The following is a 72,089-nucleotide window of genomic DNA, read 5'->3' on the forward strand; positions in this document are numbered from 1 at the left end:
GACGAAAATGTCCGGTTATTGGAGATGTCCAGAAATTGGGTGTCCAGATATTACAGGGATTGGGATTACTGTATATATATATATATATATATATATATATATATATATATACAGTATATACACGTGATAATGTCCCGCTTTTAGCTCCAGTAAATCTGGTCACCTTAGTATAACCTCAAATATCTCCTTCACAACTGTGGTGCCCTTCATAAATTAATAAAATATTCTAGAGGTACTGATAAAAAAAAATAAAAAAAAAAAAATAAAAAAAATCTGCCTGAAGAAGTTAAAGCTGGAGATGCCACAGCAGAGATATGGTACCATTACATGACAATTAAGCTTTTTCTTGGATATACAAAAGTGTCCCGTGTTAGCCAAAATAAAGTTTCCAGGTGTACTAAGAGCAGAGATTCAAGACAGTTATTACAGCCTCTGACAGCTACCAGTAGCTTTTCTCCTAGCTGAACAAAACCTGGTGTTCTATGCTGAACACCACCTGGTGCTAGCCTGAGTAAAATACAGTACAAACCACACTTAAGTGCAGGAACCACAAAAGGATTAAATCAGCAAATACCTGAAGTGATAACTAGAGAAACCTAAGACAAAGGAAACACTATGATTGTACAGTGATAATGGAAACCAATTACAGTATGGCTTAAAATACCATAATTGAGTTTAAAAAATAAATGGCGTGTCATGTGTAGTCCTTGAATCACATGAATTAGCAAATCATATGTTTGTGTAAGTAAACTGTGCCAACAGCTGATGGCGGCAAAGAAATAAAGTCATTCTGAGAATGTTATTTTTGGTGAATTGCACAACAGCATATGATATCCAAAAGATAATTTCCACAGCATGGAACATTTTCCTCCAGAGTTTTTATGTCACTGACAACTGTTCATCCCTTATTTTTGACCTCCAAATGAAGGGCACAATATCTGGGTTAGACTGCTATCTATGCTGTCTGAAGTTAGGTTAAATTTATGTTAGTTGCAGTCTGCTTCCATACATCTTGTTGTAATCACTGAAACTACATGACACATTTTGGACAAATTAAAATTTACACGGCACCACAATCTTCTGACACCTTTACTCAATGATTTTATGCCATTGACACTACAATATAGTAGGTGGTGGTGACCATCATCCACTCACTTGATGTAATACTGATACTTCTTCCTTCTGCATTCTCAATGTCATTGTGTCTACCTTCCTCTCTTCCTACCTCTCCCTTCCCCTTCTGTCACTCTCACTCTTCTTTCAATTTCTCGTGCTCCACACTGAGTGACAAGCCTAATGGTTTCCTGTAACCTAAAAAACCATATACTGTAAAATACACTGCTGCTGAGTGGTAACCATATAATCAAATTATGGGGCAAAATGGAGCCTGCTATGGTACCTCCTTTACTGGGTGGAGATGCAAATGCAATGTCCACCCAGGAACCAAACTTCCAAACTTTTCTCTGTGCCTAGCTGTGACGAGGCACTGTCGGCAGCAATGAAATTTCAGTTCACTGCACAGAACGGCCCTGCAGGGGCAGCTACTTGCCTGCTGTTGATAGGTCTGCTTGGCCATACAGACTCAGTTTGATGAACAACAGCTTTCACAGGTGGGATCCGTATAGGCTACCAACAGGATTAACACAAACCATGGTATAAAATGGCATCAACCAGAAATAATGGTACACCTCAGACTGCACCAGAAACAGAGCTACTGGTAAAAATGTGTGAGACTGTAGATGGAAATCATAACAGTACTGTCTATCTATCTATCTATTGCCAGACGCCTCAATCCCGTTTGGGGTGGCCACAAACAAATCGCCTCCAAGTCGCCCTGTCCCCCGCCATTTCACTGTCCTGCTCCCAACTCACACCCCCCTCTCTCATATACCTCTCCACCCCATCCCTCCATCTCATCCTCGGCCTCCCCCTCCCTCTTCCCCCCTCCACCTCACTCACATACACTCTCTTCGTCAGTCTTTCACCCTCCATCCTCTCCACATGGCCAAACCACCTCAGTGTGTTCCTCATAACGCTTCCTATCACATCCACATCCACACCACAACGCTCCTTTATATCCTCATTCGTCAGCCTGTCTCTCCACGTGACTCCACAGGCTCCTCTTAAATAACTCATTTCCACTGCTCTCACTCTTGACTTGTGTCCTTCCAACAATGTCCAAGCTTCACTTCCGTACGTTAGAGTTGGTATCACAATACAGTCATGTAGTAACTTTTTCACTTCCATGCTCACTTCCCTGTTTCTTATCACTGCTTTCAAGGAACCAGCAACCTTTCTTCCCTGCTGTACCCTTTCAAGCACTTCACCCTCCAAACCTCCATCCTTACTCATCACACTACCCAAATACTTAAACGTACTCACATTTTCCAATTCCTCACCATCTAACCTCGCTGTACATTCACTAACTTCACCTCTCTCAAAGACCATCACTTTACTCTTCCCTACATTCACCTTTAGGTTCCGTTTCTTACACACTCTCTCAAACTCATCCACCAAGCCTTGCAGCTCCCCTTCGTCTTCACTCAACAACACAGTATCATCTGCAAACAACAGTACAGGGAGTTTCCAAACACTATCCTCTCTCACCAGGGCCACTCCAACATCCACTACCCTACCTTGTACCTCTTTTATTACCCCATCCATGTACAGATTGAACAACCATGGAGACATGACACATCCCTGTTTCAAACCAACTTTCAAAGAGAAAAATTCACCTAGTTCACCATCCACATGCACTGCAGCCTTCGCACCATCGTACATACTCTTCACAGCATTCAACAACTTCCCATCTACTCCATAAATTCTTAACACTTTCCACAATCCTTGTCTATCCACCCTGTCATATGCTTTCTCCAAATCCATGAAAGCTGCATACAACTTCTTTCCCTTCTCTAGAAACTTTTCCACTAAAGATCTAAGAATGAATATCTGATCTATACAACCTCTTCCCTTCCTAAAGCCTCCCTGTTCTTCTCCAACTAATTTCTCTGTTCTTTCTCTAACTCTGTCTATAAGTATCCTACCATACACTTTTCCTATTATACTAAGAAGACAAATGCCCCTATGATTACCACACACTTCTTTTTCCCCTTTTCCTTTGTACAAGGGAATAATTATACCTGACTTCCAATCCTCCGGGACTCATACCTTCCTCCCAGGCCAATCTGCACATCTTCCACATCCATTCTACTACTATCTCTCCCCCATGCTTCAGCATTTCACCACACACTCCATCAATTCCTGGGGCTTTCCCCGATTTAACTTTCTTCACTGCTTCCACAACTTCTATCCTATTGATTTCTTCCTGTCTTCTCACCTCCCTCCTTCTCCCAGCCACTTATACTCGCATTACTTCCATCCTCTACGTTCAACAATTCCTTAAAGTGTTCTCTCCATCTGCTCACTTTTTCTCCCTTCTCCACTAGTAATCTACCATTTTTATCTTTCACTCCCCTGCTAACAGTACTGTAACTGCTTATAAAAGGATGATTGGTATTCCTAGGCTAACTGCAGCCACAGATGTGAAACTCACATTTCCTCATAAGGTCATTAAAGAATTGCAAAACTGGCACAATACTGTACTTTATCTGGTAAATGCCTGAAACATGGACTTATTTTGTTAACTGTATGAAATACTGCACTTTCATGTCCTATGCACAGAACAAATCCAGGATATTTATCAGTTCGAACTTTGCTACAGAGGCACCTGGGTACTTGTTCAAGCTAACATACAAGTACTGTACACGTAACAAAGTGAATTTCTTGCACTCTTAAGGCTGAAAAATACCTAAACTTTTCTCTGCTGTGGATGCATTTGAGTAAAGAGTTTAATGCAGGCTAATGTGTAACTCTATGATTCAGCAAGAGACATCCTACCAATCACAGGGTTAAATAAAGGTTTCTTCTAATGTATTCTCTTCATTTCTGCTCTGTTCATTTTGTTTTAATGCTGCAACACCTGACAGGCTGGCTTGTGATTGGTTAACTCTTGAATCAGATATATTTATATTTTATTGCTGCAGCTGCTACCATTTTATTTAACACAGATAAGTTGCTGGTAGTGAAAGGCTTCGTGAAGGCTATGCTAACCTCTCGCAGTCAAATTGTCTACCCTAAGGTGAACAACGGTCTTCAAGCAGAAAGAATAAGTCATCTGATTTTAGGGGTTAATAATCTCTAGGAGCTGTTTTTGCCACCCCATGACTGGCTGAACATAAGGATTTTAAACCACAAATATAAGGCCAGATGTCGAGGACACCACCATAACTTCTAGAGCTGCTGTGTAGTCATACAGTAACAGGGTTAGAATGATGATAGTTGCTTGTAAGAGATATGATCATTAAAATTCCTTTGCAACAGTTAGGCACCGTGCCATACTTCAGTAGGTGTTGCCCTGAATATTAATGAAACAATAAATAAATAATACAGGATTCTGCACCATCCTTCCTAACATTATTTAAATACATTTGCCATTATCCTGATGAAAGGTACTGGTATTTATGCTGAAAATATTAATACTACATCAACTCTCACTACTGTATTTATGGAACTAAGCTATCCTATGAACTTGGTCTGTACAGTGATATCAACTGACAGGATTATCAGCCAGCACTTCAAAGACCTCTTGTACCTGCACAGAAAGTATGCTATTCGCAATCACTTTCAATGACACTGCTAGAAACACAATTTTACCCTACAGTGGAGGGGATGAATAGCTCAGGTACTGAAATCTATAGGCTAATTGCCTTATATTCAAATTATGTATTTTAATAACTGGTACTTAGCCTACTCTAATTAGGTATTCCCTACATAAACACAGGCTACTAGGTCCCCTCTGTGGTCATTTTTCAAGTAAACTTCAGAGGCAGCCATGAACTATCACTGCCACACTGCCACTTCTGCTGTGTAAAGACCTGATGTGTCCTTACAGTACTATTAACACCATTGGTTAAATACAGCACACAAATATGCATCAGTGAATGAAAGGCATGACCTACAATGACATCCTAGGCCTATCCAACTTTCATGTCAAAACTGATGACTGGAGGGTTGTTCAAATTAAATACAACTTCCACTCACTTTATTTAAACACTGAAATACTACGATCCTAAATTATCTGCCAACACATCGTGAAATCACTACCTAGGCCTAAATTATCTGGTACCTGTGTTGCAGACAGGCAGTTCCGGAGTGTACAGGTGAACACCACGGCACTATTGCAACCACGGAGCCATGGATTTAGTAATACCGGGTGATGCCGCTATTTGAAGCTTTGCAAGATCCAAAAAATGAGTGGAAAAAAACAAGCAAAATATCAAAAGTGGCCCCACCTCCCCCGAGTTATCAAGAGGTGTGACTTCCGGCGCTGCCCAGCCCTCTCACCTGAAGCTTCCCTACTGGTGCCGCCGCCTCGCATATGACAGCTCCTCCTCCAAATCCCCACTCATCCAACACAGTGCCTCAGCCTCGGCGAGTTATTTCACATGCGCCTCTCAGCTGCCATGTTGTGTGTACCCGGATGTCCATAACAATGTTCCAATACCATAAGCTTTTCATAATGTTTTTCTTTAACATTAAAAAATTATATTAAACTCAACTATATTTTAGCCTTTCTTATACCAAACTGATCAAATTCAAAATATATACACTGTTGTTCGAGTGTTATTATTTTCAACACTCTTTTTGAAACATTATACAGATCCTATTTCCGAGTTCGCGGCCTGCAAGATGTCCCGTCATTGAGACACGGGACGAACACTGTGATATTTTCCCACAAATCTTCGCTCACTTCTCACGCCTCTATTTCTAAGTTTTTCGATGATATGATACTTGTAATACCATTAGCAGGCTACTGAGGTTAAATTTAGCAGACTTTGTTGCTGTATACAAGTTTCTTACTCCTCTTTTAATTAATATTTTCTCGAACTGAAAGAGTTTGTCCACTGGCTGGCTTGGGTCGGGGGCGGGATGCCAAGAGTTCACTTAACATTCTTATCATCACCCCCGCTGCTGTGTTACTGGACACTCACTTCCGTGTCAAACGTAGTTTTACAATCAAAGGCGCAGCTTGGTTATCTATGAGCCCTAAATCTCCAGTGTACAGTTAATTCAATAATCTTGAGAATGAGGCAACGTTCTTTGCTGACGTCAATTCCCCTTATAGAGATCATCATAGTATGTTGAATATAAGGCCTGGTGATGTATTTACTTCATATATTGCAAGTCATAAAACGTGTGTCGGCCGGTTCTGACACACTAATGCAAATTAGCAACATGTTATACACAGCTGACACTGAGTCGTGTCCGATTACCCAAACCGGTGATAGATATCAAGCTTAAAATACACACCCGCCTACATATTTCATTCCAGCAGTAACTTACAGTATATATCGACGTTAAATATATCAGAGTTTGCAACCAAAATCCTATAAAAGCGCCAAAATGGGAATTAAAACAGCGGCATGAACTCAGCTGGGGAGACAATCACCGACAATGGAAAGTTGGAGTTGCCCTGACATTAGGTGAAGAGTCAAGACCTCAGAGGTCTGTGAACTAGCCGGAGGTTTGCAGTGTACCTGTGATTAACTCAGGTGAGTTGGTCATGTTAGTTGGTGTCACCGAATAGGTGCATATATCGAAACTGGTGATAGTAGGCCTAACCATGTCTGGGCCGCGTAATTTATTCAGTATACCAACCTGCAACCCGGCACTAGAGCAGCAGGCATAAGGGATGCCAACGCTCGCGTACGGATGACCTCGGGCTCATCTTCTCTCCTCTCTAGTGTGTGTGTGTGTGTGTGTGTTTATCCTGTATCCAAGTCGTAAGGCTGGTGAGTCTAAATACCAACTGATGCTACTTTATTAAACCTTCACCAAATATCACAAAGACGAAAAGGACAATGGTATTATCGCCACAAGTTATTCATGGGTTATAATTATCACACCGTGCAGACCACAATGGTGTAATTATAAAACCATTCGTACTCTTACTGAAATTAGAATTCTGTGAGATGCTGCACTAGTAACAACTGATGACGTCATACGAATTAGTGCGTAATGGTGAAAAATGGTCGTGTCTGAATAATATGGCTTAATAGAGGGCTTTTTTTTTTTTTTTTTACTTTACCGAAAGCGTGACGATTGGTGCTTCTTTTGTTCCATAAGAATATGTAATGGTGGTACTTGATCCCTAAGCCAAAACAAAGGATTTTTTTTTTTCCTTGCCATTTTCCACTGCTTAACAATTACAATAGGTTGCTTGCATCACACTACGCTCTTATATATTATTAATGCAAACGATGTTGATAATAGACAGATATATATAACGTACAAGACGATCAGAAGGTGTATTAAGCAAAATAAAATATATCTAAGGAAAGGCCTGCGTTCCAATAGTATAGAGAGCTTTGTATCACCTTTCTCGGCGATTTATTTTGCATATTCTAGTTTAACGTCTTATTGATACAAACTGATGTCGACATTAAAACGATATAAATAACAAAAGAGACTATTAAGATGTCATATGCAAAATAAATCGTTAATGAAGAGGTGCTACAAAGCCTCCTGTACTCTTTAGAATACTGCCCAAAGAACTACGAAAATCAGCAACACAATGAGATACGACAGAAAACGGCAGACACCAGTGGAGTGCGGAAGGAGGTTTCGCGATTTTTTAAGATTAGTTCATTGTTATGGCTGCGATTTTTTGCTGTAGGAAGACCAAGAGACATGGGAGACTCTGCGCTCTACTCTCCTTGTCCTTCCTAAAAAAAATATATATCATAGTTACGACAGAGAAAATATTTTAAGTGTAAATCTTTCGACAGGTGTTGCGTGCCTGTCACATGGCAAGAAAGAGTTGTACACCAGCGGATTCTCAAACAAATTTACGATCACTTTCCTGTTGTAACTTTGATTTGTTTTAGCAGAAAAGACAGAGCAGAAACTACCCTTTTTTTTTTTTTTTTTTTTGGTCTTCCTGCAGAGAGGGAGATGACCGTAGGGCTATGAAGCTGGACCAAGTGTTTGGGTGTCAGTGGCATGGCATGAACGCCACACAGGGGCGGATCTAGCACTTCATTAAAGGCGGGCAAGAAATTGTTTCCTGTTGGTGAGTCATGCCACCCATGTATTATTATGACTGATGTTAATGATTATATATATATATATATATATATATATATATATATATATATATATATATATATATATATCTCTCTCTCAAAGGAAACACGAAATTTTTCCAGCGTTTTCATGCAAGTTATTCGCATTTTCAGGCATAGACTTATTAATTTCTCGTATCCCTTTTTGTTGTTGATATCAGCATGTCTGTCACATGTCTATATCTATCTATCTATCTATCTATATATATATATATATACTTTGACGGTCATGAAGTACACAGCTTCAGTAGGATCAAATAAATTGTTTCGGGTTATAGTCCCCCCCCCCAAAAAAAAAAAAGGGGGAGAGGAAGGGTTCATATTTAGTGGATCCCCATCTGGCCCCAGTGTATAGCCATCAGTCAGGCAGAACGGTGTAGCTGCTGGTTAATAAATGTGACAGTGGGTGCTTGTGCCTGGCCACTCCCCCACACAAGTGTCCCGCCTCACCATCTCACTCCACACCACATGGTCTTTTCTATACACTTTTCGCCTTAATGTGGCTCTGATTTTCGTCCTTCTGCAGCTTATTTCACGTAGCTCAGTGGCAGGAAAAAGGAAGTGCAACGGCTGTACATCATTTCCATCCTACTGTAGTGATGCTGTCTTGTTATAACCCAAAACTGAAGATACAGAGACGGCAATTTTAGATTCGGTCCCGCGTCATCAAAGCAAGTAAACAGGAATAAAGGACGAGATTCTCAAATACAATCGGTTCCCTGTGAGATATAATTAAGGCTATTGGAAAGGACACGATACAAGGACACTTTTCACTCTAACCTGGTCTAAAAATGCCATCGCTCCACTTTGAATGTTCATGTGTAGTGACAGATTAACAGAATACGATGTTAGTCACGAAGAAATGCAGCGGAAATGATGTAGAGCTCCGTAGTACTGCCCTTTTCTGCCTCTGAGCTAAGAGAGAGAGAAAAAAAAAAGAATATGCAGAAGGACGAAAATCTGGGCCGAGTTTGAGTAAAAGCAGTATACAGGGGTGTACCCAGAGGGGATTTCCTGGTTGCCCGGAAACCCCCCTCAGTCTGATTCCTCCAATTACTGCAAGATGTGGTCTGACCAGGCCTATTCCGACACTCAGACTTCACCCCATGTCATGATAACTTTCATACACCTGAATCATCTGAATTCAGTTCAACACTGCCATACAGTGTCAAATATTGATGATGTCTGTTTAATATTATGATATGATGTGCGTTGTTATGATGAGCGTTTAACAAAGTTGCAAGAACGTTAAAGCAAAGTAGTTAATACACTGACTGAATTATTTTAGTGCAGTGATCTGTTCATCAATTATTGGTTAATAAAAAAATAAAAAAATCCTGAGGAGCCTACAGTACCCCTCCCCCGGGACCCCACAGCTGTATGGGTTTGCTTTGCTCACAAGGGCTTGTTAGTAATTTGGAAACCTCCCTTACTCAGTTTCTGGGTACGCCCCTGGTATAATACGAAATAACGGAAGGAAGCAACCCGATTTATTTAAGCACTTTAGCCCGAGAACATTTTAAAAACTATTATGATTTTTTCTTTTGTTTACGATAGATTTTTACTGCCGTCATTAATCCTTTCAGTACCAGCTGACTCTTTTAAGATGAATACTGAATAATAGTTTGAAAATAGCAAGGATAGCCTTTTCTCTCTCTCTCTCTAAACTTACCGTATGAAAATGGCTGAGGCAAAGGGATGACGAGTTCCCGCGAGAAGACACCATCATAAATAAATGAATAAGTAAATAAAAAGAAAAGCACCTCAACTTTTATTTAACATCTTTCGTCCGAGGATACATTATATTATTATCAAAGGTCAATTTGTTTCAACTTAGGAAACTAATAATGAAGAGATTGATGGAAGGATATATGTAGCGAGAGAGAGAGAGAGAGAGAGAGAGAGAGAGAGAGAGAGAGAGAGAGAGAGAGAGAGAGAGAGAGAGAGAGAGAGACTAAGAAGAAAAGGACAAAATAAACGAAAAAGCAAAAATTGAACTGAACAAAAACGCCTGAGGATAGTAAAGAATAAAATCTCACGATGTCCTGGTGACGAGAGGGTTAAGGGTCCTAGATTCTCGTCAGGAAGCTCCGTAACACCACTTCCTAAGGCGATTTGTTTTGCTTACTACACGTTCCCATCCTCTTCGTGTCATTCATTCTTTAACATCTTCCTAAAGCGATTAATTTTGCTTGTCACTCCATACCATCCTTTTCTGTGCCATTTAAATCATTCAAATACCACCGTACTCAGCATAAATAACATACAACTTCATATTAATGTAATCCTTAAGGACCTCATCCAGTTGTAACGCCTTACCATTATAAACCACCAGGCATCCATTTGGTGATATGGTTACCACCCAGCGTAGTACAGTAAATGGTTGCCTGGGCTACAAGAAACCACTGGGATTATCACCAACTGTTGAGTCCCTTGAATGTAACGCTATATCAAGGTGAGTGGATGGTGGGCGCCCCCGTAAGGCCGCGGAATTTCCGAATCATGGCCTATTTGGATACTTTGTACTTTTGGGAAGATGCAGATTAGTCTGGTTTGGGTAAAGTTAGGAGTTTGGGACGGTTACGTTGAGTTAATGGGCGATTGTCAGGGATAGCTTAGATTTGAATAGTCTTGTAGTCAGGTTAGTCTTGGTTAGGGTAGATTCAGTCAGTCGGTTCAAATTAAAGTCTGTTAGTCTGTTAGGGCTGGGTCAAATTAGATTTAAAAAGTGTGTTTGAATTAGCTCTTAACATCAAATTCAACTTAGATAATTTCCGGTCTATTCAAAACACTTTCGGTCCTCTTATCAGCGTAGGTTCTAGTTGATCCTTTCAGGCAATTTGAAGTCCATTAAGGCAACTTCAGGTCCGTCCACATCTATTTGCCAACTTACACCCATTGTAGTATTTCTGGTTTATTTCAGCAATCTTTCAGGCATCTCCCAGTCAGAGTACAGTAGGTAATCACATGTTCCTTGAGGCCCGTCACATCCGTTCACGTAACTACAAATTCGAATCACGTCAGTTAAGTCGTGTGCTAAACCCAGTCCTACAGAAAAGTGCTTTATCGAGAGGAATCTTTTGAGAAAAATGTCTTCATGTAATGCAGTGTCCATCAAAGTAATCAATTACTCTAAATGACACGAGCATCATTAATGGGTAGGCTAATCAAGCACTAACGCTATGTACTGCACACACTCGTAATATAAACTGGTTCCTTGGTTTCCGAGTTGAATTATCTAAGATCAGTTTTACTTCGCGTGAAAACATGTCGAAATGCCTCAAAGCTTTTTATTATTTACACGTGCAATAAATTTATTTACACGCGTATTGCATAAATTGGCTTTAGCAAATTACAGCAATATGTAGCGACTACCATTTGCGAATCTTGTGGCAGATGTTATTTTACAGCGTTGCCACAGTTTATTATTATTACCCAGGAGGGAAGCGTATCAATAATGTCTTTGAGCTTCAAGACCAGATCATAGGCGTGACGGCTCCTCCAGAACCCTATGGAAGTTAACCGAGAAATTAAATAACCATTTTTTCACCAAGACCAAAAAAAAAAAAAAAAAAAGTACAAACACACACAGGCCATGTAAAAATTTTCGATGCATTTAGACAACACAAGTACGAGAGCAGTTTTCCCTCTTCCTACCCCCATTCTCGGCAGGAAAGCCAGACTGTTGGACAATGATATAGCCCCTCCATCCTAATCTGGTGGACAACTCCCTCATTTTAAGCTCATTTCATGTAGCTCAGTGGCAAATTAAGACAATATTACTGCTTGCGTCATTTCCAGAAGAGGTTATCGTTGCTACACTCATTTTACTCTAACTTGCCCTAAAATTGCCATCTCCTCACTTTAAATGCTGAGTTGCAACAGTGGATTCACACTAAATTATGATGTTAGTCACGAAGAATTGCTTTGGAAAGGATGGAGACGCAGTATTGTCTATTTCCCATTGACATCCGTGAATAAGCTTCGATAGAACGAAAATCTGGACAAAGTTAAGGTAAAACATGGTACAGAATCCTTGTGTTAATCTTCTGTTGTAACCCAGATGGAGGGATGGCAATTTTAGGGCGAGTTAAAATGGATAGAATAAAATAACCGCCAGTCTCCCCCCCACACACACACACAAATAAGCCCTGGGTTCGTATTCACAGTGGCTTAGTTGTCGTAATACCTCTTCCTTAGCGATTTATTCTGTATATTACGCCTCAGTATATAAAAACTGTTTGGTTATTAAGGCGATATAATTACCTTGCAAGAGACGTCGAGTTGTAATATCCGAATGAATCGCCGAGAAAAAGTTGCTACGAAGCACGTCATCCCCCCAATCCCCCCCCCTCCACCTCCACCTCCGTCAGTGGAGGCATCTCACTCATGGTACCCCCCCCCTCCCCCCCGCAACAACTCTGGCTGTGTGTTCCGTATGTGCATAGATCTAGACTTGGATGGATCTTTCATTTGACTTTGATGTAACTCATAGCGAGGGACGAATTGTGTGGATTCTTTCAACACACACACAGTGAGAGGGGGAGGGAAAATGGTGGTGATTTTCACACCCACCTGCTACGTTTAATCCTGATAATGTTGTCACACACGACAGGTGCTCACCTCACTCGGTTAACATTCTGGGCCGGGACATCGTGAACCACGTGCTGGGACACCGCCCCCGCCACGCCTGCCAACAACGCATGTAATGTCCACACAGCAGAATCAGAAACACACGAAACCGCAGATATACGATGGAGTCTTCGTTATCCTTCTTGTGTCGTAAAGAAAAAAAAAAAAAATGAAGTTTAGTCCAAACTTTGGTGATATAGTTTTCCAACATCAGGAAAGTTCTCATTTACCACAGAGCTATAGCATTACGGTGAACAGGCTACAGTAAGTCGCTCTACGAATGTTGTCTACAAATACAGTCGTTGGCTGAATCCACGACATGTTTATGGTGGGAACTATATTTCAAACGTAATACTCAGTGATTTACCACACCTAAGAGTATCTGAATAATCATATATTAAACTGACGACAAAATGTCAACCATGAAAGTGGGAAAGCGTTGTAAATTTAGTTTAGTACTAAATGCGATTGTCCAACTGTTGTATTTATCACCCTTTTGATAAACCAAACAAAATGGTGGAAAATCGCTCGATTCTGCAATTTGAGGACCTACTCAGTTTAGTTCTTTATCATTGCACTGCAGATATAAGCTGGACAATTGCAAAGGGTGGACATGAACTCCTCAACACACAGAACTGACGTAACACACTGGCTTCCTGTTCCACATTTTGTTTGTCTGAGTATGCGTGTACTGTAGTGGTCTGCATGCACACAACCTGACGGTCGGGCGTCTCTGCTACTACTGCACATTCATCCCATGTTTTACGGACCCTGGATGGATATGTGGGAATGTGATGGAATGGCTGTGTCTGAGTCAGTCTGTATGTCATCATGGGAACCTCTACACTGTGAGAACACGCGAAAACACATGGACATACCTGTACTACCGTACCCTCTTGAATATCCGCCCCTGGGTGAGAGTAAATCCGTCACGATTGGTAATCAAACGCGCTTTTTGGTTTGGCTGAAATAGAATCTGTTAATTAATGAACAAAAAATGCTGTCATTAGCTTTTAAAGTACGCGACAAAGGAAGGACACATGGACATTGACATCACAATAGACGTACAGTCAGAGCAAATAGTTGGTTTACTATTCCACCACTCCTACTCCTCACTTGGGTACAGCTGTCATATTGCTCCCTGACGCACCATACGGTACCAGAGAGAATAATCTAACGGCCAAGAAACACACCACGCCTCTCTCAGCTTAGAAATATGTGCCAGCAGTGAAGAGTGAAGTGAAATGCTAAAACTTTTGACCCTGACTACATATGACAGTGATACAGCACAAACGTTTTGTTGCGTCCCTAAACTACCGCTTCCGGCCGTCTATCAAATGACAAGGAATATGCTCGTAAAACATCCGGTGAAGATAGCATGCTATATTGGTGGTATGGTGATCCAGGATTCAGAGATCAAAATCCATCAGGGACAGCAACAAGTACAAAAGAGCGACGCAGATACGACACCATCAAGGTCGTGATCTAGAATGTCGCTAAAATCTACGGGACTGAAACACTTCGCGTCTGAAAAACGTTAGTGAGCAACGAACGGACAGAGCAGTTCCAGTAGATGTTCCCGCACCTAAAAACACTGGCAATAGGTCGGGCGATTGAACCCACGCTGGACAGTTAAAACTTTCCCTTAAGTCTTCGTCGGCCACGGTTCTCTCAGCTCAGTAAAATCAAAAGGCCTGGCAGTATAAAATATCTAGGAAATCATTTGTACGGCAAACGGTAACAATAAATGGATAAATTAAGACAAAGCATACGTTCAGTAATGGCGCATACCTTATTTGTGCAGAACAGTGGTGTGGCATTATTCAACCTTGACATGTTGCTTATTCTATTGTTCACATCCCCCTCCCCCGCGGCACCAGACCATCCTAGTACGCACCCCTATTTGAACACCTGCTTTAGGTTCACTGACGATCATTTCCTTTTCGCCATATTTATTTTCGCAGGAAGGAAAAGTGACAATGGAAAATTCTGCATTGAGTTTTCCTTATCCTTCTTGGGAAAAATACACTGGTTACGACAGGCGTTTAATATAATTTGTAGCTGAATCTGGACACGACCCATATTGACAAACTTTCTTGAAAATGTGTATAGGGCTGATTGTTTTACTTATTTCACTCATACGGCTGAAAAAAAAAAAGGAAAAGGTAAATAAAAAATCGACCAAAGTAAGTTTTTGATTGGTTTATTATTATTATTTGAATGATTTGCTGTGAAGATTAGTTCACCCCTGTCGCCCGAGTGTTTTGTGTTAGGCTGATCACTTTCGGTCTCTGAAGCAACCCGCTCCCTCCCAGTGCTCCGATACTGAAGGGCGATTTTATAGTTTAAGGGAAGATCTCTGTGGGTGAAAGGTTAATGGAAGCTGAATAAAATCGTCTGAGGGTAGCTGCAAAATAGGCTATACACGCCATCGTACTTGTGGTTAACCCCTTCAGACCAAGAAAGTAATGTTATTCTTTTCGTTTCCTGATAAATTTACTCAGATTGGAGACTTGAACTGGGTTAAATAACAACGTTCATTAACCCCCTCACTACTAAAGGTTTTTCCTAAGATCGAGGTGGTTGCTGAATAAAACAATGTCCTCGGCCTGAATGGGTTAAAATCTATTATAATTAGCGTACTACTCATGCCCCGTGTGGATGACTTTCACTGCCAGCCTTCCTCCCCACCCACCCCGCTTGTAAAGGCAGCATCTCGGACACATCCTTAGGTCAGGCCCCGAAGATGTGCTCACCCACCTGTAATTTTCAGAGTTCAGGTAATGTATTTATAAAGTTGCCTAAGCTTAACATGTACATAAAACTGCCCCTGTGCATTATTATCATCGCTCTTACGGCTCTGAAACACTTAATAACTAAATCAGAGTGAACAGTAAGTGAAAAATACGATCAAATAAGGATCTTATATAACTTTAGTGTGAGGCTTCTTTACCGTAAACATCGGTTAGGATCCTTTATGAATACGGTCTAGCTCCTACAAGGGAGAAAAGTGGAATGTTGCCAGAAATACCGGAAATATCTGCACCTCTCATTTCACACCATTCTGCTTCACCAGCTACAAGTGGTCACAGACAATTGGAAGAACTGAAGAAAACATGTGACAGGTTAAAAGTATCCCTGTGAAGTATAGGGGTCATTAGTGTGATCGATCAACGGTATAATTAGAAACAAGATATTAAAAACCGGTAACTCAGCCGGCGCCACCACAAACCCCGTTACTGCGACCCTTGGCTGCTCACAACTTCACTTCCGCCGCTATTCCTTCTTCCTCCGTAAACGAGAAGTCGGATTCATCACACCAACTCAACCTCATCCATCTTACACAACCCGTGTCAAATGGTCTACCGATGCTTATTCACCCTCCCTTCCCCTAACCCCACTTCCAAGCCCTCGCTTCCTCGTCTCATCTTCCTTCGACCCATCTGCTACTTTTAACTTCATTTTAGCCCTAATTATCTGTCAGTTTCATTTTCCTCATATCCCTTGCAACATTCCCTCCCTCCCCCGCCTTTCTTCTCCCTCGTGCTATCCCCACCCACCTCCTCCTCCTCCCCGGGCGACCAAACTGACCGCGTGCCAGCAGCTGTGACGTTGCTGTTTCATACAAACAAACCCGGGATGATACAAAAGCTATTTATACCACTAAACTGTGACGCCTCGCACAGATCTGCCCACTCCACAATGCTCATTGCTCACGCCCTTTGACCCTCTGCTACCAGCAGCAGCAGCTGATATACTGCTCTCCGAGTAACGGTCCCATTGCTTTAACCGTAACCCCTTAAATCCGATTACGTTTTCAATTTCGTCAGGACACCGCCAGACGATTTTCATTCAAGACATATTGCCAGTAGCGATGGTCTCAATGAAAACTGTATCTAACCCCTACAGCTGGAAAAACCTTTCCTGTGCAGAATAAAATCGTCTGAAGGCACCAAAAATAAAATCGTCTGAAGGCACCAAAAATAAAATCGTCTGAAGGCACCAAGAATAAAAATGCGTCATCGGACTGCAAGGGAGGCATGCCCGTTTTGAATCGAACTGAATAATGGATTTCTTGTGTCTGGTATCACAGACATGGCATTAATTCAAAGCAGAAACGACAAACAGTGGAACAGAAATGGGAAAGGAGAAAATGGAATGACAGAAGAGGTAAAAACGCAATAAAACAGGGAAGACACTACTCGTATGTTGATATAGCCTACGAAGGTATAGAAAAAAAAAGTATAAAGCTAGAAGTCGCGTAAGAGATTAGTACGAGTTAAAAAACATGACTGTCCACAAACCCCAGCTTGAGGGTAATTTAGAACGCCTGGAGATAAAGCACGTCAGGCGTCACTGCTTAGTTGCTGACTGCTGTCTGTACTGTGGTATGCGCGTTGATTACATCTAATAATCCCACGGTGCCCCATGCAAGTCCATCAAAAATTTGGAACTTGCCGTCTAATTAACAATTTTAGTTAAATGCATACGTCTATAGCTCTGCAGAGGACTGCTGACTCATCACAAAAGTTGAAATTAACAATAACATTCAAGACCAGGTAAAAAAAAAAGTTGAGCCCATTATTAATTACAAAATGTTTGTCACTAATGTAATATATTGCAAACATCACATTTATCACCGGGTGAACAAAATTTTTTGGTCTATATAACTGTTATCTTGGTACATGTCATTATAACAAAACTTAGTAGCCCAGAACACAAATTTAATTCTATCTAAAAACAGGGCGGATCCAGGATTTTTTGTAAGGGGGGGGGAGTCCGGTCATTATAGGTTCATGATGGAAGGGTGAAGGTGGATGGGGGATGGCGAGCGAAGCTAGCCTTTGCAGCTTTAGAGGCAATTTAGAGGCCTATGGAGGGATATACTAGACAATGAAGATGATATTCAGTATATATATTAAAAATGGTGATAAATGTATGCAGGACAATGACCTTAAATCCTCAAAAAATCTCTAACAGATAATTACAGACTATCAGGGAATAACACGACAAAAATGCATCTGAGTCGTATGCATTTCCCTCGCATTTGAAAGTACTGTACAATTATCTTAGCTAGAAAGTGGAAATTAATGCCCTCAGATACGCTTTATTGCATAAACAGATACTTAGCTCATTAAGGAATAACAGAATATAAATGGTACCGAGAGTCTCAGATGCATTATCCTTGCATTTGAGAATATAATAATCTTCGCTGGAAATGTGCAAATTTATGGGCACAAGTATGTTTTAATGTATTTCGGTTCCTTTGAAATCTAGTCTATTATCAAAGAAGGGCCAAAAGGCTAGTTTTAACGAAATGATTACTTAGTGACATTGCTTATTGTATCCCAGACCTCTCGGTCTGGCAAAAAGAATAAACAGCATTTCTTCAAACATAGTTTATAATAATATTGCCTTTCATTTCTGTTAAATTCGCCTCGATTTCGCTTCCCTACCTATCGAAAATACCCAGCAAGGCCTAGGTATTCCTTAGCATCCACTGCTGCAATTTCTCAACATCGATTAATGGAGGAATAGTGGTCGTAGGGAGTAATGAACATGGTAAACCAGAGAAATAAAAAAAAATTTCCATCAGATTGTACCTCTTTTCAATGCCTTTTTTTTTTTTTTTTTTTTTCCCCTGCCGTTGTTGCCGCTGGGGTTTAACTTAAGCCTGATAAGCCCTTCATACCGTGGCGAGTAGGCTTTACAGTATTTGTCAACAATGAACGTTCGAGGTTGCGAGGATTCGATAATGAATAAAATTGTAAATATAATATCTCAAACCTCAAGTAGTCACGGTAAATGGGGTATGTATAATAATCTAATAATTTTTGTCCTGTTGAATTGTTACGTAAAACAAGATAACTACATTTACTATCCGTAATATACAGCGTGCATACTGTACGTAACACTTAGATTTGGTTTTACTCAACAGGAATACAGGTTAAAGAATTATACACAAAGCCCGAGCAGGGGGGGGGGGGAGTCCCTTCTGGAACCCCCCCCCCTAGATCCGCGCCTGAAGAAGTCACAGATTGCAAACATGAGCAAATAAAACACCAAAAAAAATCTGCAGGTAAGGTATTATTAGATATAACCAATAAAGACTTCATCAATTGCACAACCAATACATTCAATACATTTCTCACAACAGGCTGATGCACAGATGCATGATGTCATGAGTCGACATGAGATCAGGTAACCGATACAAGGTCAACTGGTGAACTCTGATTCACTCATGAGACCAGCAAAACAATGACAACTAAGCACCACGTGTTTATGACTACACTGGATTACAACAGTAGAAAAAGCTAAGAAATTATGCCCACATATTGACGACCTATGTATTCCGAACGTGTCCATGTGTGGGGATAATTCTTCTAACTGAAACATTTACCGCGTTCAAATCGACATAACGCAAACATTTCAGGGTAAAACACGTGAACTGCTACATTTAAAATTAAGCAGCAACGCCGCTTCAGCAACCAACACCAAAACTAAACATATCACCTATAAAACACGAAGCCCTTCCACCCACTCCTTCATTTTGGTACCTTGCGGGAGAGTAGAGGAAAGGGGAAGGTGAGAGGCAGGATAGAGAGGGTGTAGGAGGGGCAGGGTAAACGAGAGAGTGGAGGAAAGGGGGAAGTTAAGGAATAGATGAGGGAGGGGCAAGGAATGAGTGGAGGAAAGGGGAAGATGAACTGAGTGAGGGAAGCGTAGAGGAGGAAAGGAATCAAGGGTAGGGTAGGAAGAGGGGCAAGGGGACAGGCTGTGGTAGGAACAGGGTTGAGGAGAGGGAGGGGTAAGGGGAAGAGAAAGGGGGTATGGGAAGGGGAGAGACGGAGAAGAGGAAAAACAAGCAGTGGTAAGAGTGTGTTGTGTGGGGAGGGGGTGGCAGATATAGATAGGAGGGGCGGTGGACGAAGGGATGAGCAGGAGGGTGGTGGTGGTGGTGGTGGTGATGGTGGAAGATAGGATGGTGGTGATGGAGGGTGGGGGTTGTGGTGGTGGTGGAGGGTGGGGGTGGTAATAGTGATGGTGGGTGGGGGTGGCAGTGGTGATGGAGGGTGGGGGTAATAGTGGTGGTGGAGGGTGGTGATGGTGGGTGCGGGTGATAGTGGTGGTGGAGGGTGAGGGTGGTAATGGTGGGTGGGGCTGGTAATGGTGGTGGAGGGAGTGGGTGGTAGTGGTGATAACGGAGGTGATGGTATTGGTAATAGTGATGGTGATGGTACTCGTGATAGTGGTGGGTGATGGTATTGGTGATAGTGGTGGGTAATGGTACTGGTGATAGTGACGGTGATGGTACTGGTGATAGTGACGGTGATGGTACTGGTGATAGTGGTGGGTGATGGTACTGGTGATAGTGGTGGGTGATGGTATTGGTGATAGTGACGGTGATGGTATTGGTGATAGTGGTGGGTGATGGTACTGGTGATAGTGGTGGGTGATGGTACTGGTGATAGTGGTGGGTGATGGTACTGGTGATAGTGGTGGGTGATGGTATTGGTGATAGTGGTGGATGACTGTATTGGTGATAGTGGTGGGTGATGGTATTGGTGATAGTGGAGGTAATGGTATTGGTGATAGTGGAGGTGATAGTATTGGTGATACTGGTGGGTGATGGTATTGGTGATAGTGGTAAGTGATGGTACTGGTGATAGTGGAGGTGATGGTGATGGTATTGGTGATGATGATGGTGATGGTATTGGTGATGATGATGGTGATGGTATTGGTGATGATGATGGTGATGGTATTGGTGACAGTGGTAGGTGATGGTGGAGGTGAAGGTGAAAGTGATGGTATTTGTGATAGAGGAGGTAATGGAGGGTGGGGGGAGGTTGTGGTAATGGTGGTGGAGGGTGTGTCTGATGATGAAAGATGGAATAGTGATGAAAAAATAAATTAAAAAAAGGTGGTAGTTGGGAAAGAAGGCATGCGAGTAAAAAATATAAACTAATGCCTGACACCTTTATATGTGACAAGATAGCCTTAACAAAATGATCTTTGGGCAATTGTGTCCTTACTCAGCATTGACCCCTCTTCCTATGACACACAACCATCACAGTGTCTCAAACCAAATCTCTCCATCTTGTTTTTGATTGTCCTTTTCTTCAACCCCCTCTCTCATACACTCTCCTATTCACTCTCTCTCCATTTGCTCCACATGGCTGAACCACCCCAGTGTTTTTTTTAATATGCCACCTCATAAACTTAAACAGTACATTCTTCATATATCCTACATTCATCTGTGGTGGTGGTCCTAATGATAACGTGATGGGGGAGGAGGGAGGAAAAGGGAATGAGTATTCTGAGGCTGAGTGAGAGGTTATTGTGGCTCCAGGTTCATCTGGAAGTGAACCCAGTGGACTGCAAAATAAGGCTCCCTTCTGCCGATTTATCTTCCTTTTGGAGATGGTGAGTAAGTTGAGGGATGTTTTAAGTAACTGGGCAGTGAAAGCACCTGGATGTATCAGTGCCACTTTGTGAAGGCGTCCCTCAGCAGCACCAAAGTGCCAGTTGGAGAGGCCAAATGAAAGGCTTGGAAAGGGGGTTATGGGGACAGTCAATGGCGAGGGAGGAAACAGAAGATGAAGACAAACTGAAGTGTGAGTAAAGGGAAAGTTGAAAGGCAATACTGAATGATGAAAGCAAGTGAGGGAATACTGGGTAATAAGGAATGTCAGAGGGAATCAGCTGATAGGATGCAGACGAAGTAATGGAAAAGGATGTAGGTTGGAAGACAATTTCCTGTATACAGTACTTTATAAGAGCATGAAAAACCTCAAATTATTCTACTCAGTACCTAAATGAAAGCATATCTGATGGCAGAAAAAGGTCAACTTCAATTCTCTGGTGGTATACTGGACTGTGATGCCAATGAGTAAGAGTAAATTATAAATACTGTATGGTGATCAAAAATTAGACAAGTATATAAAAGGTAACGATGAAGTGAAACTGGATGTAGAGACAGTGGTAGGGTCTGACGTTGGAGAGTAGGACAAGGCACAAGAGAGGCCATTTACTGTTATGGTGTTTGCATCACAGTCCCACCAGGCACCAGTTCATATCCAGCTTCCTCTGCTAAATATATAAATCTGTAAATTAAAAGTGGAGAGTCCAATGGCTGAAAGAAGAGTGACCAGTGCTATGAAGGCCTTGATATGAAACAGGTCTGAGTACAATGGCTGCAGGACTGCATTTATCTGGCCTTGAGGCTGTGAGGACAGGACCTGTGGCATTGCTTCCACATTTCATTTATCTCAGCTATGACAAAAACTATATAAACTTGAGACTTGTGTATAGCACGAGTGTCAAGGATGCAGGCAATGACTATGGGACTGTTAAGGAAAATACTATATATGGACTGTGTTGGATAGATAGGAGATGCACTGTAATATATTTATTACAGATGTTGGGTAAATATTGGAGGGTAAAGCAATGTTCTTTGTTATAATCATTAAAAAAAATGGACATTTACATAAGCATTGCAGCTACTGGCTTCCACCTGCCTAATATGGGCAGGTAGCTCTACTAAGCAATTTCAAGGGGATGTGTTTGTATGTCATCCTGGAAACCTAAACAGGGTGGGAACATGGAAGCTATGTTAGGATAAACTACTGTACCCTTTTAACTCCTTCATCCTAAGAACACATTTATCATTGTATTTCTGCAATGTCCAAACAATTTAACTTGGTTTAGGAGAGGTTCTTCTCAAAGATGATCCTACAACCCTGCAGTTCAAGAGGCTTCTCCTATGCTAAAGCATCTGGTAGTAGGGTGGTGAACAGGGATGCAAGTTGATGGTGGGAGGAGACATAAAAGGCTAAGAAGACAGCTTGAAATGGTAAATGAATGTGTAAGGAAGTGAGGAATGAAAACTGAGGAAGATACAGAGCTGACAAAAGATGAAAATGAATGAATGAATAATACATGGACACATATATATGACAAAGGCTGCACCCCTTCTTCAACTCACAAGTTACCTGTGATGAACATCTTAAACATTTCAAGATACATACTGTGGCAGGAAATGTGTTTCAACATTTTGTTCTGAATGCTTTATATTAGCTTACTATTGAGAAAAAAATAAAAAAAATAAAAAAAATAAAAAAAAAAATAATAATAATAATTTCTGAAGAGAGATTTTCCTACATGGTGGAACTCAGTATTGATAATATGGTTTGCTTTCACTAAGAAACATGACTATTGTTATCCATGTTTTTATGGGAAAGTATATTCCATGAAACGCATTTGTACAAAGAAAGTGTGGGCTCAACTGGACACATCACACATCAAACTGTCTTGTATGGAGAGGGTTCTACATTTTTTAAATTTATTTATTTATGTTTTTCCAAACAAGCACCCACCCCTAGGGTGAGAATGGAGGTCCTGATGATATGATGATGAACTTGCTATCAGTTATCTAAAGCTATTTACTTCACATCCTTCAAAAAATACTCTTCAAGAATGCTTGACTAAATGAAGGAAACCACTGCTACCAGCTACCAGGATAACAGATAAAGTAATGGAGACAGGGGGAGACAGGGGTAGGGTGATACCTGATGGGAATACAGTAATGAGAAATAAATATGGTTTGTGTGTATAAAAAACAGTGGATGGTTCTTGCTGCTACAACACCTGGCTCATCTGGACATGAATCCAATGGACTACAGGAAGTTGGCCACTTTATCTGTGAGCTCCGCGCGATGTTAAGTAGAGGTTATGTTGGATCTGGATTCACAATGTCTCCCAACTCCCCATCAGCAGAAAGGTGGATGGTGGGCTGCAGTGTTCCACAGATGATCATAAATGGGGAAGCAAAGAGAAGACAGTGAGGGAGGGTGTGTAAAAAGGAAAGAAACAAAGAAAGTGAAAAAAAATTCAACTTGGAACCCTAGAGGGACTGATGCTAAGCTACATGAAGTAAAAAAGCTGACAGAATGAAGGTGATGACAATGCTGAAGTTCAATGATGTACACAAGGTGTGGAAGTTGGTATTAACAGAGGAAGGAAGGAAAAAGATAGGTGAAACTGGTGTACCTACTTGGCTATGAGTTTTGCTCTGCCCTAAGTTTATACCATGTTTACATATTCACCTAACTTTTTAAATGATCCACTTATGTCTAGAACCTTCGATCTCACCCTTTCACACACATTATGAAAAGAGATATAAAAAATGAGTAAAAACACTCATAAACACAAAGCGCTCAGTGTACTTAATCACCTAAGGAAGACCACCAAAACCTGACTATTACAAACAATGCATGTCTCTCTCTCTCTCTTTCATCTTGTTCACAGGTAACAACCACTGAGAATGACAGCAAAATGCAGAGAAACACTGTTCAAGAACCAAGTACAAATGACAGTGACAATAATACTCCAGCACTTATGGCAACTTCCAACTCTTACAGCATTACTGTATACACTGATTTTCAGCTTTTCAATCACCAGTAAAAACGATGAAATCAGAGTACTTTTCTGTACTGAAACAAACAATCTGCTTCAAACAAAACTTCTACTAGCTCAAAAAGCTAATGGCATCAAAACAGAATCTACACTATCACTGACTCAATTTACAGTGCTTTTATTAACTACGTACAAACAGACAACTAAGGTACTGTTGTATATAGAAAAATATAAATACACATTTATTCCTGGCAATATACAAAGCACGAGAAGACTACTCTGTTACTAAATATATAACTCTCACATAAATCAGGTTTGGTATAAGTAATATTTGACTCAAATACACTATACAGAAGAGGGCTAAATAAACCTGTTAGACTTCTTCCTGCTCAATACTACAATACAGTACATGCAGATTTATTCCAACTGCTTAACCCATAATGCTGCAAATGGCATAGGTATTGTCAAATGTAAATTCCTAGCAAACATGTTATTCATTCCACACGTGTCTCAACATTTTTCTTGACACCTGATCCATAGAAAGTACTTTACCAAGACAAGACTTCAAGCGCATGAAGTGACATGAATCATTGTACAATATTTTATAATGCAGCTTTATCACACATTCCCCACACACAAGGCCACCCATCTATATCCCAGCATGACTACACAGTACATTATAACCTGAAGGCAGTGGTGGGCATTAACTCGTTAATCGTTAATAATGGAGCTAATTTTTTTGTTAACGCATTAATCTATTAATTTTTTTAAAGTTAACAGATTATCAATAACTTCCATTAAAATTTCCGCTGACGTAAGTTTATCCATTATTTCTGTTACAAGTCACTTTAGGTCAGAAGCATTTTAAATCGTCATTTAAATTGTCAAATCGATAGTGTCATAGTGACTCTAAGCCAACAGAGCTTTGGACTGTGGAATGATCACAGACTCATCGTGACGGCGTCTCAATCAAGTACATCGCAAGGGTCTATCCTCGTCTCAGTTGTCTGTAAGTGAGACTGAAGTGGGTCAGGACAGATTGGACAGTCAGGAAACTGTTATGGCTAGTGAGGGTGATGTCAGCGAGGCCGAGGTGGATAGTGACTCTGAGATCCCCTGGCCGCATCTTGACAAGTTTGTGTCCTACAGGAAAACAGAGGGCAACAATTATATTTTTCAATGTAAGTTCTAACTGTATTTTTTAAACATTCTGAGGTATTAATAAAACTTTTCTAGCTTTAAGAGCGTCTTTTATAAAGGAAACCAGAGTTTCATATGTAAAAAAACAAAAATTAGCAAGCAGCAGATTAGTGGACTATCAAATTAGTGATTAGCCAATTTAATGTTTCAAAAAACTAGCGGGTTAACGGTTGATTTCCGTTAATTCAATGGCAAAATTAGCGGATTAACTTTAACAGAGCTACTTGACGGATTAACAGATAACGAAGCTAACATTTTTCATTAACTTGCCCACCTCTCCTTGCAGGTAAAGTCATTTTAATCATGACCTACACATCATGGAACACAATACCATTCATTTCAGCCATCCTGCTGTATGTGTACTTTGAATAATACAGTAATATGCAATGAAACAAAGTGTGATTGCCACAATGTGGTTCTTTCAAACCCATCACCAAAAATTGCAAAATAAGGAACTACAGCTTGCATTAACATATTTCTAACTCAGAGGTTTACTAGCATACTTCTCAAAATAAAGTGCTGTTTGTTTCATTACGGACCAAAATAAAAAATTGTCCAATAAAGAATAAATGAACTAAAAGTACAGTACTGCGAACTTCATTGCAAAATTATCACTGTATACTCTCAGTCACTATACAGGCCAATAGCTACTCATCAGTGTAAATGATAGTAAAGCCCTACTGTCACTTGCAGAATTTTTAATCTATCCAATATACCAGTAATAATTAGAAAGCAAGCTGATCTAATCATCAAAGAGTACAACAGCACTCAAGAATCATTAATATATGTCAGCAATTTGCTCAATCTATACTTCAAACTGATACATCTTCTCTTGATGAACTCAGGTCCCAGTGAAAAGTGTACCAGACTTTCAGTATTTCTACCATATCACGTTTACCTAGTCTTCATCATCTGACTCAGCTGCATTGAAGAGATCTATTAGGTTCCTTGAGGTAAGGTTGAATGCTGGCTGTGGCTCCTCATCCACAGTGTTCTTTGGACTGGAGGTATTGAAAGAGAATCTCTTGACTTGGCTACCGTTTTTCTGGTTGCCCGGTTTCCTGTGGGATCGTGACAACGGCGTGCGCCTTCTAAATAAACTTGGGCTGTCCACCAAATCCTGGCCCTCACACAGGCTGAAATTGCAACTTTTATTAGCTTTGGGCAAGTTACATCAATTACTTCATACGAATCTAGGCAAGACCAGGGTTGAATAAAATGACCATCAGCTCCATGGGAATGAAAATGATGAGGAAGATGAAAGATGCAGATCTTTATGTTCCACAATGATATAAAACTTTTCACCTACAGCATATCTTCAGCACCATGACTACTACAACAAGAATAGCACTGCCTCTTTTTCCATAATATACCCAACAGTAAAACCAAATGTCTAAACTTACATCCAGCTCCTACTGAACTGCTTAAATAAAATGAAGTAGCTAAAATACACAGTACAAATAATCACTTTTGTTCTAAAAATTACAATACAGAGATGTCATTATGTTACCTACTTTGTCTGTTGTGTGTGTGTGTGTGTGTGTGTGTGTGTGTGTGTGTAATCCACAGGACCAGTTCCACAAAAACTGTTTACCAAAGTTCCTAAGGGACTTGGGGCTGTTAGGCCAGACTGCCTAGGGAACAACAACTACTACTACTAATAATAGTGTTCCACTTCTACCTATCCATCTGATCTGCAAAGTACCTTACAGCTCCAGCCGTGTGGAAAAGGCTGTGAAAATTTGCAAGACATCACTAGCATATAATGAAGAATAACTGTGCAACATGCAATATGTCTACTTCATCACACCTGTTTCTCGTAACTGGTGAAGTTGTGAAGAGATCCTGGTGTCTCACGTACTTGAAACCGACGGGTGTGGAGTTTGCGCATCGTTTACCCACACTGATTTCACTGCTGGAAGATGAGATGTCTCCTAGTGGGTGGGCCAGGCTGTGGTCTTCATCTTCTGCATGACATTAAAAAGAGGTTATACGAAAACATCTGCAACTATTACCTGCAAATAACTAATCAGATTACCAAATGTAAGCATAATACACAAGAACAATTATGTTCTTATTGTTGCTACTGCTTAACCTCAAACTGCCTGACCAAGCAGACCCGTCAACCACAGACAAGCCTAGGGAACAACACCTACTACTACTACTACTACCACAGTCAAGCAACTGCCCCTATGGGGTAGTCTCACTGGCTCCCTACACCACTGATGTTGTGTCTGTATCTTGATGCAACAAGTGTTGTACAAGGCACCATTATGTATGTTATGCTGTGTGGGCCTATTCTACTGTACGAGCAGGGCATGTGTCATCTGAGAGTCCACCCAACACAATTCAAATTGATGAGTTAGGAAGGCAGGGTAATGTCCTGATTTAAGCCTATTTAGGTGAACTTGATCAACTCTATTTAACCCTTCATATGCAACCTATCTCTATAAAGGTAGCTATTCTGATTGCAATGTAACTTTACTGGGTCCCACAGTCATTTAAGATGACGAGGTATGAGAGCGATCACCCTCAAGCTCCTACTGAAGTACAGAGATTTATGACACCTGCCAGCTGACTGCATACTGTGCTGGCACATGTGCTCAGTGTTTGTCTAGCCACAGTGGGTGAGAGACGTCTGTCTGTGATCCTCAGCTCTCATCCTCCTCTGGAGCTGATTTTGGGAGGTTATGTGGCATCCACAAGCGAAAAGAAAGCTTGAGTATGTCTTCAGTGATGAGGAGAGTGACCACAGTCCAAGGGAAATGCCTAAATAATTAGTAGTTGCGGAAGTTACAAGCACAACCTGCTCGTCTCACCACATCAATGCCACAACTCAGTTCATCCATGCATTAGCCTGTTGCTCTTATGCCTACTACTACCACCGAGTATAAGCATTATAAGATATGTGTGATAAGTAGATACAAAGAAATAATCCATCTATCTATCTATCTATTGCCAGAAACCTTAATCCTGTAAGGGGTAGCTACAAACAAATTGCCTCCATGTCACCCTGTCCCCCGCAATTTCACTGTCTTGCTCCCAGCTCACACCCCCCTCCCTCATATAACATTCCACTCCACCCCTCCATCTCATCCTTGGCCTCCCCCTCCCTCTTCCCCCCTCCACCTCACTCGCATACACTCTCCTTACCAGTCTCTCGCTCTCCATCCTCTCCACATGGCCACACGACCTTAAAGTGTTTCTCCTAACGCTTCCTATCACATCCACACCACAACCCTCCTTCACTTCCTCATTTGTCAGTCTGTCTCTCCATGTGACTCCACATGCTCCCCTCAACTCATTTCCACTGCCCTCACTCTTGACTTGTGTCCTTCCAGCAAGGTCCAAGCTTCACTTCCATATGAAATAATGAAAAATGAAATCTGTAAATTAATACTAGTGACTTAAATGTAATAGTGGAAGTAACTACATAATAAGTGAAATAACTAAACAAATGTATGTAGAAACAATGAATTAATGGCAGAGAGAAATAAGTGAAGTAACTAGACAGTAATACATTGAAACAAAAAAATAATGTGAAATAAGTCACAAATCACATTATTTTGTATCCTATCCACTCTCTGTACTCCACATACATTCCTCAGCAGTCCCATCTCCGCTGCTCTTACTACTGACTTTTCATTTTCATGCCACATCATAGTCTCACATCCTTATGTTAAAGCTGGCATTAACACTCCTTCATGTAAGCCTAGTGCAGCTGCAACGGTAAAGCCTCTGTTTCTTATCAAGGCCTTCATTACACTAACTACTTTCCTTCCGTGTGTCACTCTAATTTCCACTTTTTTTGCACATTTTCCTCTCATTTCCATCACTGTACCCAAGTATTTGAACTCTCTCACCAATTCCAGTCTCTCTCCATTCACTGTAACATCGCACTGGGAGTTAACTTCTCTCTCAATAACCATCACTTTACTCTTCTCTACATTTACTCACAAGGCATGATGCTCACAGACATCAGCAAAACTCCGCACTAGCCTACCAAGTTCTTGTCTCAATCATATACATTCAAACCGTGATTTAAGGGACTAAATGGGGTATCAACTTGTCCCTTACCTGAAAATGTCCCTTGTTTTACCACATATAAAGACACTCTTATTATGAAATGCAATGACTGTTTCACTTATGTACGGTATGTGATTATTTCACTTATCTTACCTATTTATATGACTATGAATATTATTTCACTCTCATCTTAAATGTCAGGACAAACTTGCCTAGCCCCAGGCTCCTACGCTCCTCATGGGGCAATGTAGGATTGGATGATGGATGGATGGATGGATGGATGAATATTATTTTACGGGTACTGTATAAAGTAACATATTAATGTGTATAACCCAGACATTATGTATCATATTTGAATGGTCCTGTCCATTTGTCAGGTAGAATATGGAGTCCCTTAAATCTGAAATCCCATAAATGGAGATCCCTTAAATTGAGGTTTGAGTGTGTGTGTGTGTGTGTGTGTGTGTGTGTGTGTGTGTGTGTGTGTGTGTGTGTGTGTGTATATATATATATATATATATATATATATATATATATATACACATACACACACACAGTAATCCCTCAATTATCTGGACATAATTATAGCCAAAGGCATGCCCGGGTAGTGGCAATATCCAGATAATGAACACTATTCTCCTACCACACCAAGACCCTACCTATATCCACCTCCAACCTATACCAAACTTATTTGTACAGTACCTATGCTTAATTTGGCTGTGTTTTCCAGTTATTCAGGCATATTTAGACAACAAAAAACACATAGCAATATCAAAAGTAATGGTAAACACCAAGAAAACCATGCAGAAAAACCACTGAAAACAAAAAAACACCCAACCTAAACACTACTGTGTGTACAGTACCTCTCCTATTTTTGGCACTGTTTTTGGGTCATTCTGCCATATTGTGACCTCAAAACACACATAGGAATATCCTACTTAATTGTAGCACCAAGGAAACTACGAAAGAAACCTAAAGCTACCTGCTGAAAAATATTCGGTTGGGGTACTTACCACCCAGTGCACCGCTGCCAGGCTTCGTAACCCACCACCTCCAGCAGGTTGTCCCGTGTGGTCTAGTGGCAAACACTAGCACCTAACCAAGGTCAAAGAACTCGTCCTCGTCATCCTCAACCTGCTGGAGCTGGGTGATGATCAGCGATCTGCGGTGCAGTGATGGTGACCTACCCATCTTAGGAGACTCCGAAGACAACCGCAAACTTATGTCTAACAGAGACTCAACAGCTGATGACGGGCTTGGTTGTGGGTCCGAAGGTGAAGGCGGGAAACGAGCTGGTGGTGGTGGTGAGAATGGGCTGGCACTTGTGGGTGTCACAGACTCGAAGAATGAGTCGATCCTGGTCTGACAGTAGGACCGACGATTCTGAGGGAAGATAACAGCATCCTGGACTACCCACAGCTCCATCGCCAGGCTGAGCGGCACCAACTCCCTGTCACAGTGCAGGTGCTCAGCATACTCCAGCATCCCCTCCAGGTAGCCATGGAGGACACTGACACAGGGGAGTGAAGGAGCTGCGGAGGGCTGCGAGTCTGGGTCCTCATCCTCGTCCTCGTTGGTCCCGCTGCTCTCTTCCATGCCCGCAGAGGCAGTAGTGGCAATCTCCTCATCAGACATGGTCTGGTAACCAGGATCGTCACCATCATCGTTCAACCAATCCCGCACATCATCAATGTTCACCTGCTCTCCTGCCTGTCTAACGCGACTGTGGAAATATTCCACGTCAAAGTCCTTGAAGTCGTGCTCGGCTTCGATTCCCTGCAGGAGACGAGACCAATCGCTTTCGAGGGTTTTGACAGTGACTTCCTTCCACGTGTTCGTCCAGTTGAACATGGCAGACTTCACGTCGTAACACTGAAGATTCTGCAAGATCTGCTCCCCACGTGTGTCCTCCACTGCATCCTTGTCCTCCAGCACCACCATCACCTTGTTCAGGAACCTCTGGCAGTATACAGTCTCTTGGCAGCCATAACAACACCCTGGTCCCTTGGTTGAATCAGAGCAGTCGTATTAGGTGGCAAAAACATGCACCTAATCCGTCCATCAAAAGCAACCAAATCCTTCTCAGATGGATGCTCAGGAGCATTGTCCAGGAGTAGGAGTGCCTTCACCTGGTCATGAGCAATGCCAAGGACCTCTGTTAGATAATGGATAACCTCCTTGACGAAATGTCTGTGGAACCAATCTCTGAAGATCTTAGCGGTAAACCTGGCCTTCACAGAATGGTACCACACAACAGGCAGGCTATCCATCAACCCAGGGAGACAACGTGTTGTTTTGCACGCCCAACAACAATGGGTTTGAGGAGGTGCATCCCGTTAGCAATGCCACAGCACAAAACAGAGACACCCTGTTAGGACAACTTCCGACCAGGCACAGACTTCTCCCTTTCCTCAGCCAAGGTGTGGGTGGGGAAGGAGTGGTAGAACAGACCAGTTTCATCAGTGTTATAGACTTGACCAAGGGCAAGGCCCTCATCCTTGATCAAGCGCTGCAATTTCTGCTGAAATGGGTCTAATTCTTCTTCTGACGTGTCCAAGGCTTCGCCGTGTGCCTTACGCCCAGTAAGTCCATGGAGTAGCTTGAGCCTAAAGAGCCATCCCTCGGACGCCTTGAAGTCCAGCATGTTGTGCAGGCGTGAAAACTTCTCAGCACTAGCCTTCACCTCGGTCCCACGCACTAGCACACCAGCACCACGTTGCTAACGAAACTACATCAAAGTTGACCAGCTGACAATGGTGTGCCGGGCCTGGGTCATTACCTTCCTGTCACTGCAAAGCATGCTTTCGCCAAAGTCCTGTCCATACTGCATAAACTTGTCGCGTGACCTCTTGATATCGAACAACGTTGAACGGGCTAGATCACATTCGCGAAAAATGCATCCTGTGGTCCAGCCCGCGTCAACCCTGCCCAATATTTCTTGCTTCTTCTCCAGACTCAGAACCTTCCTCTTCTGCTTCTCAGGTGGTGGTGGGGCCATCACCACACACACAAGAATGCAGCAGAGCAGGGTCACAGCCTGAAGAAGGTAGGGAACCATCGAAAAAGCAACCGTAGTCACAGCCATCGTTGCAAGCGGAACCACTCATAAGGGGCGGAAAGGCAGGAATTGAGGTGTGGGCCTCTGTTCATCGGCATGCAGTACAGTACGGCGCTGCCATATCGCACCCAACGGTTGCTTCCGGGCACAGAGGAAGCCGCAAGCAGCAAACTGACATCTGTCTACAAGGTTCACTTCCATTTGCCCAGGCAAGGGTTAGTACGTGACGGCAACAGAGGATGACCAGTATATCACTGCCTCAGGTAGTGTATGACTCAAGCGGCCTGCCAGGCAACTCTGACCATCCGGTGCGGAAGTGAACTGGCGTGTGTGGTGGGGGGTTTCTGCACTAATCCCAGAGGCCGGGGGACTCCCGCCATTCGGTGTAGGGCTGGACGGGCAGTTTTACCGTACATTTACTCGTGGGGTGTGGTCTGTATTACACGCACGGTGGCCACCGGTACCCCTCTGCCAGGAACAACGCTCGCCTCCTCCATTAAAAAATAACCATATGATTTTCTTGAAGATATACTCAATGTCTTCAGGCAAAATTACATAGGATATCTTTACCTAACCTTACCAAACCTAACCTTTCCTAATAGGGCTGCTTGGTTGAGGTGGCTGACTGTGGTATTGAAACAAATACCCATACTGAATGGATTTGTATTGTGCAGTACAGTATTGTACTGTATATACTGTACTGTACACACATACAGTAGTGTACTGTTTACAGTACAGTATTGTAGTACTGTACTACTGTATGCACTGGCACAGAAATTACCGTACTGATATTCTGTCATCATGGTGTGTGAGGGGATCTCTTTGTGTGTGTAGTGCGTGTGTGTCTCCCGGTGGCTGTGTGATTTTAGACCTTCGATAGAGAGGCGGATGGGCGCTGTCACCAAACATTTACTCGTGGGTTGTAATCTGCATTACACGTGCAGTGGCCACCTACGCCCCTCAGCTAGGAACCATACTCGCCTCGTCCTTTCAAAAATAACCAAAGAATTTTCTCACAAAATATGTTCAATATGTTTCCCAGGCAAAATTACATGGGTTAAATAAATGTATTTTACCTTACCAAACCTAACCTATCCCAGTATGGCTGCTTGGCACAGGTGGGTGATTGTGGCATTGAAAAGAATACCCATACCGAATGGGAGTGTACTGTACATACACACATACAGTACTATACTGTATACAGTACAGTACTGTAGTACTATCATATGTATTGGTACAGAAATTACTGTACTGTACTGATATTGTACTCAACGTGGGAAGGTCTATCTCCCTCTCTCTCTCTGTCTCTTTGTGTGTGGTGTGAGTGCCTCCCGGTGGCTGAGCGATTTTTGACCTTCGGTAGAGAAGCACACGGGCAGTCACCAAACATGTACTCGTGGCTTGTGGTCTCTGTTCGATGGTGGTGGGAGTTGGGCAAGGCTTAGCCCTGTGGCTGTTATGGGGGCTGTTAGTGAACATGTACTTGTGGCTTGTGTTAAACACGTGAAGGCAGTGAGGAAAGAGCAAGCCCGGTGGCCAGGCGATACTAGACACTGGGTGGGGATGCGTAAGGACGTTTTGACACCACCTGCTGGTTACAGTCATATTGCTCGGGTCCTGGAGGTTTACTGGGGGAGATTGGACAAACGCGCAACTTTGACCATTCAGTGCAGGAGCGAACGGACATTTAGCTCCGGTTGTGGGTTATGGACTTCTTCCTGTTCATGGCTCGAACCCAGCGGCCACGATACTCAATGTTTGGATGTGTACGTGTAAGCTGACCAGCCGAAGTTCTCAGGAACTTTTACGTCCGGATAACAGCGAGTAAATTTTGGATAATTGTTTAATAGAGACAAAGCCCAGTGTCCGGATACTGAACATGTTCAGATAATCAATGTCTGGATAACTGACGGATCACGGTATATACTGTATATGTGTGTGTGTATATATATGCTATATATATATATATATATATATAGCAAATATATACAGTACCCTCACGTCCAGCACAGTAATATTGTCATGCACGGGTCATGTGTTGGACCAAAAACGTGTTGGACTAACAATAGAGCTTATGGGGAAAAATAAATTATGTCAGCAACCCTAGGAAGAGTCACCCTAAATACCTACCATATACCTATACATATACTGGTACTATTGTAATTATAATAAATGGTACTGTGCTATAAATGATAACTAACCTTTTAGGATAGTGTTGGTGGGTTTGCTGGGAATGGAAGGTGGTATCCAAGGCTGTAGGTAGTCCTACTGGGTCAACGGAGGATGGCTGCTGGCGTCACTAGCGGGTAATGGCTGTTGCTCCTCCTCAACCTCCCTCATAAATCCTTCGAAATCAAACCTCCCTCATAAATCCTTCGAAATCACTCTCAGAATCACTATCTTCATCCACAGCCATGGAAGGTCCTGCTTCTGCCTGTCCTAGCCCTGTAATCCTCGGCAAAGTGCATGCTTCTCACACTGTTGCCAGAGCCCCGTCTCATGACTGTGGAAAGTGATCACTGTCGCTGACTCGGTAGAGAATAAGGAGAATCAACTTTGTTTATAAACTGGTACGGACGCCGATGAGAAGGGTTTCAAAACGATTGATATTTATTCTAAAATATTAATATGTATTCAGTGTCAGGCTAAATGTTCAATGCTGTAGTACGATACATTCTCTGTCGAGTCGCCTGGGTTTTGGTCACACTGTTTTGCCCGTCATATGTTCGGCAGGAATCCATCCAGATGAATTCCAAATGCCCGTGGTATCGTCGGCAATTTTACCACGTTACCGTTCCGATTTACCATCGTATCCTCGGCAAACCTGGTATGAAGTGCCGTGTGATAGCCTTCGGCTGCCAGGATCTTGTCTTAGTCTTTTATTATGATCACGTTAGCTTCATTCATGTTATAGGCCTTGGCAATGTCAACTTTCCTCTCCCCTTTCTTCTTCCTCTCGATGCTTTCTAGCTTGGTGGCCTGAGGGAGGTGCCGACGCTTCTTGGGGTTCTCAGAAGGCTTCCTAGGCATCGTGAGCAGGGTAAAATGCAGTAACAAGGGCAGAAAATGCAGCAAGAAAAAAGCACCTTCCAATGCAATTATGCGACTGAGTGGCGCTGTGGCGGGAGAAATGTAAACAAAACATCACGTGACACCAGAAGCGTTTTTAATTGGGCAGCATCACGATCACGTCACGATAGCGGGCGGGGAAGGCTACTTGATCAGAAGTTTTCATTGGCTATCATCATCATGGGAATGTCCAGTATATATTATATATATTATATATACCATTTACAGTATATATATATATATATATATATATATATATACCATATACAGTATATATATATATATATATATATATACAGTACCCTCGCGTCCAACACGATTCACGTCCAGCACGGAGAGCAAATAATTAGTATTATTTAATACGATTTAATTACTGCAACACGAGTGTGTTAGCATAACACGCACAGAGCTCCGAGAAGTGGGCGAAATCCGCAGAGTTCACCTCTAGCACGATCACCCCCGGTCCAACACAGTCATACTGGACATTCCCATGATGATGATAGCCAATGAAAAACTTCTGATCAAGTAGCCTTCCCCGCCCGCTATCGTGACGTGATCGTGATGCTGCCCAATTAAAAACGCTTCTGCTGTCACGTGATGTTTTGTTTACATTTCTCCCGCCACAGCGCCACTCAGTCACATAATTGCATTGGAAGGTGCTTTTTTCTTGCTGCATTTTCTGCCCTTGTTACTGCATTTTACCCTGCTCACGATGCCTAGGAAGCCTTCTGAGAACCCCAAGAAGCGTCGTCACCTCCCTCAGGCCACCAAGCTAGAAAGCATCGAGAGGAAGAAGAAAGGGGAGAGGAAAGTTGACATTGCCAGGGCCTATGACATGAATGAAGCCAACATGAGGACCATAATAAACAACCAAGACAAGATCCTGGCAGCAGTGAAGGCTTACAGAGTGCTAGGACAGGCAGAAGCAGGACCTTCCATGGCTGTGGACGAAGATAGTGATTTTGAGTGTGATTTTGAAGGATTTATGAGGGAGGTTGAGGAGGAGCAGCAGCCATTACCCGCTAGTGACGCCAGCAGCCATTCCGGGGACCCAGTAGGACTACCTACAGCCTTGGATACCACCTTCCATTCCCAGCAAGCCCACCAACACTATCCTAAAAGGTTAGTTATCATTCATAGCACAATGCTATCTATCTATCTATCTATTGCCAGACGCCTCAATCCTGTTTGGGGTGGCCACAAACAAATCGCCTCCACGTCGTCGTGTCCCCCGCCATTTCATTGCCCTGCTCCCAACTCACACCCCCCTCTCTCATATACCTCTCCACCCCATCCCTCCATCTCATCCTCGGCCTCCCCCTCCCTCTTCCCCCCTCCACCTCACTCACATACACTCTCTTCGTCAGTCTTTCACCCTCCATCCTCTCCACATGGCCAAACCACCTCAGTGTGTTCCTCATAACACTTCCTATCACATCCACATCTACACCACAACACTCTTTTATATTCTCATTCGTCAGCCTGTCTCTCCATGTGACTCCACAGGCTCCTCTTAAATAACTCATTTCCACTGCTCTCACTCTTGACTTGTGTCCTTCCAACAACGTCCAAGCTTCACTTCCGTACGTTAGAGTTGGTATCACAATACTGTCATGTGGTAACTTTTTCACTTCCATGCTCACTTCCCTGTTTCTTATCACTGCTTTCAAAGATCCAGCAACCTTTCTTCCCCCATTTATTATAATTACAATAGTACCAATATATGTATAAGTATATGGTAGGTGTTTAGGGTGACATTTCCTAGGGTTGCTGACATAATTCATTTTCCCCCATAGGCTCTATTGTTTGTCCAACACGTTTTTGGTCCAACACGGGACCCATGCATGACAATATTACTGTGTTGGACGTGAGGGTACTGTATATATATATATGCTATATATGTATAAAAGAGGAGGGGGGCAACAGATCACCAAGTGCATTAAACACATGTTTACTCAAGCGCGTGTAGCTCGACAACTAAGTGACATGGTGTGATGCAGCTAGTGTTAAACTATGGCCAAAAGTTACCACTACACAGTGCTCCATTGTCATTATAAGCCAGTTAGTTGGTGCACTATCTGAAAGTTTGGTTTCTTTCTGGACAGGTCTTGTACAAATGAGGAGGAAAACTGGAAGATGGGTGGAAGAAAACTGTGACAGAGTATACTTGTGAAGGAAAGAAGGGGAAGAAAAGTTAAAGTGCATATGGATGAAATCCTTGTTAGCTATGCCAGAGATGATGATGATGATGATGATGATGATGATGATGATGATGATGATGACTGATGGATGATGATGATGACTGATGGATGATGATGATGACTGATGGATGATGATGATGATGATGATGACTGATGGATGATGATGATGATGATGATGACTGATGGATGATGATGATGATGATGATGACTGATGGATGATGATGATGACGACAATGATGATGATGGTAACGATAAGAAAACTTACCATCAGAAAAGCCAAGCGTAAAATCTGAATCAGAGTTATTCATGGAGGAGTGTGACCGATGGGAGTGGTTAAGTGGCATGCTGAGAGGGCGAGGGCAGAGGCGAGTTGTGATGGGACGGGCCAAGGAAGCCAGGAACACAGCCAGGTATACCCACGTGATGGCCATGGCACGCCTGGCCCGCTCCACCTGCAAACAGCACTGTGTGAGACCTACACATGGTACAACAACAGACAATGGTAATCAGTGTCAAATGGTGATGCATGAGGACAAATGGCATTAGCCTCTGATATACAGAAAGAACATTTGCAAAACAAGACGAAAAACAACAAGCATGCAAACAAAATCAGAAATTGGTTAACATTACCACGGCACAGGGCTCATCTAGACATGATCCCAGTGGACTGCATAAAAACAGCCACTGCAGCCAGGTACTCCTATATGACCCTTTGTTGAGGTTTATTAAGAAGTGTCTGTGTTGTGAGAGTGAAGTGAATCAGGCAAATAAATATGATGTGGTGTGAGGGGCTGCATTGGAGGATTATTTATGAAAAATGACAAATGTGATATGACTGTGTGGATATAAGCTGGTAATCTTATTCTTACACTAAAGAGGAAGATCAGCATCCTCAATATTCTCTCTACCTCTCTTATTTACACAAAAACAATCTCTGAGTACATTGTAATCCTCATCAAAAATCTGCTTATATGACTCTGTCTCTAATAACTCAATAAGCAAAAGCTTTTTCTATGCTTTCAGTAATTAACAGCTTCTATATCATAACATACTGATTGCCAACAGTAGTCCTTCACAGTTTTGTAACGCTGAACTCTCCTGATGGGCGTGAGTGCAAGTGCTTGGTCTGCAGTTAGTCTCTCTTGGGGATTTGGATTCAGTAACCCCAGCAACACTGATTGCAGCTCTTCAGACAATTCTGGAAAAAAAAAAAAATAATAATAATAATAATTTTAAAACTTTAAGTATGCATTATACAGATTTTAAAAACTAGAGACTTGACTTGGGGGATGCAAGTACCTCAGTGCATTGACAAAATGGAAAGGCAATTGGCCACTTGTAAATTTTAGACTAAAAGGAAGTTGAATATGTCAACACTGAAAATTTTCATAGTAGTAGCACAAACTGCATTTAAAATATACATATATCGTGAAAACAGCTTTGACATAATATTAAGCACTTGATCAACAATCTTATGTATTGATTTTGCCATAAATAAGGAAAGTGCAATACTGAAGTTCATTCATCTGTTATCTGTGAGACACTGCTTTTCAATCCCCTTATTTAGGGTAAAACTGAAGCATAACTGTTCAACAAGTACTTGATATTATGTCAAAAGCTACTTTCATATATTCACATATTTATCAATTATAAATGCAAATCATGCTAATATTATGATAAATGTCAGTGTCAATATTCCTAGTTTCCTTGTGGTCCAAAGTTTGTAAGTGGCCAACTGTATAATGAAATGGAGATTGTTGTGGCTGAAGGAAGTATAATGGCCAAATTGTGTTAATACTTTATGGAGGTTGCACAAGAACTGCATTAAGGTGTATCAGTGCCCATTTTAAAGCAAGAAACTTTGATATGGCACTGCTGCATTAGTTTGAAAACTAGTGACTGTAGTGGATATGGGACCATTGAAAAATAAACATTGGGACTGTGCCAGATGGATAGGATGACTAATAGGCAGTAGTGAAATATAGATAGTATGGAATTTAACGATCATTGGCTAGAATGAGGAGTGGTTAGTAGTTCAGGGAGCTGTTACCTCCCCTGACATGAAGAGGGCTCTCCCTCCCTGTTAAGGGTTCTTTGTATGCGGCATGTGTTAGAAGCGTAATGCTGTATGGTGGTGAGACCTGGGCAGTAATGGAAGAGGATATTTGCAGGCTCAAACATACAGAAATGACAATGATTAGATGGATAAACGGTGCATCCTTAAATGCAATGCCTTGGGGAGCTAGGTTTATGATGGAGGCGCTAAGAGGACAAACAGGACTGGAGTATATTGGTGTTGTGATGAGGAAAGGTAGACTGACATGGTTTGGGCATGTGGAGAGAATGAGGGATGACAACTGGGTGCAGAAAGTGAGAGTTGGGAATGCTGGGGGTTGGGATGCAAAAGGAAGACCAAAAAAGACCTGGGACATGATCATGGAGTGTGATCTCAGGGATAAGGGATTGAATAGGGAGGCTGCCAGAGATCAAGCAGCATGGAGTGTCACCATCAGGTGACGAAGGACAACGCATGCAAGCATGGTGGAGCCTTCATAAATAAAACAAAACAAAGAGAGTAGAACATATGCATCCATCCATCCATCATCCAATCCTACATTGCCCCAAGAGGAGCATAGGAGCCCAGGGCTAGGCAGTTGGTCCCGACATTTAAGATGTGCAAAGATGGCAAAACTGTATGAAGAAAAGGGATATGAACATGGTGAAAATGTTGAGTATGAAAGTTGGAGAAGGCATGGAGAGCCACGATGAAGGCTGGGTATGGTAAACTAATGTAAGAAAGTAAGGCATGAAAATTTTAAAACAAAATAACTGATCAGAGATAAAAGAAAAAAAAAAATGAATAAAGTAATGTACTATACTGTAAGTAATGGTTGTACTATTTTTAACCTGACAGTAGTGTGACCTTAGGGATATGGGACTGAAAATGGAGGCTGCCAGAGATCGAGCAGTATGGAAAGCCACAATCAGGTGACCAAGGCCGTTGTATGGATTGTAGGAGCCTTTATTAACAAAACAAAATGAAACGAAAGTAGACAATACTTCACTGAAGTGCATCTAACATGAAAGAAAATAATAAATATGGAATGTTTCCCTAACATGTGAAGCTGAGAATTTTGAAGGGTTCAGTAATGCGTGATGTTTGGCCTCAAACAACTGACACATTTTTAATATAAAAGTAGAATGAAGCAGGCAACATTTCTGTTGTGCTTATTAAAAAAAAAAAAAAAAAAAATAAAAAAAAAAATCAGCAGGGTGTTGTTAAAACATGGCAGTGGGCTTCTGGGAAGGTAAACTCTGCTAAAATTAATATGAGCTTGCAGCTGGATCCCGCCCCAACTGCCAGAGAAAAAACAAAGTGACTGACTGGTTGAAACACAGGCAGGAGCCTTATATACAGTACAAGGAGTTTCTAAAACAGCTTTACAGCTGGACATGCTACAACAGTTTCCCATTCCACAACTTGACGAAGATGACCAGGGAGAAAACATTCACTACCAGCACGACAGCACACCCCTTCATTATTCTGGAGAAGTGTGAGAGTATCTCAGCCATCATTTCACTGGTTGGTGGATTGGCTGAAGGACACCGACAGCATGGCCACCTTGTTCCCCGGAACTTACACCCTTGGGTTTTTTTCTTATGGGGATTTGTTAAAGACTGAGTGTATGTACCACCCTTACCTGCAAATGTCATTAAGCTCCAACATCGCATTACTGATGTACCTGCTGAAGTGATGACAGAGATTCTCCATCGTGTGTGGCAAGAAACTGACTACATATGACATGTCTGCTGCATTACCAACGGAAGTCACGTGGAACCATAACTAACTATTAGAGGTAAAACCTGATGCGTCTTGCTACATAACGACATTTCAAACTATTATGTATGTCATCATCATCCAGACCTCCTTTCCCAGCTTAGGGCAGGGTGAGGAGTAGCAATGTCCAGAGAGATTATGTATGTCCTTTAAATATATTGTATATACTGTTTCAAAGTTGTCAAGCTCTTTTAGAAACACCCGGCTTACACTTTTATAAATGTTTAATGCTCCAAACAATCTCTCCTTTCTACACATTATCACAAAAGATGTACAGTACTCCTACACCGATGAGGGGACAACAGGACTGGATTATGGATGGATGGGTATTATCCCCTCCTCATTTCCTGATGCTATAACAGATGATCACTGAAGAGTTTCTGAATCACATTTCACTCCATCTTTTAGGTGGCAAGTACAGCTGGGGTGTGATGGAATTAAAGATAAGATGACAGTAATGATGGTGTGGACAAAAATGAAATACTGGTTAAATTATTTATAAATATTAGCTAACTGGAATGCAAAAATCATCTTCAACAATGAGGGGTTTCTGAGGCTTCCATAACAGCTTAAACAGAAATCATTCCCCAATAACATCTGCCCATGATACACCTGCATTCAGAAGTGTGACAGCATTAAAAAAAAAAAAAAAAAAAAAAAAAAAAAAAAAAAGGGGGGGGGGGGGAGTTGGAGGGATGTACTGACCTAACTTAAAATTTCCATCTTCCTTGCAGTAGGTGTGACCAGCCACAAGGCACTCACTCAATGTACTGCTATCCTCAGGTGACTATAATATATCAAGCCAAATTGATTCCTCCAATGGAAGTCTTACTGTGTTGGATGGAAACCATATAGCCTACAACAGATGCCTGGTCTAGAGGTTTAAAGCCCTCCAACCACATTTGGGCCATAAAATGGCTTAAATCCAAGGGATGGATGGAGCCTGATGCTCACAATATGCCACAAAGATGAGACCAACTGGTCCAAGGGATGGATGGAGCTTGCTGCTCATATTATGCCACACAGAAGATACCAACTTGTCTTTCATACCATATATGGACTGAGTAGCCACTGGTACCCCCAACTTGGGGAACGGGTGGCTCATTGGCAGAGCATCAAGCTCGTAATTGTGGGATTGCGAGTTCGAACCTCGTCCGGGGCTGCCGTGCCAGGAGAGGTAGCGCGCTCCTGTAACCCAGCGGGGCTATATGACCCAATACAGAGTCTAGCTCAGGGGAATGCCATTTCTCCCATTTGGCTCCCCAACTTCTGATGGGGCAATAAAGGAGTAATGCTTTTGTGCCATTACCATCATCCTAAGCCCATTTTCCACTAAAGCAGTAAAGATCCATCCACCCATCATCCAATCCTTTATTGTCCCATTACAAGTGTAAGGGGCCAGATCAACTGCACAACTGGCATACTCATTCACCAATCATGTGTAACCCATCGCCAACAACCAGTTGGAGTACCTTAACTCATTAGACCACTGGGGTCTACATTCATAAACAAACTTACAATCAACTCTGTCATGAGTGATTTGTTTTCCCACAACAGACAAGGAAAGGAGTACAGAAACTTTCCCCATCTCCTGCTCTTTCTCCATATAAAAAATGAGATTTATCAGGGAGCTGCTCATAAGTTTGTTTATGAATCTGGGTACAAAAAGCCAAGATAACCCAAACATTCCTCAACTCACAAGAGGGAGCTGAGGGTAGTGATCCCTGCCTTGGCATGTCATGCCTCCTGTCTGGGTCAGTGGTATTATGTGAACAATACATCTCAACCCCACCCTCAGGTGTAAACTCACTGGGCCACATCCAACAGCAGTGTCTTTATTTACTAGGCCACAGTGAAGTAAAGATAACACAAACATTTTCTTCCACTCACTTGATGCAGCTGGGGGTAATGATCCCTGCCTTAGTTTCTGCCATGCCTCCCCCTGTTTGGGAAGGTCAAGGTCAGTGGCCAGCTCCAGGATGGTCATACCAAGACTAAAGATGTCTGCTGGGGGGCCAAACTGCTGTTTCATCACTTCTGGGGCTAGGTATTTTGGGTCACCTTCTGCTGCCTCATGCACTGGACCCTGTCATACACAATTAAGTCTCAGTTTCATCAGTCTATCAACAAAACATGTAATGAACATTTTTCTACTATCATTACTTAATATGGCATTGCATAAATTTAAAACTCTTCCCTTTATTCACAAATGAAATATACTTACATTCCCCCCAAGTTTCAATCATACACTCTGAATCAAGAATCTGTCTAAGAGTATTTTCTAAACAATGTGAAGATAGCAATCTGGTAAGAATACATCCTTAAAATAAAAAAAAAAAAAAAAAAAAAAAAAAAAAAAAAAAGTGGTCAACATTCTCTGCACCAGATTTCAGTGTATCAGTTAAAATGTTTTCTGACTGGCCTTCTTGTTAATGAAAGAATTTACAATACTGTCAACAGAATCCAAAGCGTATTTACATGAAAAAGTACATACAGTCATTTACAGTACCTGTGAGATGTCAATGACTAGACCAAAATCACCCAGCTTGCAGAGACCATCGTAACCGAAAAAAATGTTCTCAGGCTTGATGTCCATGTGTACCAAGTTGTTCTTGTGTAGGTGGCTAACTCCCTGTAATTGTAAAACTTGTTTATTTCACAGTAAGCATTGTAAAATCCTTAAATACCAAATAAACCTTACTATCTAACATCAATATCATCATCCCAAGCATAATTCCACCTAAAAGGTGGGGTGAGGTGGAATCCAGAAACAAGAGTATGAAAGCACTAAAGTATAAGACCTGCTGTGCAGTGCTCCAGTATGTGTGTTATTATGTGTGGTCCAATTCTACAAGTAGGGCTCGTATCAAATGAGATTCCACCCAATCCAAATCTGAGCTGATAATTTAGGGAGGCTGGGTGATGTCCTGATCTAAACCTAGTTAGGTGAACTCAATCAGCTTTATTTAAGGATACAAGACCTCTGATGGGTGGATGTCAGAAGGAGAGCTTGTAGTATGGTGCTCTGACAGGCACTGTATTGCCTTCTGTGTGAAATGAATATGTACCAGCATATATCTCTTCACTGTTCGTGTTGGGATATCTGGAGGTGGGATGTTGGGGTCTGGTAACGATTGTGTGGTGAAGGAAGGAAGGAAGGAGGGAATAATGAAGAATTAGCACCAAGCCATAATATGGCTATGCAGCACTGCAAAAGTAGAGGGAAATAATGGCCGGAAGAAAAACAGAAATATCAAGAAGAGTTGAAGGACAGAAGAGCACAGTAAAGAGACTGGAGACAAAAAGGCCGCCTTTTAGTCATCTCTTATGACATGCGGGGATACTCAGGATGGTACAGGTATGCCCCAGTGTAACGATGCCATTGGTTAGGCAAAAACCCATTGTTAGGCAGGGTATCGTATATCAGGGTAGATTTAACATGTAAAGTAATGGGATGCATTTTTCAGCCTTGGGTTTCCGCCTAAACCAAGTCCAAAACCCACCCAAATGAGCCCAAAACAAGTTTAAAGCCAATCTAAATGGCCTAGCAGTTGTACAAGAAGCTAATCTAAGCCTAACACCTGTAAATAATTCACTAAAACCAACCAAAAAAATATGAAAATCGTCAAATACAAGTCTGGGAAAAATCAAGCTTAGTAAACTGTACCCCAAAATGACAATGTTCACCCCACCTATGGCTAAAACACATTAATGTCTAAAAAAATTTTTATTAATCAACCTAAACACACAATTTTAGTCTAAAATATCATCAAAATCAGAAAAAAAAAAAAAAAAATCAAAACTCATCGTTAAATCGGGGTTTGGCCATCATTAGGCGGGGTATGGTGGTATTTCTAACCCCATCATTAAGTCAAGGTATAACATCTAGGGGTATCATATATCGAGGTATACCTGTATTCTTCCCCCATTCCCCACAGTGAGATTGTGTGGTGATTGTTTTATGTGCCTAGCTACGGTGTGTGGCTGTCATAAAATATCTGGGGTGCTGGTTTGGCTCAGGCTGCCACACAGACATGTGTTCCTCTCACATCAAGATAACCTCCAACTGGTAGGACTTTTGTTTCAAGGTGTGAGTTATAGGAGCAGTACTCGTGCAGCCAGTGACAATACATAGCACTGTCCTGTATGGGTGACATGGCACTGTAGTGGGTATTAGATAGGATGCAGTCATAGGCCATCGCTGACCTGATACTGGGTACTGTTTGCAGGGTATGGAGTGTTTCTTACTGGTGCCAAAAGTCTGTTCCTGTAAGTGCCACAAGTGCACTGAGTCTGGAGATGCATCCGCTCTTCTGTTTTGTTGGTGGTCCTTTATGCATGTCTGGTGTAACATATTACTCCAAGGATCTTAAGGAAAGGGGTATGTGGCACTGATCCATTATGAAGTGAGATACTTAATTCTATGTTTGATGAGAAATCTGCTGACTACCAAGTTGGAAAGAACTTACATGTCAACCTTGTTTTTGAATCCTACCTCCCTATTTTATATTTCATTTGAAATTTGGGTTAAGATCTATTCTATCTATTGCCTGATGCCTCAATCCCACAAGGGGCGGCCGCAGACAAATCGCCTCAACATCGCCCTGTCTCCTGCCATTTCACTGCCCTCTCCCAGCTCAAACACCCCTCTCTCATATACCCCTCTACTCCATCCCTCCATCTCATCCTCGGCCCTCCCTCCCTCTCCACCTCACCCACATAATACTCTCCTCATTAATCTCTCTCTCTCCACTCGGCCAAACCACCTCAGTGTATTTCTCCTAATGCTTCCTATCACATCCACACCACAACGCTCCTTCACTTTCTCATATGTCTGTCTTCTCTCATGTAACTTTACATGCTCCTCTAAAATGACTCATTTCCACTGCTCTCACTCTTGACTTGTGTTCTTCCAACAAGGTCCAAGCTTCACTTTCATATGTTAGAGTTGGTATCACAATACTGTCATGTAGTAACTTTTTTACTTCCAGGATGTTAATTCCATCCATCCATCCACCATACAATCCTATATTGTTCCATGAGGAGTGTAGAAGCCCCTCATTTAAGATGACAGTGACCAGCCTCACTCATCCCTGAGTGGCATAACATGAGCAATAAACCCCAACCACCCCTTGGATGTAAACCTTCACCAGCTCAATCCGACTGGAGCACCGTAATTACCCACTAAACCACCAGGCGCCATAATTTGGTTATATAGTTACCACTCAGTGTAGTGAATGGTTTCCTGGTGTACAGGAAACCATTTGGCTTGTCACTCAGTGTAGAGTCACCCACCAGCAGAGAAAAGATGCATATGACCGACATGCCAGCCAGTACGTTGATGACAATCATTTTTTGCTACTTAACCCCTTCATTACCAGAGGTCTCTCCAAAGTCCAGGAAAATCATTTGACGACAGCTGGATTAAAAACTAAAACACGCCACCAAGCTGAAAGTTAATGACATCTTCTTCTAACCTTTCAATATAAAAGGTCATCCATAAGCCAAATAAAATCACAAGGTGCAAGCAATAAAGTAAAATAAAAATCATCAACCTGTAAGAATTAAGTTTTTGTCTTGTTTCCACAGCAGTAATGAACTTGCATCACTAAACGGATAACAACCATTAAAAAAAAAAAAAAAAAAAAAAAAAGCAACAACATCCCCAATCTAAGGGCTTTGAAATGAAAAGACATGTAAGATGTGTAATGATTTCTACTGACCAAAGAGTGGAAGGGAAAGCATGCTTAGTTAGTATGGTCACTTAAAGAATGGATGTTAACTGAGTGGGTAAAGGGTACAGTATACTATATACTCAGTATGAATGATTTTGAGGGTAGGAGGAAGCATGGAATATCAAATATGATAAGTGAATGGGTTTACATGTTAAGAGGCAAAAGAAGTGATGATGAATAGAAACAGCTGAATGCTACTCTTTACCCTGCTCTAGGGTGGGAAAGGAGGTCTGGATGATGATGATGAAGAAGTACAGTATGTATGGAGATGGACATGGTAAACGATCAGAGATGAGATGGACTCGTATTACAAGAAAAATCCACCAGAATTAGCCTAACAGGAGGAAAGTGCATCACAAGGCTAGTTTTACATTTTTCTGATAGGGAATTATTACAGCATCACCTGTCTTGTCTCTCTCTCCTCTTCAACCAGACCAGACTGCTTTTACCTAGACTTTGCCTACTGAAACAAGTTTTAACAAAATTAGTCTACACAATCTACATACCAAAAATATACTGGACTGGATTTCCATAAAACTGAACCGAACAAGACTTTCACTACCAGATCCCAGCTATAAATTGGTCATACTTGATACAATGTTCTCTAGTTCACAGGCAACGCAGAAGCACATTTATGTATGGATCATTTAGCCAATGAGGTGAAAAAGGATTTTTTAAAACTAAATGATGAGTGAATGGCAGTGTCTCTGTTGACAGATGTTTAATTTTTTGTGCTATATACTTCCTTTTCTGGTTCTCTTTAAAGTTCACATTCCATATACCAATCATTTCAGATTCCTGGTCTGACTTTAGCAAAAGCATTGTCATTGCATTTGACATGTAAAAGGCTTTCAATCGAGTCTAACATATCTTTAATTACCAAACTGCCCTCTAAAGGTTTTTATCCCTCTATCGGTGCCTTCATCTATAGCTTCCTTTCAGGTCATTCAATAGCTGGTGTTGTAGACGGCCACCATTCTTCTTCTAGAACTATCAACGGTGGTGTTCCTCAAGCCTCTGTCCTATTACCAACTCTCTCCCTTTTGTTCATCGGTGACATTCTAAGCTGTACACCTAACCTATTTATTCATACGCTGGTGACTCTACTCTTCACCTTTCGATTCGCTTCCTGCAGTGTCCATCTCAGCAGTTACTCCAACAAACAAGAGATAAAGCTATGGCACGCCTAATGTCTGACTTGGCTCATATCTGTGACTGAGGTAAAAAACAGTGATTGAGGTAAAAAACAATCTTGTTTTTAATGCATCAAAAACTCAGCATCAATCTATTCTATTGCCAGACGCCTCAATCCCGTTTGGGGTGGCCACAAACAAATCGCCTCCAAGTCACCCTGTCCCCCGCCATTTCACTCCCCTGCTCCCAACTCACACCCCCCTCTCTCATATACCTCTCCACCCCATCTCTCCATCTCATCCTCGGCCTCCCCCTCCCTCTTTCCCCCTCCACCTCACTCACATACACTCTCTTCGTCAGTCTTTGACCCTCCATCCTCTCCACATGGCATCAATCAAACCAACAAAACCTTCCACAGGAGTACCCACCAATGTTTAATAAGATCCAGCTCAATCCTTCATCATGCTTAAACATACTGTTCTTGGGGTTTCATTCTCTCGGGATTTATCTTGGAAAAATCATATAATCTCTCTTGCAAAATCTGTTTCCAAACGACTGGGTGTGCTGAGCCAACTCCATGCCTTCTTTACCCTTGCACAGTTGTTGACTTTATACACGGGTTTTGTTGGCCCGTTCAGAGTACATCTCATACATGGGGAGGCTCCCCACATACAGCTCTTCTTAACAAGGTGGAACCAAAGGCTTTTCGTTTCATTAACTCTCCTTCTCTTACTGGCTACCTTCAACCTCTGTCTCTTCACTGCACTGTTGCATCTTTATTTCTTTTCTATTGCTACTCCAATGGTCACTGCTCCTCTGAACTGTCTGCTTGCAGCCTTCCACCTCTACGACGGGTGCATAGCACCCGTCTAGCAACAAACTCTTATTCTTGTCCAACTCTCTACGGCAAGAGTTAACCGTTACTCCCAGTCCTTCATGAATGCAACAGGACAACTCTGGAACTGCCTCCCCCTGTCTGTATTTCCTACTGCCTATGATCTCCAGTCTTTCAAATGCAGTGTGTCCAGACATCTCAAAATGAACGGATCTTGCATTTGGTTCTGTTATCTTGTTTTTGCTTTTTCTTGGAGGGAACAATTTGCAGGCTCCTGGCCTTTGGTTCCTTTTACCTTTGTGTGTGTGTGTGTGTGTGTGTGTGTGTGTGTGTGTGTGTGTATATATATATATATATATATATATATTTCCTTCCATCTTCTATCTTTCTTTTCTTCATTCTTTCCTCGTCTTTCTGCCTACGGGTGACTTTACACTCCCTCTTCTGTCTTTCATTCTTTCCTCTTCCTTCTGCCTATGGGTGACTCTACACTGAGTGACAAGCCAAATGGTTTCCTGTACACCAGGAAACTGTTTACTACGCTGGGTGGTAACCATATAACCAAATTTTGGCGCCTGGTGGTTTAGTGGGTAATTATTGTGCTCCAATCGGATTGAGCCGGTGAATGTTTACATCCAAGGGGTGGTTGGGGTTTATTGCTCACATAATGCCACTCAGGGATGAGTGAGGTTGGTCACTCTCACTTAAATGTCAGGACGAACTGCCTAGCCCCCGGCTCCTACGCTTCTCATGGGGCAATGTAGGATTGGACGATGGATGGATGGATGGATGGATATATATATATAAAGGACACTGTTCATTAAAGCCAACAAAAGTTTGGTGGGCTTCGTGGCGTCCATTACATCTGATATCTGCTACACCGGGGTCCAATATAACGAGGGTCTACTCTATAGTAAATACAACCGACACCATTCAATATCCATGGAATTAATGTACATATTTAATGATAACTGTTCAGAAAAAAATATATAAATAAATAAATAATAATAATAATAAACTGTTTCCTGTAAACCATGAAACCATTTACAATGCTGGGTGGTAACCATATAACCAAACCATACATGCTCCCTATGTGTCAACAAGTGGGTTGGTGGAGGGTTAGTGCCCCTCCCCGTAAAAAAAGTAACTCAAAGTCAAATGGCCACCCCTTACAGGATTATGGCATCTGTCAATAGATAGATAGACAGATAGATAGAAATATTATCAATGCTGAGGCTAGAAATGGCAGGGGACAGGGTGACATGAAGGCGATTTGTTTGTGGTCACCCCGTATGGGATTAAGGCGTCTGACAATAGACAGATAGATAGATAGGGGCTAGAGAATATACAAACCTTAAGCAGGGGTAGGATTACTGTAATATTCCATAGCCACAGCAGTGCTGCCACAGAAAACCTAGGTGTGCAAAACAAAACATGGCACATTGCATTGATAAAACATGACGTTGGCAATAGGATAAAATACTGTAAACAAACCTGGAGGAGGTCAACAAGATATTCCCAGATGGTATGCTCAGGAAGATCATGCTTTGTTTCAGCCACTTGAGCAAGGGAGGTGCGGCACACTTCTGTTAGCAGGTACAACTGCTGACGCTCCTCCCACGCCCGGTAGAACTCTACGCAGTTACGATGCTTTGGTAGAGTTTCATGTTTCTGTACCTCCTGCATACGTCGCCGTCTGCGCATGTACAAATATATCAGGGTTTAAAACAATTAACTAAGGATGTAAACTACAGTATCAACAAATACAAATACTAGAACCAAATTAGATTCATCTGTACAGCACTGTCAATTTGTTAAATTTTTCACAACACCATCAGGTCTCTAAATGTTTGTTCAACAACGTCTCATTAAGAAAAGAGTGTCCACGTATGCTGAAACTCTTGAATCTTTACAGAAAACACAATGCCAGTAAGTATAATTCATCTGAAATAGGAAGATACATAACTGCATGACAGGTTTCTGGCTAAATGCCAAAAGATCCAGGCAGAGCTTGAGCTGCAAAAACTTTTCCACTTAGATGGGAAGACACTATATTTTGAAAGATGATGAGCTAACTTGCAAAATTCTTATAAAAACAAAATCTATATTATTAAAAAACAAAGTACAGTACCCTCGCATCCAACACGCGTTAGTCCAGCATGATTCACGTCCAGCACGGAGAGCAAATAATTAGTATTATTTAATACGATTTAATTACTGCAACACGAGTGTGTTAGCATAACACGCACAGAGCTCCGAGAAGTGGGCGAAATCCGCAGAGTTCACCTCTAGAACGATCACCCCCGGTCCAACACGGTCATACTGGACATTCCCATGATGATGATAGCCAATGAAAACTTCTGATCAAGTAGCCTTCCCCGCCCGCTATCGTGACGTGATCGTGATGCCACCCAATTAAAAACGCTTCTGCTGTCACATGATGTTTTGTTTAAATTTCTCCCGCCACAGCGCCACTCAGTCACATAATTGCATTGGAAGGTGCTTTTTTCTTGCTGCATTTTCTGCCCTTGTTACTGCATTTTACCCTGCTCACGATGCCTAGGAAGCCTTCTGAGAACCCCAAGAAGTATCGGCACCTCCCTCAGGCCACCAAGCTAGAAAGCATCGAGAGGAAGAAGAAAGGGGAGAGGAAAGTTGACATTGCCAGGGCCTATGACATGAATGAAGCCAATGTGAGCACCATAATAAAAAACCAAGACAAGATCCTGGCAGCAGTGAAGGCTTACAGAGTGCTAGGACAGGCAGAAGCAGGAACTTCCATGGCTGTGGACGAAGATAGTGATTCTGAGTGTGATTTCAAAGGATTTATGAGGGAGGTTGAGGAGAAGCAGCAGCCATTACCCGCTAGTGACGCCAGCAGCCATCCTCCGGGGACCCAGTAGGACTACCTACAGCCTTGGATACCACTTTCCATTCCCAGCAAGCCCACCAACACTATCCTAAAAAGTTAGTTATCATTCATAGCACAGTACCATTTATTATAATTACAATAGTACCAATATATGTATAGGTATATGGTAGGTATTTAGGGTGACTTTTCCTAGGGTTGCTGACATAATTCATTTTTCCCCATAAGCTCTACTGTTTGTCCAACGCATTTTTGGTCCAACACGGGACCCATGCATGACAATATTACCGTGTTGGACGCGAGGGTACTGTACATGTTATTCAAATGTAAACTGGTACCAGAACCTTCTCAAAACCAAATCTTTTATGTATGCATGAAACTAGCTTGAAAAATTATAACTACTGGACTTGCAGGTAAAAAAATCATACCTATCTCCTTCACCACGAAATTTAAGGATAGACTTCTTGCAGGCATACAGCTGACCATCCTCCTTACTCCTCACACGGAACACTTCACCAAACGATCCACAACCAAGTCTCTCCTCAATCTCATAACACTGCTCAAAGTACAGTGCTGGTTTCTCTGCACTGTACACTGAACTCTGCACAATAAATGCTGGAAGGAATATACAGTGTAAGGGACATTTAACACTTATGCATTCTTAGACTAGGCTTACTTGAATATGTTTGGTTTTTCTTATGTGATTTTTTTTTTTTTAGTACAACAAAGCTATGTACATCAAAATTTATAAAATACAGTACCAGTAACTACTGTACTTTAATTCAATCACTGCACAGTAAAGAACAAACATGCACTGTACAAGTTACTTTAATTTTTAAATACTGTACAGTATTAAGAACAAGACACATTCCACAATTACATTTTTTTACAAAAGCTACTGTCGTGCACTCAAAAAGGGACTTCTCCCTGTTATCTTCCTTACAAGTGTCTCTGTCATCCCTGAAGGAGACAGGCTGAGGCCGATCAGTATCAGGGACACGTGAGAAGATGCGAGTGACGGGGCAGCTCTTCACTGGGGCTTTAGGGGGAGCTGCAAATTTGGGGGTGCCTCGAGACTGCAACAAACATGAGAGATGTTATAACGGCGATACACATATGTCCTCATAACTATCAAGCCTGGATGGAAGCTCCTCCCTTAACATTAATGTCATATCACATTTAGCATTCCTAGGTAAATATTCTTTGTTTTCTAAATCTACCAATTCCCAATTCACTGACCCTAACTTCTCTCTCTTATGCTCACATTGACCTGCACCTTGGTACATTAAATTACATTTCTTTTCTTACTCTCAATATCATCATGGAAATATTTTTTACTGATGGTTGACAACAAAGACAGAGCTATGGAAATACTATAAAAGAAGTGAGAGTATACAGTCTAGGGGCTTATGAATGAATGCAAGGAAACTAAATGTTAAAGGGGTGGCTTGTTGGTGCTGTTTGAAGGAAAGTTGGTAGTAATTTCATCTTGTGTGGGTTCTGTGCCAAACTAAAAACTGACACAAGTGGCTCTGCTGAGTTGCTGCTCCTTCATGATATATGAAAAAAATGCAGTTACACTATAGTCTCACCAATCTAAAACCAAGGTTTGGGTGGGGTCTGGCGCTGGATGCAGCCATGCCATACTTCCTAAACGAGCGATGAGTAGATTCTGTTATATATGTAATAGGCATCACAGATAGGTACACACATACTAATACATTATAAACGTAAGTATTCTAGCATATCAAAGGAAGGTAAACTTGTAATGCATATGGCTCTTGTACATCAATAAAGAAACGTGGCATATATATTTTACAGTGGTGCTGAAAAAAATGTAGTTACTTCTACCGACTTTCATGGTAGTTCTAAGTTGGGTAAGTAATGTAACAATTACGTTTATAATATAATTTGAAGGAATCAGTAGAACATACGCTATTTTCTTAATAGAAATAAATAAGTTAAAACACTCATGAGCGGCAACATCCAGGCCCATACTGGGAGTTAATCCATTGGAGGGAGATTAAGCTTCTGTCACGTGCTTCCACTGTTCACTGTTATATACAGTATATAACTTAAATTATATTTATAACTTAAATTAGTTTGTCTTTACACACACACAAAAACACACACACACACACACACACACACACAGAAGTGGGTGAAGTCATGTCAGGCCAGGTGGCGAGGTGTGAGCGGACGAACTCTAACGGTGTCAGGTCAGCCACTAACCAATCAGAGTATAGGAAACAAGGCAACGCTGTACGCTGGGAAATCCCTGGCTGGACTCCACCCAAACCTTGGTTTTAGATTGGTGAGACTATAGCTGGATGTTCGGAGAGTGAAAAAGTTACAAACAGAGCAATAAGAAACTGCATACAATATGTAAAGAAATGTATATGGTAGGTAAAAAGATACCAGGAAGAGTAAAATACACACACACACACACACACACACACACACACACACACACACACACACACACACACACACACTGTAGACTATATACCAGGAATTATCCAGCCATGTTTTGAATCTCCCCAAATGGCATCTTGCACCCCACATTAACCACTTTTACCTGATGGTGTTCTGTACTTTTCATCTTTATTCTTGCTATCTCCTAATAAATTTATTCACTCCAGAATAGACTTCTTGGAGAAGAGAGGTCTGATATGGGTTTTGTTAACTCCTTCACTGGGTGGGGGCTCCCGTAACTTCAGTAACTCTGCATCGTAACAGCAAGACTAAAATACTGGTATATGTTGAAGCACTTCCTTATATCCCTCTTACTCTATGCTTCTTGCAGTTAAGTTCATATCAGCTCACAGAAATTAATTACTGGCAACATCTATGCTAATCTGGGTCCATTCAGATCTTATTCACATCCACTACAGAATCAAATCATTTTATATGATATCCTGTCATTTTTATGACAGCTACTTACTGCGAGCCACGTCAATATTGTTGCACTGTATTTATTTCAAGGTCATGAGTATTTACACCCAACCAGGAAAATACCAGTGTTATCTGCAACCCACCAAAAATACTGTACCACAATGACAGTATTTGCACCTTGCCTAATTGTTCATAGCCTACTATATATAGCTAACATTTCCAATAAAATGGATTTATACACAGAGTGTCTGCAATAGATAAACATACAATACCTGGCAAAATGGGATACCACAATAAAAAAACAAGAGAAAACTTTACTAATACCGATAACGTTTTATACGCTTTTTTTGGGTTCCACTCATCAATGGCAACAACATTTTTTCTCTACCGTTTTCTCCAAAAATTTGTAATAGCAAAATGTTGTGTTGAAAAACAAACACAGGAGTCATGTCAGTCTGGAGATGTTTGCTCCTTGCTTGCTGGCTGGGTGAGCCTGAACCAGCACCCTCTTCCTTACAGTCAGTAAGCAAGCTTTTATGGTAAGGTTCAGTAGTGGTTTGAATGGGTAACATCATGGACACAAGGCATTTCCCCATGAAATGAGGGTCAAAATTAAATATATGTCACATTTTTTAAAATATGGAAAACCTTGTGTTATCCATAAAACTCATGTCTGGCCAAAAGTACAAATAGTGGAAACTGCATATTATCTCCCATAATTAAAATTTACAAGTGTGTTTTTTCTTAATAAACTACAATGTAATTAGCATTGTGACAGCTTTAAAAAGTTAAGGAAATGTGTAATTTTGAAGATATCAACTATGAAACCATCAGTTTAAAACACACACCACAAGCGACCACCCACCTGTAGGACTTTTAGGTTGACTTGGCTCGTCAATCCGTCACTAATCGTTTGTCCTTGCTAACCTAACCTACCCTACCATAATTCAACCAATTGTAACTATTCACCCTAACATAGGCAACCTGAACAATCTGGGGACAAATGAGTTTCATTAATTCTTTACCAAACAGGCGCAGCCTTTCCATATTTTCTACTGAAATGAGACTTTCCCAGGCAACTGACTTGTTCTTATTCCTGGATTATCACAGCTACTGGGGATTTTTATAAACTTATCTCTGACAGCTATTAATGAGAATTTTGAACATGTAAATACAGTACTGCATTCTGCTGGCGTGTGCCAGTAGCCAGCCTTGTTTAATGTTCCTAGTGTACATTTTTAAATCTGAGGGCTGCCTCTCAAACAAAAGTGAGGTTAGGTTGGATTTGGTATGGTTAAATCATTTTCTCACTGCTTTGACATGGGATACACTGGCACATGCAGTTAGAGCAATGGCTGGTAAACAATGCGGCCAGTCGGAGAGATCGTTGGTAAACACTGCCACGGATGACCTGGCCGCTTCCTAATATACCAATAAAATAGGTAAATTTTGTCTTTCCAATCACTTCTTGCAGTCATAATGGAACAGTTGACTGTGTTGCTTATGTACCAAATTACTTACCTTGAGATCGTGACTTTGTTATAATATAGGCAGAATCACCGTGCCTGTTTGGTAAAGAATTATTTGAGTTTTAGGTCCAACTGGACCCACTGCCCACTGCAGGATGCCTCCACTAATGTCAATGAACATAGCTTTGTGCTCTTGATAACATGTAATTTCTCAGACCCTGGGTGTCATGAATGAATCAGACAACCTTTAGTAACAAAAATGACATTCCTGTGTGAACGGGTGCCATAAATGAGTTTAGTTATGAAAGATAATTCCCATCACAAAATTTTCATCCTATAAATGGTGGTCTCCTGCAGTTTGTCTGTAGAAATTTATCAAAAAATTGGTAAATTTTTACAAGTGGACAATACACCCGCCAGGTGGTGCAATATATTTTTCTGGCAGTTTTTGATGCGATTCGAATGTTTCTGACCTTCATTTTTGTCAGAAATGCCCCTCACCGAACACAATAAAACTAACCAAACCAAACCCAACATACCTAACCTATCTTAGGGGAGTAATAATCAATTTCCAAATGGGGTAATGGGTTATTTGTGATCCTTAGGGACTATACTATATGATAATGGTGCTAAAATTTCAAAACTGCATATTGTCCACTTGTACAATAATACCTTTCTGCTGCTCCATCACAAAGCCAGCACAAAACATTTACTGCTGGCCACCTAACTCATAACACTGACTCCACTACAGCAGAAAAAGATGGAAGAATACAAGACGATATGCAATACATCTAAAGGCAATTCTGGAAGAATTGAAAGAAATCAAATAAAACAAAATTAGTGGAACATATACCTAAACGCAAATCAAGACCTGTTTATGAAGATATCGGTAAATTTTTGGAAGTAACCAACATTTTCTTTTATTATTATTTTTAAGTTTTGCAATGCAAAATACTGTGTTTTAATTAGTTTTGACCTTCATTTTTTGGGGAAAATCCCCTTTTGGAATTCTGAGTAAGATTTCCAAAAGTGGGTTTATCCCCCAAAATCAAGATCAAAATGAATTAAAAACGCACTATTTTGCATTAAACGAACCCAAACTAACAACCTAACCTAACCTAAGGCCTGACATAAGACCGAGTGCACACGCCTGCACCAGCCAAAATGGCGCGACATTCATCAGCTACTGAGCGATAGCCTAACATAAGTTACTATATGACTATCCCTACAAAATTTGTTCCCCCAACTCAAACTAGGCTTAAGAGGTAAGTCTTAGAATAGTTCAGGGACGTAATATAATGAAAATTGGTAACATTGGTTACTTCTAAAGTTATACCAAGATATCTCTAGAGCATAACTTGTTGGGTCTGGTTAGTACTTGGATGGGTGACCGCCTGGGAACACCAGATGCTGTTGGCATCCATACGTCAAGTGGGGTTGGTGGAGGATTAGTGCCCCTCCCTGTAAAACGATTAACTCTAAGCCCTTGGCCACCCTGTCTGGGATACATGGCGTCTGGCAATGATGATGATAACTTGCCTATAATTTCATACCAATTACTGCATCAGGAAATTGTTAGATCTGCAAATCAGTAAAAGTAATTGTTCAAAACCATATACTACCTGGCTTCAACCACCTGCTGGGTAGTGATGCTGCCTAACAAATTCGTATGGTCAATGTTCCGCTGAAGCTGGAGTCTGCCCTACTGTCAGTGTTCCTAAGCAAATACATCACCGTACCCCAGATGCACCACTTTTCAGGGATGATTCTACTCTAAATTATTTTAATAACTGGTCAGGCAGTGTGGACTGTCGTAAAAATCCGTCCCTTCACCACATACAACAGAATGTAAGAATGTCAAAGGAAAAGGCGGGTGGATCCTCAGGTATTTATGAGTCAACAAAACGAACGTTTAAAAATAGTTATAGTTCAATTACCTTCTTAGTTGACAGCGGCCTCTCCTCTGTGCAGAATACTGGTGCTGGTCGCCGATATGATATTGAAGTGTCAGTTGCACCCACCAGAATCATTTTCCCGGCAAAACAGCGTCAAAACAAACATTGTCTGCCCACCACGCATGCGCCGATTTAGTAGGGACTGCCAGGCTAAAGTTTACTAAGGGGAAATATATTTTTATTTTACATAGTGCCAATATCATTAGTATACGAAATTAGATAAATTTTATTGATGTCATAAATAATATTTAACTTTCGCTTCTGTCGGCCATTTTTTCCGTATTCTTCAAGCATTTCACTTCCCATCTGAACCCTGCATTTCACTGTGACCCTCTTCTATCCTGTATTATCTGCCAAAATCTATTGTGTCATATTATTTCTTTCCACATACCAGTATTATACTTTTCTCCATATTCACTTTTTTCATTCATTCACTACCTTTTACATTACTGTCACTTTCTGCCATCAAGACTGCATCATAAGCATAAAGCCAAGTTGCAAATTAGCAAACTGTATACATTATTACAGTATTTAACTATTTAACTCCTACACACAGTGAAATGGAGGGGGGCAGGGCGACATGGAGGCGATTTACTTCTGACTACCCCTTAGGATTAAGGCGTTTGATAATAGAGTCAGACCTACTATACTCGCTTTCAACTCCCTGACTACTCCAACCATATGTATACACATATTTAACAACTTTGTTAAGAAACACATTCCAGACACCTACAGTAATGCTTAAAGGATTACTAAGGTCCCTCCCAGCTTTACACATTCAGTATTACCCTCATAAAAAGTTTTATTTCCTATTTGAAATAATACTCAAAGCTGATGACTATATTCAGAAAGACTGAAAGTCAAGCTGTTGCCTAGAAGTAAGTTGTTATTGGTAGATACCACTGCAGGGTGTAAAGCGCATTACAGCATTCCTGTCCTCCACTGTACCTTTGCTAAAAAAAAATATATATATATATATATATATATATATATATATATATATATATATATATATATATATATATATGTTTGTGGCCTGTCCTCCTCTCTTCCTATTCCACCCATCTTTCCTGTCACTTCTTATTGCTTTTCTTTCCTTTACAGGTGGCTCTACATTGAGTGAGAAGCCAAATGGTTTCCTGTAAGCCAAGAAACCATTTACAACGTTGGGTGGTAACCATATAACCAAACCACACGTGCTCCCTACGTGTCAGCAAGAGGGTTGGTGAAGGGTTAGTGCCTCTCCCCGTAAAACAAATAACTCAAAGTCAAATGGCCACCCCTTTCGGGATTATGGCGTCTGGCAATAGATAGATAGATTGTTTTGAGAGAGAGAGAGAGAGAGAGAGAGAGAGAGAGAGAGAGAGAGAGAGAGAGAGAGAGAGAGTGAGAGAGAGAGAGAGAGAGAGAGATTTAACCCTTCAGTACTGAGTGATGACATTTTAAACTTAATTCTTGATACAGTAATATTAAGCAGAATATAAAGGAAACTTTTCAAACTGGCCAAGTTACATACAGCCTGCATTTTAACTCCTTCAGTAAGAGGGATTTTTCCTAAGATAGCCTACCTGTAAAGAAAACCACCTGAAGGCTGCAAGAATATAGAAGGATGTCTCTGTGCTGAAAGGGTACAACTTCTTGATGATAAAAGGAGTATGTCACATGCACTACCGTTTACCCTCATTATCAGCTTTGCCTCCAGAATCTAACAGCATCTTTTCCATCTTGAAATTTCCTTTCCTTGTTGCACTCTTTAGGGCAGTCCATCCTGTTGTGGAGCGTGAAAGAAACATTACCTCGGCTGTCTTTTCCACCAACGTTGAGTGGGTCACGCATACTCAGAAGTCAATATGTTTAGAAGGATCACTGGTGAGGCATATAGGCTTCACCAACATGAGACAGGCTTTTACCTGTATGGAGATGTGGAGGGAGATACTGGTGTCCATGATAAGATCGGGATTAGAATATGCAACCATGGTAGGTCTACTACATTTAAAGAAATATATTAATACGCTAGAAAAGGTACAAAGGATGACCAGACTGAGAGAGCTATCTTAACTGTGAGGAAAGGCTGGTGAAGCTAGAATTACGAGCCTTAAGTGAAGAGAAGATTTGATTTTGATGTTTAGAGAAATAAGAGGAATAGAAAATGTGGAGAGAGGAATTGATTTGTGAAAGAGGAAGCAAGGAGAAGAGGACATGAATATAAACTGAGGAAGCGTACATGTCTTGAGTGATGTAAAAAAAAAAAAAAAAAATCCAGACTGAAGTGCCATAGTGTTATTTGGAAAAGTTTGAAAGGGGAGGTGACGGGAGTAAAGAACAGTCATGTTAAAAAACAGACTGGATAAAAAGAGACACAGGGACAAAACAACACTAGTTTAGCTCAAATCGCATATATATGTACACACACACACACACACACACACACACACACACACAAAATATGTTCCACAGTTCTCTGCTGGGGTGGAGAAGCAGAAAAAGTGGTTCAGTAACATGTAGTACGGCACATGATGCAAGGAATATAGTGTGGAATAAGGCGCAAAGGTGCAAAGAAGGTGTAATGAAAGGACTTGGAACGAATAAAAGGAGGTAAGATATGATTATGGAAAGATACAGAAAGAGGAAGACCTACCGGAGTACAACGCTGATGTCACACAGAATGAAAATATGGGAGAGCATAATGGAGAAAAGGTTAAGAAAAGAAACAGAAGTTGGTGAATAACAGTTAGGATTTATGGCGGGAAAAACAACAACAGATGCAGTCTTTGCAGTGCGTCAAATCCAGGAAAAATTTGGAGAGAAACAGAGAAAGCTGCACATGATTTTTGTCGACTTGGAAAAAGCGTATGACACTGTGCCAAGGCAGGAAGTATGGAGATGCATGAGGGGGAAGGGCGTTTCAGAAAAGTGTGTGCGATTGGTTAAGGTGAGAACCTGAGTACGAAGTTTTCTTGCGTGACCGACTGTATGTAAGGCAATATACTGTGTGTGTGTGTGTGTTTGTGTGTGTGAGAGAGAGAGAGAGAGAGGCCTCAAGATTATGCACGTTAAATAAGATCACACACACATGCACATACGCAGAAAAATATACAGGCTTATGTAAATGTGAGGGATTGGCCTTGGGAAAGTGTAGACTGGATTATGCTTAAATTTATAGCTTGATATGAAGGCCAGGCAATGAATCCATCTGTATGCCGGGGAAGTGCCTACGACTGTGAAAGTATAGTAAATCACGCCGCCAGTCACAAAGATGTATTTCCTCATTCTGCCAGCATATGGTCTTAAGAACAGATAATAGTAGTGGACTTATACAACTTTAAAATGGAGTGTTACATGATTTTAGTTTCCGTATTCAGTATCAGTTGCAATGAAAGTATCTGTTAAGCAACTTGCATGAGAAGCAGCTGAAATCAACGCTAAATATTTGCCAATTTCTCCGTCAGCATCAGAAAGCTTTCCGATATGAGGTGACGGGGTGACGGAGGCGTAAGATAAGGTTACGTACTGGCGATATCTGTTTGTTTAGATACAGTTCTCGTGATTTGTGGTAGGTGGGGGCGGTCACCATCCACTAGCTCGATGTAGTGCTGCTTTGGGTGTCTGCCTTTTGCTCTCTTCCTTCCTTCCTCTTCTCTTTCCTTCATTCTTTCCTCTTCTTTCTGCCTACGGGTGACTTTACATTCCCTCTTCTGTCTTTCTTTCCTTCATTCTTTCCTCTTCCTTCTGCCCATGGGTGTCTCTACACTGAGTGACAAGCCAAATGGTTTCCTGTACAACAGGAAATCATTTACTACGCTGGGTGGTAACCATGTAACCAAATTTTGGCGCCTGGTGATTTAGTGGGTAATGAGGGTGCTCCAGTCGGATTGAGCCGGTGAAGGTTTATATCCAAGAGATGGTTGGGGTTTATTGCTCACGAAATGCCACTCAGGGATGAGTGAGGCTGGTCAATCTCATCTTAAATGTCCACCAACTTGCCTAGCTCCGGACTCCTACGCTCCTCTCGGGGCGACATAGAAGTGGATGATGGACGGATGGATGGATGGACAATTCTCGGGATCACTGAACTGATCTTATTCCATCAGATAATGAACCATCGCTTGCAGCTGGTTGCCTCTACCTTCTATTTTCTGATCTTTTGTTGACACAAACAATGGCTACTTAGCCTCCCCCAACACACAGCTACCCCCACCCACCACCCCTCCCCTCCCCCATAGACCACCTACCCCGCAAATCCCACCCCTCCTTCACCCCAACACTGTCACCAGATCATTTCTATTTGCCGCTGCTGCTGCCATGTACTGTACACTGTGTTCAGCGCGGAATACTCTTCAAGTGTACAAGTGTACAAGTAGCCCTACGAAAGGGGAACACTCAGAGTCAGTAGTCCCACCAGGAGATAAAGGGACTTGTCCCAAGATGGGACGGCGCCGATGACAAATGAGGACGGGAGGCGGGACTCCGATGTGGCCTTGCCGGGGATGGAGGACGAGGGTGAGGGGGTGTGGGTGGCAAGTGGGTGGAGGTGGAGGCGTGTGTACTGAACAGGCTGGCCCTGCCTTACACCCTATCCAGCCAGGACACCAAACACATGAACCACACGACCACACAGAGGCAGCTCGTCAAATTACCAGCTGACGTGGGTGGGAGAGAGAGCTGAAAATGAATGTATGGGTCAGCGGGGGGCTGTGGGAGGTGGTTGGCTTGGGGCTGCTGGCGGGGGTAGGAGAGGCACTGCTGGCAGGGGTAGGCGGGACACTGCTGGCAGGGGTAGGCGAGGCACTGCTGACAGGGGTCGGCGGGACACTGCTGGCAGGGGTAGGCGAGGGGCTGCTGGCAGGGGTAAGAGGGGCACTGCATCTTGCCATGCACTGGGGAACCATGAATAGATTCAATTAACATTTTGTTTTATTTTTTCTTCGGTATTATTTAACTATGCACGTATAACATACCAGGAAGAAGATGCCGGGGAATATATGAATGCTGTGTGAAGCAGGGATTCTCTCTTGTGGGTGCCAGTGCCGGATTTGGGGGGCCTGGCACCCGTTTTGGTGGGGGGCCCATCCCAAGCATCAAATTAGCATGGTGCTAAATGAAAATACATTCTTAACCCTCGCACTGTTGCAACGATATGCTCGCTTGCACGACACAACTTGCTCCCGACGACCTATGATACCGTATTCGGAAATTGATGTCATTAAAGATCAGGTAAAGACGATACTTTCTGAAAAATCTCCACATTAATTAGCCCTGAATGAAAAAAACAGAGCCGCCCTGAAATGCACTGAACACTTCCTAGCATATCACACAAAACAGAATAATCATGAAGCGAGAAAAAAACAAATAATCCAACTCACGCGTGCACTCACCACTCAACACTTCTATACACTGTTCACTGAACGAACAGGTTCTAGAAATCTGGTCTAGTCCAGGTGCTTTCCGCAATTTTCTAATGCAAAATTCTCTTATGAAATCATCAAAATCCAATGAGCGTAGGATGTCCGACTCAGTGCTCATGACTCAAATTCACAAGTCACTCCTGTGTCCTGCTTGTTCGAAGGCGATTCTTAATCAACTTCAGCTTGAAAAAAATATATATACAGTATATATATATATATATATATATATATATATATATATATATATATATATATATATATGGTCAGCACTGCAGTTGTTCACCATTACAGCCAGGTACATTCTTAAGGCTACCTCCACACTGGGGAAAATATCTAGCACATGCTTATCGTGGATAAGATTGTAGAGAAATAGCTCAGCGCTAACGTCGTTTGTCTCTTCGTCAGCATAATATTCGCAAAAGCAGCAAACTGGATGAGCTCTTCAGGAAATGAAGTCTCCAGATCGTTGGGATAGACATCCAGTAATTTCTTGGCTGCTCTAGACAGCTCTTAGAGGATAGCATTGTCAGTCGTCCAAAGCAGCCAAAGCGACCTGACATCAGTTCATACGCATGCAGCCGTTGGTTAAGAGAAGCTATGAACTGATCGATGACAGGAATGAAATCCTCTGACAGTGACAACAAGTGATCAAATATGAACACTTGTTGGCAGCTGGCACCGGCTCCAGGGCTGCCAGATTTGAACGTGGGTATATAACCAAATTCTTCAATTTTCATTCTCAGATTCGGTTTTTCATTAATAATAATAATAATAATAATAATAATAACAATAGTAATAGTAATAATGATGTTTTTTTTATTTTTTGTTTCTCAAAAGCGCCAGTTCTTCTATAGGGAATTCACAACCACTCGACAGACATATACATTATTTTTATAGTTACAAGAATTGTGACATCTCTCATATATAATACATACTTCATCAGTAAAAAAAAAAATGAAAGTGGCAATAATTAAACCCTATAATCATCCGTCACAGTACCTCTTTCCAGGTCATAGCATTTTGAAAAAAGAAAGGCTTTCAGCTGTCTCTTAAAGGATTCAACAGAAAAGAGTTGTCTCATGTACAATGGCAATCTGTTATATAATCTAGGGGCTCTATACACAAAAGAACGATCAGAGAAAGATGACTGGTGAATGGCTCCTGGCTCATCAAGACGCAAGGAATCATCTTCACTGCGTAACATCACACCCGGGCGTGCCGATGAGAGTTTTAGCAATTCAGCAAGATACTTCGGCTCACCAAACTTAAAAACCTTGAATGTAATAAGACACAGTTTAAATTCAATTCTAGCCATTACTAGTAACCAATGCAACTCAATTAGGAACGGTGTAGTCTAGGTTCTCGGGGGGAGACCAAAGATAAGCCGTGCCGCCCTGTTCAACACAGACTGAACTTTTGTTAGTATATTATTTGGAAGACCAACCCACAGTGAATTACAATAATCAACACGAGACAAGACCACTGCATGGACCAATGTTAAGAGGCACCGTCTATTCAGGAATTTTCTCACAGAGTACAGATTTCTGATATGCAAGTTACACCCTCTGACAACTTGATTAATATGTTTCTTGTATTTTAACTTTGAATTAAAATAAACACCCAGATTTCGAACAGAACAGACTGGATGAAGCTGTGACACACCAATGTTCAGAGCCAGGGCATTATCAGTGTCATTAACAAATTTCTTAAAGAAAGATTATTCATGTATTTACCCCTTGCTAATATAGGTACCGGTACATGTATAAGGAAAAAAAAAATATTCATTTGAAAATTAACGGCATATGTTCTGTATTTGCATGTTCTATAAGACAATAGATTAACTGAGTACCGTACATCATCCAATCAAGTTCATTACCATCTCCAAATCCAACAGGCTACCAAATCATGCTTATTCATTATCTGACGGATTTTTCATTATCAAATCGGCCCTGTTTTGGTAATGAAAAATACCAAATGTCAAGTTGCCCAACGTTTGGTGGGAGGCCCCTCCTGGTGGGAGGCCCGGGGCCCAGGCCCCGTGGGCCCACCCCTGAGGCCGGCCCTGGTGGGTGCACTGATACTAGCGTTTTTAGTGCAGAGAGAGAGAGGTGAGGGGACGCGCGTGACTATCGGCTTGAGGATCAGAGGGGAGAGGGTGATGAGGCCAGAAGAGGGGAAAACAGACCTGACCCTCTCATCGTCGGCACAAGTCTGTCAAAGTTCAGGATGCGGCGCTATCTCATGAAGACCTCTGGACTAAAATTCAAGAAATAATTTTATTTTAATGCTGATCCAACAAAGGTCAAGGTCACGTGATATGTTGGCAAGGGTTGGGAGTGGCCATGCTGTGTCTAGGAGCACTCTCTCTCTCTCTCTCTCTCTCTCTCTCTCTCTCTCTCTCTCTCTCTCTCTCTCTCTCTCTCTCTCTCTCGTTTTATCTATTTATTTATCTATCTGTTTATCGTTTTAAGCTACAACTTGAAGGATATATCTTACACTTCCATTTCCAAAAGCCTCTGCAAAGCCAAAGTCGAAAGTCGCGGCAAAAATAAAATATGAAATAGGCGATTAGAGTGAAATTATTACATTTCTCAGTATATCAGCACCTTCAATATTTTATCCTCGCCAGACAACTTCACTTAACATTGGGCAGGCATCTCCCATACTCCTTTCACCTTAACTTGGCCCAAGTTTTCGTCCTTTCACGTAGTTCAGTGGTAGAATTAGTACTGTGGGTCTACACCCTTTCCACGGCACTTCTTCGTGACTAGCATCGTATTCTAGTGTTAATCAGTTGCTGCAAGTCATGAATCAAGATGGAGGGATGGTAGTTTTAGGCCAGCTTGAAGTAAAAGAGATATAGCAAAGGGGGATAGAAGAAATTTAATAACCCTTTGAGTCCAATGATGTGTTTTATATACTCGAGCATACTCAGGCGATTATATTCAGCCCGAGAATTATTTTTTTTAATTTGGGTTCTTTATTTACCATTCAGTACAAGCCCCAACACCCTGGCCAACACTGTCCCTGAAGGCCAAGCAGGGAGGGGTGCATGAGGAAAACAAAATCGGTATCTTAGGGCATAGAAGGTACAAAGGTACTTATCATTACAAGCACAGTAATGAACAGAGACATTCAATGATACATACTGTACATGGTACAAAGTTGGCACAGTATTTATCATTACATGTTTTGATATGAGTGAAGTGGTACATAGATACACACGTATGTACATACATATGCAGAGAGAGGCACATATGCACACATACATGTACGTATATATCTATACATATATGTATATATTTACACACATGTAGCCATAGACATACTGCATGTACAGGATAGGTACACATGTATAAAGATAAGGGTATGTGTACAGGCGTGCATACATATACATATGCAACATGCACATATATATGATATATATACACAGATAGGGAGACATATATATACATATACACCCTAAGCAGATACATACACATAGTCACATATACAGGTGGGTAGATAGAAAAAAAACACGAAATGCATTATAAAATTACATCTTGATTCAAAATCCCAGCACTAGGACAATACATGCACATGCACCTGATGTGTGCGTGTGTGCGTGGACAACACACACACACACACACACACACACACACACACACACACACACACACGCACACACACACACACCAAAATGTCCAAACATTGTCCTAGTGCCAGGGCATTACAATGAAAGGAAATCGGGGTGAAGGGTGAGAATGTCTTCGAGTACATCAAGATGTGTGATGAAGTAGGTACACAAAGCAGAAAACAAGAGTCCAGAGGGTCTGAAGGGGGCAATAACAGGGCAGTTAACGACGTGATGGCATAATGCTTCATCCATGGCACTGTGACAGAGTTTACATGGCCTGTTGTCGGTCGGTCGTCCGGTGTTTTCCCCTGGGCAGTGATACCCCAGGCGAATGCGGGCGACGGCTACATCACAGCGGCGCGGCGGGTGTGGGTGGGGCGCTTGCCATAGGTGTGTCTCACGCCACGGGAAGTGTCATAGTGCTGGATGGTGACACTAGTGGCACGTTCAGCATCGGTATGCAGGGCTAGGTCCTCCCTGGACTCCTCAAGAAGGATTCTCCTGACAATTGTCGTGGACACAGGGAGGCGGATGGCAGGTAGGGGGAGGTTACAGGCAGCTCGGGTCAGGCGATCTGCCTGGTGGTGGCGGATGTGACCAACATGGGCTGGGATCCAAATAAAAGAAACCCTGCGACCAAGAGCATGAGCCTGATGCAGACGAGAGCAGAGGGAGGCGAGGAGAGGGGAGGGGCGTCGGGGGGGGGGGTTGCGAAGTAAGGCAAGGGTAGCTTGGGAATCGCTGATGATTAGACCTGGTAGGTGATGAGAGATAAGGAAGTCAAGAGCAGAGATTATAACAGATAGTTCACGCTGGGTACTGCTGGCCTAGTTGGGAAGGCGGTGGGAGGTGGAGAAGACGGGGAAAGCAGAGTTGGTAAATGGCATGCAAGCAGCTCCCGCCCGGCCGTTAGCGAGGACAGAACCGTCAGTGTAGACGTGAACAGGAGGGGAAGGGTAGGTGCAGGCTACGGAGTTAAAGGTTTCAGTGACGGAGAGCTGTGGGAGGATTGGTACACGGTCAGAAGCAGTGGCAGAAGGTGTGCACAGCAGGGGTCGTACGTGTCCAGGTAGGGGGCAAAGGGACAGTAGGGATGGGAGTGACAAGATCAGCACGGATGCTGGTGGGATCACGGCCAGAAAGCTGGAGAGGACAGTTGAATGCTGATCGAATTCGTTTTAGCCAGGATGCCAGGCCTGGCACGTGAGTATGCCGGATCCGATCTAGGTGAGGGGAATCCGTGAGAGAACGTCAACCAGTCAGGAGGAAAAGGATGATGCAGGAGACGGAAATGTGGTCAGACACTGTGTGGCAAAGCAGACTCCAAGCATATGAATGCGATCGGTGATGGGACACAGATTGAGTTCATGGAACATGTTGACTACCCTGGCAGACCTGGGGCAGTGAAGAATGAGGCGCATCGTCCAATTTTGTACCACTTCAAGTGGTCGGAGCTGTGCTGGGGGGACCAGGGAGAGGGATAGCATGATAATCAAGAAGGGAGCGAATATATAACAGGTAAAACGAACAAGCGATGGGGATGATAATCCCATGCGAACCACAAGTGAACGTGCCAAGGAGTTTATGTCTGCTGTGAAGGCGGGTGCAGATAGTGAAGACATACTGGGAGGGATTAAAGAGGGAAGAAAGGGGAATTCCGAGGTATGTATAATCCTGCACTACCTCAAGATGAGAGCCGAGGAGGGTTATAGTTGTGCAAGCAAACCTATGAGTGAGGGATCGTGTAAACAGTTTGGTTTTGGCAGTGTTGATAATCAATCCACAACCAGATGCAGCCTGGCCGAACTTAACTAGGAGACGCTGAAGAGTGACAGGAGAAGGGGAGTGGATGCAGATATCATCAGAAAAGGTTAGGCTCAGAGAGGAGTCAGGGACAGGACCTAAAAGACGGAGGAGTCGAGTCATGAGAATATTGAAGAGAATGGGGCTAAGTACCCCACCCTAAGGTGTGCCAAGGCTGAAGGGTCGATAATCACTAACCGCCCCACAAAACAGAACCTGAGAGTGACGATGAGACAGGCAGCTTTCCAACCAGCAGAACAGGTGGCCAGATACACCCAGGTGGGCAAGTTCGTCAAGGATGACGTCACGGTTTGCGACGTCGCTTGAGATAAACGGCAATATTTTTAAAAGTAACCTTTCCAATACTATAACTTTTTTTCCGTTTTCTACCTATTACCAGACGATTATATTGAGCTCGAAAGCAACTGCAATATATTTAAAGTAACCCCTCCAACACCATAATTTTTTTTTTTCCTTTTTCTACCAATTACCAGACGATTATATTCAGCTTCAGATCAACTGCAATATATTTAAACGTAACCCCTCCAATATTATAACTTTATTACCGTTTTTTTCCTATTACCAGACGATTTTACGAGCAACTGCAGTATATTTAAAAGTAACCCCTCCAATACTACAACATTTTCCGTTTTCTTCCTATTACCAGACGATTTTATTCAGCTTAGGCGAGGCAGGTGCCAGGGAAGGGGTTTATGGAGGCTGTATCTAACCCTTCCAGTTGGGAAAGGCTCTCTACGGCTGAATAAAATCGTCTGGGGACAGCAAAAGTATGGTGAAGGGTGGGGTTTGGGTTGACTACGTTAACTACGTCTGCAAACTCAGCATCATTTGTGAGGATTGTGTTCATGGTTTCTTTCTCACGTCTCTCTCTCTCTCTGTCTATTCTCTGTCTGTCTACCTGCCTTTCTACCTACCTGTCTATCTGTCCGTCTGTTAATCTGGCTGTTTATCTATCTAGCTATCTGTCTACTGCTTTATCCATCTACTTATGTTTATGTACAATATGTATGTATAGTTGAATCTCTCTCTCTTTAATATTCCAACACATTTCTCTCCCACTACTCTTTCTCTCTCTACTGGAAGAGATATACGAAGCACAATAAAGGGTCTCAGTGGGCAGTTTGGAAAATCGCTAAGGAGGTGCTGGGGAGCCTCCATACCCTACGAGAATATGGACCCATCTCGAGCAAGTGTGTCAGCGATCGTACGAGGACAAAATCTCATGTAAAATCCCTCCATTACCTCCGGGTGAAGCCTATCCAGAACCACCTTGATATCCGTGGCCGGTCCATCCAGCAGAGTCATTCAGTGTGTGCTCACTATTGTGTCAGGATCACTGCCGGTCGGTCTGTAAGGAATTTGGCGGCAATTGCTCTGCTATTAGAAGAAGAGGAGGAAGAAAAAGTTCGTGGGAGGAGGAAAGGGTTATGGGTACACCAGTCACTGAAAATGAGGAGGTTCGAGGGAGACTTCTGGACCCTGTATAAAGAACTGGCAGATGATGAGGTAAAATTTTTCAGTAGTCCTGCTGGAGCAGTACCTTGGGAGTGATATAGCATGTCCTGTATTAAGGCTGAGTGATATAGCATGTCCTGTATTAAGGCTGGGTGATATAGCATGTCCTGTAAGGCTGAGTGATATAGCATGTCCTGTATTAAGGCTGAGTGATATAGCATGTCCTGTATTAAGGCTGAGTGATATAGCATGTCCTGTATTAAGGCTGAGTGATATAGCATGTCCTGTATTAAGGCTGAGTGATATAGCATGTCCTGTATTAAGGCTGAGTGATATAGCATGTCCTGTATTAAGGCCAGAAAAACAGTGAATTTTACAAAGATTATGAGTTATAATTTCACGTATAATAAACTACTAACACACTCACCTGGTTTGTTTACTTCCTCGCCAATCGCTTTCAGTATCTTATCTTCGTGCAGATTATCACTGTACTTCCTGTTAGTCATATCAAATAACTCTTCATAAGAACGCATAAGTTCGATCCGCCTTTCGTCCATGATGCCAGACAATGAAATGTATGTGTTATCTACAAAGACAAGGCGGTAACAGCGAGTCGTGGAATGGACGGGCCTGCCTGTCTGAACCAGAACGGGCCGTGTGAATCGGCCATCATGTGAACGAGGATATGTAGCGTACCCGTCCATTCCACGATATAGGTAACACATACAGTTCATTGTTTGGCATCACGGACGAAAGGTTGATCGAACTTGTGCGTTCTTATGAAGAATTATTTGATATGACTAGCAAGAACTAGAAGTACAGTGATAATCTGCATAAAGATAAGATATGGAAAGTGATTGGCAAGGAAGTAAACAAACCAGGTGTGTCATTAGTTTATTACTGTATAGATGAAATTATAACTCATATTCTTTGCAGGTAAAATTCGCTGTTTTTTCTTGCCTTAATACAGGACATGTTATATCACTCCCAAGGTAGTGCTCCAGCAGGACTTGGAGCCTATAAAGAACATCTCTCTACCCATAGCCAGACGCCATAATCCCGTAGGGGGTGGCCGTATGACAGTTAGTTGTTTTACTGGGAGGGGCACTAATCCTCCACCAACTCACTTGTCGACACGTAGAGAACACGTATGAGTTGGTTATATGGTTACCACCCAGAGTTGTAAATGGTTTCCTGACGTACAGGAAACCATTAGGCTTGTCACTCAATGTAAAGCCACCTTAGACGGAAAGAAGAGTAATAAAAAGTGACAAG

General features: G+C 42.0%; 1 protein-coding gene across 1 annotated transcript; it reads right to left on the reverse strand.

Moving 5' to 3' along the window:
- Positions 1-15,554: 15,554 nt before the first annotated feature.
- LOC145398641 (membrane-associated tyrosine- and threonine-specific cdc2-inhibitory kinase-like) lies at positions 15,555-58,617 on the reverse strand. Its single transcript, XM_080271445.1, has 11 exons — positions 58,497-58,617; positions 53,139-53,271; positions 52,624-52,810; positions 50,821-51,022; positions 44,132-44,254; positions 43,513-43,708; positions 38,837-38,982; positions 38,050-38,236; positions 27,241-27,394; positions 26,329-26,566; positions 15,555-15,575 (listed from the first exon to the last, which is right to left on the reverse strand). The coding sequence occupies exons 1-10, from the start codon at positions 58,587-58,589 to the stop codon at positions 26,329-26,331; spliced, it is 1,659 nt and encodes a 552-aa protein (XP_080127571.1). The 5' UTR covers positions 58,590-58,617; the 3' UTR covers positions 15,555-15,575.
- Positions 58,618-72,089: the final 13,472 nt, after the last annotated feature.

This window comes from Coenobita brevimanus, chromosome 46 (assembly GCF_032717465.1).
Source record: "Coenobita brevimanus isolate Jiangsu-jjx chromosome 46, ASM3271746v2, whole genome shotgun sequence".
NCBI lineage: Eukaryota > Metazoa > Arthropoda > Malacostraca > Decapoda > Coenobitidae > Coenobita > Coenobita brevimanus.

Bases quoted from the DNA above. Each gene is read 5' to 3' on its own strand.
- LOC145398641 (XM_080271445.1), bottom strand. From the start codon at position 58,589: ATGATTCTGGTGGGTGCAACTGACACTTCAATATCATATCGGCGACCA. The intron at 52,811-53,138 runs GTAAGGAAGATA...TATTCCTTCCAG, and splicing joins CAGGGATGACAGAGACACTT to CATTTATTGTGCAGAGTTCA. The intron at 38,237-38,836 runs GTATGTTATGAT...TGCTGTTTGCAG, and splicing joins AGGACTACTGTTGGCAATCA to GTGGAGCGGGCCAGGCGTGC.